General features: G+C 38.1%; 4 protein-coding genes and 1 long non-coding RNA gene across 12 annotated transcripts; 3 read left to right on the plus strand and 2 right to left on the minus strand.

The window, feature by feature from the left end:
- Positions 1-9706: 9706 nt before the first annotated feature.
- LOC138903045 (uncharacterized) lies at positions 9707-10264 on the plus strand. Its single transcript, XM_070190957.1, has 2 exons — positions 9707-9833; positions 9876-10264. The coding sequence occupies exons 1-2, from the start codon at positions 9707-9709 to the stop codon at positions 10262-10264; spliced, it is 516 nt and encodes a 171-aa protein (XP_070047058.1).
- A 22274-nt stretch (positions 10265-32538) lies between these two features.
- LOC104090228 (branched-chain-amino-acid aminotransferase 2, chloroplastic-like) lies at positions 32539-38036 on the minus strand. Of its 6 annotated transcripts, none has more exons than XM_070191872.1 (6): positions 37854-38036; positions 36173-36349; positions 35756-35887; positions 35564-35662; positions 34049-34121; positions 32766-32935 (listed from the first exon to the last, which is right to left on the minus strand). In XM_070191872.1, exons 1-5 carry the CDS (start codon positions 37959-37961, stop codon positions 34059-34061), a joined length of 579 nt encoding a protein of 192 aa, XP_070047973.1. In that variant the 5' UTR covers positions 37962-38036; the 3' UTR covers positions 32766-32935; positions 34049-34058. The 6 variants fall into 6 exon arrangements, with proteins under 6 accessions (XP_070047970.1, XP_070047973.1, XP_070047975.1 ...); XM_070191871.1 differs by having other exon boundaries at positions 32772-32908; XM_070191869.1 differs by lacking the exon at positions 34049-34121 and having other exon boundaries at positions 32539-32908.
- On the plus strand, positions 32839-34040 carry LOC138903549 (uncharacterized). The gene is made up of 2 exons (XR_011412791.1): positions 32839-32976; positions 33798-34040. It is a non-coding gene; the product is annotated as an uncharacterized lncRNA (long non-coding RNA).
- A 1575-nt stretch (positions 38037-39611) lies between the features above and the next one.
- Positions 39612-44854, plus strand: LOC104114734 (phosphoenolpyruvate carboxykinase (ATP) 1-like). Of its 3 annotated transcripts, none has more exons than XM_070192150.1 (14): positions 39612-39713; positions 39917-40166; positions 40434-40612; positions 41356-41509; positions 41781-41865; positions 42112-42212; positions 42381-42679; positions 42949-43122; positions 43215-43280; positions 43633-43811; positions 43888-44057; positions 44151-44319; positions 44447-44600; positions 44695-44854. In XM_070192150.1, exons 2-13 carry the CDS (start codon positions 39934-39936, stop codon positions 44588-44590), a joined length of 1953 nt encoding a protein of 650 aa, XP_070048251.1. In that variant the 5' UTR covers positions 39612-39713; positions 39917-39933; the 3' UTR covers positions 44591-44600; positions 44695-44854. The 3 variants fall into 3 exon arrangements, with proteins under 3 accessions (XP_070048251.1, XP_070048250.1, XP_070048252.1); XM_070192149.1 differs by having other exon boundaries at positions 39639-39713; positions 39925-40166; XM_070192151.1 differs by having other exon boundaries at positions 39639-39713; positions 39925-40166; positions 43633-43709.
- A 10001-nt stretch (positions 44855-54855) lies between these two features.
- Positions 54856-56175, minus strand: LOC138903046 (uncharacterized mitochondrial protein AtMg00810-like). Its single transcript, XM_070190958.1, has 2 exons — positions 55956-56175; positions 54856-55664 (listed from the first exon to the last, which is right to left on the minus strand). Exons 1-2 carry the CDS (start codon positions 56173-56175, stop codon positions 54856-54858), a joined length of 1029 nt encoding a protein of 342 aa, XP_070047059.1.
- Positions 56176-61252: the final 5077 nt, after the last annotated feature.

The following is a 61252-nucleotide window of genomic DNA, read 5'->3' on the forward strand; positions in this document are numbered from 1 at the left end:
TGCTATTCCAAAAGAAACATGATGGCAGTCTACGACTTTGTGTAGATTATCGGGCTCTAAATAAAATCACCGTGAAGAACAAGTACCCTATTCCGCTAATGGTAGACTTGTTTGATAGACTGGGTGGTGTGACGGTGTTCACAAAAATAGACCTGAGGACAGGTTATTGGCAAGTCCGGATTGCAGAGGGTGATGAACACAAGACGACCTGCATGACAAGATATGGATCGTACGACTTCCTGGTTATGTCATTTGGCTTGACTAACGCGCCCACCACATTTTGCACCTTGATGAACCAAGTCTTCCGAGAATACATCAACGAATTCATCGTAGTCTACTTGGATCACATTGTGGTATATAGCCTGACCATAGAAGAACACCTGGAGCACTTGTGGAAGGTCCTAGCCCGATTGCGGGAGCACGAATTATATGCGAAGCTATCTAAGTGCTCCTTTGCTCAGAAACAAATTGACTTCCTCGGACATGTCATCGGGGAAGGACAGATCAAGATGGACCAACAAAAGATTCAGGCCATCACGGATTGGCTGCCGCCTAAGGATATCCACGTCTTGAGGTCGTTCTTTGGCCTATGCAACTTTTATCGGCGATTTGTGAAAAGTTACGCCCTCATTGCAGTGCCACTGATAGAACTTCTCAAAAAGGTCACACCCTGGGATTGGGGACCCAAGCGGACGGAGGCCTTCAACGCATTGAAAATAGCTATGTCTAGTAGCCCCGTCTTGGCCCTCCCTAATTTGGCCAAGCCATTCGAGGTACAAATGGATGCCTCTGACTATGCACTTGATGGAGTCTTGCTACAAGAAGGGCATCATGTAGCATATGAGAGCCGGAAACTGAAGGATGCAGAGCGGCGCTATACCGCCCACGAGAAAGAATTATTAGTTGTCGTTCATTGCTTACGCCTTTAGAGGCATTATCTACTGGGAACCCCATTCGTGGTCAAGACAAACACACAGTTGTTAGCCATGTCATGACCCAGTTAAAGCTGAATGGTCGGCAGGCCAGGTGGCAGGAACTCCTAGCGAAATTTCACTTCAACCTGGAGTATCGAAGTGGGAAGACTAATCATGTTGCCGATGTGCTAAGTCGGAGAGCTTACCTAGCATCGGTGTGCGTACTCGCCACCCTAAGGGGGAGAGAAGTAACCACCACCATAAAAGACCAGATACTGGATCTACTCATCAAGGATCCTACTGCACAGTATTTGGTTCATTTGGTAGGACAGGGCAAGACTCGCTAGTTCTACATAGAAGATGCTTTCCTGAAAGTGAAAGGGAACCGACTTTATGTTCCTAAATGAGGAGATCTGCGAAGGTCTCTTCTGGTGGAATGTCACGATGCTTTGTGAGCCATTCATCTCTGTGAAAAATGCACCATGGCATTGCTTCGCTGTGCATATTATTGGCCTCAAATGGCCGATGACATCGCTCAGTATGTGAAGACTTGTCTAATATGCCAGAAGGATAAGTCAGACCGCTTGACGCAGGCAGGACTCTTGGAACCTCTAGCCGTCCCAAAAAGAACTTGGGAAAGCATTTCCCTGGATTTCATCACCGGATTACCCAAGGTCGGAGATCTCATAACTATCTTGGTTGTGGTGGATCAGTTTTCCAAGTATGCTACCTTTATAGCAGCCCCACAATATATATCAACAGAAGATACAGCTCGACTATTCTTCTCTTATGTCGTCAAATATTGGGGCCTGCCTAAAGACATCGTTAGTGATCGCGACTCACGCTTCACTAGCAACTTTTGGAGCCAACTCTTTAAGTGCCTTTGGTCAAAATTGAGTCACAACTCAAGTTTTCATTCACAATCTGATGGCCAGACGGAGCGATTCAATGGCATGCTGGAGGAATATCTCCGGCACTTTGTAATCGGATCGCAGAAGAACTGGGTGAAGCTTCTGGATGCTGCTCAACTGTGTTTTAATTCACAAAAGAGCTCAAGTACCAACAAAAACGCTTTTGAAATTGTTACCGGACAACAACCGCTACTCCCACATATATTGTGAATGCTCCAAACATGTCAAAATCTCCTCGGGCAGCTAGCTTCTCAAAAGAATAGAAGTAAAATTTGGAGATAGTGCGGAGCTATCTTGTCAAAGCGCAAAAGCAGATGAAGAGGCATGCTGATCAGAATCGCCGCTTTGTTGAATACCAAGTGGGGGACAAAGTGATGGTCAAAATCCCAAAGCGGTACTTATTTCCAGGGGTCCATGACCCTCGCCTATTACAAAAATATATTGGACCCTTGTCCATTGAAAGACACATTGGGAAAGTTCCATAACGGGTGGATACCCCAGCTTGGTGGAAAATCCATCCTGTTTTCCATGTCAGTCTCCTGAAACCTTTTCGGGAAGATATGGAGGACCCTTCACGAAGCCAACTCACAATACCAAGTATTCGAGGACCCAATTCAACCGGGAAAAGGCGTGTTGAAGCAATTCTTGATGATCGGGTGATTCACGCCTCAAGGAAAAATCACAAGAAGTTCTTAGTGAAATGGCAGGGATGAGATGCAGAGGAGAATACCTGGGAGAGGGGAACAAACCTCAAAGCCTACACGAGCCTAATTGATGATTATCTTACAAGTAAGGCGTCGAGGACGTCGCCAACTTGGGTGGGGGATAATGTCATGGGCGGCTTTCCATCCATGTCCTATGGCCCCTTGGACGCGCCCCGTGGCGTCCTTGCAAGCCTCCCAATGCCCAGCACCACGGTCAGTCCCGTGGTCTCGGCAGCTCCAAGTGACTAGAGCGCATATGCCTCTGTCGCCCCACCGATAGCCATCACCAGTGCCCAACCATAGGCAGATGCCAACAGCACCGCGCGCGCAGACGACGCCGTGTGCGCAGACCCTAATGCTAAAGATAAAGTTGCTGCCAACGGACTTGTTTCTACTTTGTAGAAGACTAAGCCCTTTTCATTGTAAATAATAGAGTAGTTTTACTGTATTTTTTTAAGTATGCTTTTACAGCTTATTTAGGTCAAGTCATGTAACTTTGGTCTATTTTGTTTAAGCATTATTAAGGGGGACCAAGCAATCAAACTTTCTAGCAAGCAAACAATTCTCTGTACTGGTGTCTTTCCCCTCCGACACTGAGTTATTTTTCTGTAATAGCTTTCATTCAATGCAATCAAGCTTTCTTTCATTCTCAATTCTCTTTTCTGCTCTCTCCCAATTTCTCATGACATTGATTTTCCCGTACGTCACTGACAATCTAGTCTAGCGTACGGAGGGGACCTCAGTTAGCGGACAACAATCGCACTAACATCGATTGCTTAGCCATACGCTGCCCTTCCAAAGAATCTCAGGAAAGCGCCGCGTAACAGAGTATATGTCTTTGATTTGTGTAACATGTGGAAAATGGATTGAGTTTCTTTTATTCTACTACATGAGCTTGATTATTTAGTCTTTCTTATGATTAGCTTTCGAAAGTGTCTTAAGTTTGTTAAATTTGAATCATAGTTTCCTTTTGAGCAAATTTTTCTTGTAAATAGGTGCTGATTATTTGAGTGTTATTTTTTTAAATTTTATTATTTTTCTTTCATTTAATTTTTCTTCTTTCTTTTCCTATTCTTAATTTTCATAAGTTGTTTTAAGTTATTTTTTGTTTGTTAACATTTGTTAGGGGTAATGATGGATGTGTGATTAACATTTTGGATTTTAAGATAAAGGTTTGGGGTTCGGTATCATAAATAGCATTTGGACCATTCGGTCAACTGGGATTAGAGTAGAGTAATGAACCAGATTGTTTTTACTTTTTTTTAGCTCTTGGGCCAAATGACAAGATTCTACAAGGCCCATAATAATAAAATTCATAAGCTAGCCTACCTTTTTCTATAATCAATTTACCCCATTGCCTCCTTAATAATCTTCCATAACTCTCATGCCTTACAATAATCTCAAAGAAGGAAAAATAGTTCAAATTCGTAGCTTGTTTTAGGCGCGATTAATAAATTATCGTGACTGTGGGTACGGTTCCCGTGGCATAGTCATGATACATAATCCCCAATTCGGGTGAGCATTTTATGTGACTCGACCATAACTTCAAATAATAATAAAAATTAACATGTTATAAATCGCGGGTGCGTTTTTCGTGACGTGATTCGCAATGTGTTAAAAAAACAAATGAGTGCGCGATATCGCGACTTGTTCAAATAAATTCCATAAATACTAAAAGCGGTTAGAAAGTAAAAATGCACATAAGGTTTTTAAAACATGTAATAAATCAGATAATTAAGTTAATTATTAATAGTTGAGCGACCGTGCTAAAATCACGGTACTCGGGAGTCCCTCACACCTTCTCCCGGGTTAACAGAATTCCTTACCCGATCTTCTGTGTTCGCAGACCATAAATAAGAGTCAATTTCCTCGATTTGGGATTCAAAATAAACCGGTGACTTGGGACACCATAAATTATTCCAAGTGGTAACTCTGAATAAATAAATAATCCCATTTTGATTAATGTTACTTTAATTGGAAAAATTCTCCTATCCCCCTCGGGAAAAAGGAGGTGTGGCATCCGTCACATGCCTTAATTGCTAATTTCTTTCATGTATTCGTGCCTTAATTTATTAATTGCCATTGCTTGCTATTTGACCTTGTGTGCTATTAGATACCTACTTTTATCCGCTTTATGACTTGAATTGTGTAATACCTTAATTGCATTTCATTTGGATTACACCGTAGTTGGTTGTAGATATTCATTTATATTATTATTGTGTGGGATCGGATTGTACGTCGCAATGATTATTGGTATTATTGTGTGAGATCGGATTGCATGCTGCAACATATATTGTTATTAATATTTGCGATTGGGTTGCACGCCGCAATAGTATTTGTATATTTATATTTTAGATCGGGTTGCGCACCGCAACAGAGAAAATATGCTATTTTTATATTTGTGGATCGGGTTGTGTGCTGCATCAAAGAAGACATTATTTGATTGTATATTTGTGGACCAGGTTGCGTGTTGTAACGGAGAAGACATATTTAACTGTTTTGAGTTGTTACTTTCCGTATCCGTGCTGTATTGTGAAGGTTGAGCTTTAATGTTATTCTGGGACCATCTGTTGTGTAATTTATGTTCCAGTTTCCATGTTATACCCATTTTCTCTGTTTTATTGTTATTTCATTATACTCATACATGTTTTAGTGAGTGCCTTGTTATAACCTCGTCACTACCTCGTCGAGATTAGGCTCGACACTTACAGAGTACCTGGGGTCGGTTGTACTCCTGCTACTCTTCTACACTTCTTGTGCATATATTGGTGTTGGCCCCAACAACAGTTAGTGGAGGCTTGCTTGGGTTAGCTGATCAAGGAGACTCGAGGTATAAATACACGGCTTCCGCAGCCTTGAAGTCCCCTTCCTTATCTAATTCTACTATTTATTTTTATTTCAAATAATTGTACTTTCATTCAGACTTTGGTTGTAGTACTGTTAGAATGCCTATGTACTTGTGACACTAGATTTCGGGGTTTGATTAGTCAGCATTTGGAGTTATTATAAATGTTCTAGAAACTCAACAACTTTATTTCTTATTACATTGCTTTTAAATTAGTTTTAAAATGATTAAAAGTCTACTAATGTTGGCTTGCCTTGCAAATGGACGTTAGGCACCATTACGACCCCGAGATTGAGTTTTTGAATCATGACAAGTTGGTATCAGAGTACTAGGTTGCGTAGGTCTCACGAGTCATGAGCAAGCTTAGTAGAGTCTAGAGGATAGGTATAGAGATGTTTGTATTTATCTTTTAGAGGATATAGAGCTTTAGAAAAATTTCACTTCTTTCTTTCTTTATCGTGTGACTTTATTCTATCACTGGAGTTTGAACTATTCTATTCTTGTTCTTTCGCAAATGGTGAGGACACGCACAACATCCACGGCCAGGAAGGAGCTGGAGCCCCATGTTGCAACCACTACCAGGGATAGGGGCCAGGGCCGAGGTAGAGGCAGAGGTAGAGGCAGAGCTCATCCTAGAGTACGTGCAACAACACTCGTTGCAGAGCCTCAGATCAATCATGAGGAGGAGATCCCTGTTCAAATCACACCAGTCAAACCCGCTCAGGTCCCAAAGGGATTCATTGCTACTCCCGTACTTCAGGACATCCTAGTCCGCTTAGTGGTCTTTATGGAGAGTGTGGCCCAGGCCGGAGTATTTCCTATGGCACCGACTATCTCTCAGGATTGGGGAGGAGCCCAGACTCCCGCTACTCACACAGCAGAGCATATGGCTCTTATATATCAGACTCCGATAGTTCCAGCAGTTGGAGTTGTTCAGCCCGTTATTGCTACAGCCCGGGAAGAGGACCGTGATATCTTCTAAGGGATTGAAGAGATTCGACAAGTTCACAAAGTTATTTCCTATTCGCTTTAGTGTCACACCTTCTGAGGACGTACAAGATTTCATTGACTATTGCCATGAGATGTTGTGCAACATGGGTATAATGGAGTCCAATAGAGTTGACTTTATAGTATTTAAGATGCATGGCTCCGCCAAAAGATGGTGGTAGAATTGTGATCGATTCAGACCAACATGTTCACCTCCACGCACTTGGGATCATTTTTCACACATATATATATTTTTCGATAAATTCATTCATTTTACTCTGAGAGAGGAATACCGCAAAGTTTGAGCGTCTCCAGCAGGGTAGCATAATTGTTACCCAGTACGAGATCCAATTTATAGATTTATCTTGCCATGCAGTTGTGTTGCTCCCTACTGAGAGGGAGAAGGTGAGGAGATTCATTGACGACCTTATTTTTGGTATCAGGTTATAGATGGCCAAGGAGATTAGGGATGATATTTTTTCCAGCGGGCAGTAGAGATTGCTAGATGGATCAAGATGATTTGTGGTCAAGGTAGGGAGGCGGTATCTGAGAAGAGGGCTCGTCATCTCGGTGGTTTCAGCGGTGCCTCATCTAGAGGCCGAGGTTCTTTTGGTAGAGGCCATCCTATCAGTCCAGTTCAGTCAGCAGTCTAGGCATCCCACGATGCTTCAGGAGGTCGCGGTTCTTAAGGGTCTCGTCCTGAGCAGCTAGCTTACAGCGCACTTTCAGCTCATATCAGTGCACCATTGGTTCAGAGCTACCATAGTGGTTATTCGGGCCGTCAGGGTCAGTCTCAGCTATGGGTGTCAAGGGGCTGGGCCGGTGCGGGCTAGTGAAAAAGGAGACCGGCCGGTCTCCGTACTGGTCCGGCTACCGATTTTATCGGTTCCGTGCCTCGCCAGTGAAAATTTGAACCGGAACGGTTCGAGGCCTAAGGGGTCGAGCCAGTTTTTTTTTGTGTATATATTTTGTATAACTATCGTAATTTATATTAAGATAAAGTAAAAATATAAAACATAAAAATAATCTTATAAAAAGAGTGTTTGAATAAATTTCAAAGGCTTTAAAAGCCTTATATTTGGAATTTTGAAAAAAAAACTTCAAAGGCTTTAAAAGCCTTATATTTGAATATTTCATTAAGAATTTAAGATAATACAATGAAGATGGAAAAGAATTTAACTTATAATTGGAAAGTTCTTTTTTTAATTCAAACTTGCAAATTAAAGTTTACATTTTACAACAACTAAATTAAAGAAAAAAGAATAAATTCAAATTTGAATTATTAAATATAAATCAAGTACTTCAAAGGTTTTGCATTGCATTAGTAAGTTCTTCATAATCAATATGAACTTCTTGGCCATCTTCTGGAGTGTTAAATTCAGATGGGTTACCATGTATTAATATATCTCCAAGTTCCTCGTCTTCTGGTTTATCAACATCTTCACGTCCTTGATTTATTCGTTCCGATCTAATCTAATATCTGAAACATACTAAAACTTCCAAAGTATTGTTTCTTAATGAGTGACGGGTGTCTCCTAGTTATTGTCCTTCTTGACTAAATGCACTCTCTGATACAACAATTGAAATTGACACATTTAGCACGTCCTGAGCCATAGCGAAAAGATCAGGAAATTGCTTTTCATTCTCATGCCACCATGCCAACGGTGAAAATTCCTTTGTGCGAGGCTCTGTTTGCTTTTGCAAGTAGAATTGAAGTTCATCAATGTTTATGCTACTGGTTTGAGTTGAAGAAAATGTAGACCAAATATTAAAACCATCAAGGCCTTCATCTTCATCCATAGTAGCAGATGCAGTAGAAGTAGTACAATGCATAGTGGGATTAATATTACCTACATTAATAGCATCGTCATCAATTATATTTACATAATAATTATATAATTATTGTAAATAATCATTTAGCTTGTTCATACAATAATATATATCTGGTGTTTCAGCTGGTCCAATCTCCATATAAGTATATAAAGCATTGATTAATTGGTGACAATTAGAGATCTTAATAGAAGGATTTAAAACAACACCAATTAAATAAATAGGAGGAATTGGAAATAAATATTTTTTTTAATTTTGCTTGTATTTTTTTTAACAACATCCTTATATTTTCCTTTATTCTTAAATTCAGAGAGTAGAAAAGAAATTTCAGCCATATATACTAAAGCCATAGTAACAGTAGGGTAATATGCTCCAGAAAACTCAACAGTAACTGTATAAAATTTATGTAAAAATTTAACAACATCATTAATGGCCTCCCAAGTATTATTTGTTAACATACGGTTTGGATCAGTACACTGCGCATTAGCAACTTCAGTTATCAGCAATCTATATTTGTAGTAACATTTTAAAAATAAGTGTGTATAATTCCATCTAGTAACAATTTCATTTGGCATGAATCTGGGGTTAAGGTTATGTTCGGTACACTTAGTCTTAAATTTTCTAATTCTAGAATGCCTATTATTTCCTTGAATAACACCAACTGCTCTTCAAAAATGAGTAATCTTAGTCGAAAATAAATCAAGGTCACTTTTAACAATTAAATTATAAACATGACATGCACACCTAATATGTAAATAAAATATTAAATAAGAGAATGAGTTTGAATGAGTGCACCAAATTTCGCAATAAATTAAACACTTGATGATATTTGATGTCTTGAAATTGAATTTTGCAACTCCGATGTTACCACGAAGAAACATCAATTGTTCAAAGTTCAAACTTCAAATAATACCATAAATAAAATTTCAAAAAATAATGAGAGCCAAATAGTTGATTGCAATTTAGTTGAAGAATGAGAGAATGACAATTGAGAATTTGAGTTTGAGAATTGAGAGACGAGTGAAGAATTGAAGAAGAGGGTGGATATATTTATACTTTTTAAAGGGCTAAATTAGTAAATACTAAAAGAGTTATTTTTGAAAATAAATGCCCAAAAAAGGGATATTATTGCAAAATAGCTATTGGGCAACGGTCAACTATATTAAAATTTCTTTTTGAAATAGCTGTTGAATCGGTCCGAGCCGGTCCAGGCCGATTAACTGGTTCCAAATTGACTAGACAGTAACGGTTCTTACCGGTACTACAATCCTACCCGGCACAAGTCGTTCCCCGTCCCAACCCAGCTATGCCCGACCCCTACCTACCGGTCCGGTCCGGTCTAAAACCGGTCAGGGCCGATCCGGAACTGGGTCAACCCGGCCCGTTTGACAACTTTAGTCTCAGTTTCTACAGCCACAACAGCCGAGAGAGTGCTTTGAGTGTGGAGGTACAGATCATATCAGGAGGTACTGTCCCAGACTCCAGGGCAGTGTGCCACAACAAGGTTCTCGTGCCATGGTCCCGGCACCGGTTGCTCCACCACCCGCTCATCCAACTAGAGGCGTGGGTCAGGCAGCCAGAGGCAGTGGTGAGGCCATTAGAGGTGGAGGCCAGCCAGTTAGCGGCCATTCGAGAGGCAAAGGTTAGGGTAGTGGGGCTCAGCCCCATTTCTATGCATTCCCAGCTAGACCTGAGGCAGAGTCATCTGATGCGGTTATCACAGGTATTGTTCCGGTTTTCCATAGAGATGCCTCAGTTTTATTTGATCTGGGCTCTTCTTATTCATACATGTCATCCTATTTTGCTTCATATCTGGTTATGCCTCGTGATTCTTTGATTGCTCATGTTTTTGTGTCCACGCCTGTCGAAGATTCTATTATGGTAAATCGTGTTTATCGCTCATGTGTGGTTTCTATAGGGAGCTGTGAGACTAGGGTAGACCTTCAACTTCTTGATATGGTGGATTTCGACGTGATCTTAGGCATGGATTTGTTGTCACCTTATCACGCTATTTTGGACTTTCACGCCATGACTGTTAGATTATGCATGCCGAGGTTTCCACGATTAGAGTGAAGAGGTACTCCTGGCCATTCTACTAGAAGGGTAATTTCTTATGTGAAGGCTTGGCATATGATCGAGAAGGGATGTCTAGCATATTTGGCCTATATCTGTGATCCTAGTGCGGAGGTTCATTCCATGGATTCAGTACTAGTTGTGCGTGAGTTTTCAGAGGTGTTTCCTATAGATTTGTCGGGGATGCCACCCAACAGAGATATCGACTTCTGCATTGACTTGGTTTTGGGCTCTCAGCCCATTTCTACCGTACTATATCGTATGGCCCCAAATGAGTTGAAGGAATTGAAAGAACAGTTGCAGGATTTGCTTGATAAGGGATTCATTTGACCGAGTGTCTCGCCTTGGGGTGCACTGGTGTTGTTTATGAAGAACAATAATGGAATTATGAGGATGTGTATAGATTATCGGTATTTGAACAAAGTCACTATCAAGAACAAGTATCCTTTGCCGAGGATTGTTTACTTATTTGATCAAATTCAGGGTGCCACGGTATTTTCCAAGATTGACTTGAGATCTGGTTACAATCAGTTGAAGATTAGGGCATCAGATGTCCCTAAGACAGATTTTCGGACTTGGTATGGTCACTACGAGTTCTTGGTGATGTTGTTTGGCTTGACTAATGCTCTAACAGCCTTTATGGATTTGATGAACCAGGTGTTCAAGCCCTATTTATTTTCTTTTGTGATCATCTTCATTGATGATATTTTGGTTTACTCCCGTAGTCGATAGGAGCATGAGCAATATCTGTGAATTGTACTTCAGGCTCTGAGGGATCGTGCTAAAGATTAGTATATTAATTTTGCTAAAGATTTTCAATCTATTTTCACTAAGTTAGTCCAATAGATTTAAAACATATCTTTTTGGGCCATGTTGTATCTTCCGAGGGCATTAAGGTGGATCCTAAGAAGATTGAGGCAGTTCAAAACTGGCATAGACCTACTTCATCTATATAGATTCGGAGCTTCTTGGGTTTGGCGGGTTATTATCGCCGATTGTGGAGTGGTTTTCATCTATCTCAGCCCCATTGACCAAGTTGACCCAAAAGGGTGCTCTTTTCCGATGGATTGATGAGTGTGAGTTGAGCTTTCAGAAGTTCAAGACTGCATTGACTACAGCTCCAGTGTTGGTATTGCCTACAGGTTCAGGATCCTACATTGTGTATTGTGATGCATCACGTATTGGGCTTGGCGCGCTATTAATGCATGACGGTAGGGTGATTGCTTGCACATCCCGCAGTTGAAAGTTCATGATAAGAATTACCCTATGCGTGACTTAGAGCTGGCAGCCATTGTTCATGTACTGAAGATTTGGAGGCACTATCTGTACGGAGTTTATTGTGAGGTCTATACCTACAATCAGAGTCTCCAACACCTGTTCAAGCAGAAAGACCTAAATTTACGGCAGATGAGATGGTTAGAGTTGCTGAAGGACTATGATATGACCATATTATACATCCCGGGAAGGCCAATATAGTGGTCGATGCATTGAATAGGAAGGCGGAGAGCATGGGTAGTTTGGCATATTTACCGGTATTAGAGAGGCCACTAGCCATGGATGTTCAACTTTGGCCAATCAGTTTATGAGATTGGATGTTTCGAAGCCTAGTCGTGTTCTTGCTTATGTTGTGGCACAGTCTTCGTTATTGGAATGTATCAAGGCTCGCCAGTTTGATGATCCTCACTTGTTGGTATTGAAATACACGGTGCATCGGGGATGTGCTATGGAGGTTGCGATTGGTGATGATGGTGTTATGCAACTTCAAGGCCGAATTTGTGTTCCAAATGTTGATGGGTTGAGAGATTTGATCCTTGAAGAGGCTCACAGTTCACATTATTTTATTCACCCAGGTGTCACAAAGATGTACCATAACTTGAAATAACACTATTGGTGGTGAAGAATGAAGAAAGACATCGTTGCTTATGTATCTTGGTGTTTGAATTGTCAACAGGTGAAGTATGAGCATCAGAAACCGGGTGAATTGACTTAGAGATTGGAGATACCGGAGTGAAAGTGGGAGCGCATCACTATGGATTTTATGGTAGGCTTACCACGGACCTTAGGAAAATATGATGCAGTCTGGGTTATAGTGGCTCGGTTGACTAAGTTCGCACACTTCATTCCGGCGGCGACTTCCTATTCTTCAGAGCAGTTGGCTCAGATTTACATCTAGCATATTATCCGCCTGCATGGCATGCCCATTTCTATCATTTCTAACTGAGGCACGCAGTTCACTTTACATTTTTGGAGAGTCGTGAAACATGAGTTGGGCACGCGGGTTGAGCTGAGCAGATCATTTCATCCTCAGACGAACGGACAATCTGAGCATACATTTCAGATCTTGAAGGACACGTTATGCGCTTGTGTTATGGATTTCGGAGGTTCATGGGACTAGTTCTTACCTCTTGCATAGTTTGCCTACAACAACAGTTACCAGTCAAGTATTCAGATGGCGCCGTATAAGGCCTTATATGGGAGGCGATGTCGTTCGCCGATTGATTGGTTTGAGCCAGGAGAGGCTAGGTTGTTAGGCACTGATTTGGTTCGTGACGCTATAGAGAAGGTTAAGGTAATTCGGGAGCGACTTCGTACTGCACAGTCCAGGCAGAAGAGTAATGCGGACCGGAAGGTTCGAGATGTAGCATATATGGTGGGTGAGAAGGTTCTTCTCCGAGTGTCATCTATGAAGGGCGTGATGCGGTTTGGGAAGAAGGTCAAATTGAGCCCGAGGTTTATTGGTCCATTTGAGATCTTAGAGAGAGTTGGGGAAGTTGCTTACAGGTTTGCATTGCCTCCTAGCCTAGCAAGGGTACATCCGGTATACCATGTTTCCATACTTCGAAAGTACCATGAGGACAACTCACATGTTTTTGACTCCAGCACTGTGCAGCTGGATAAACATTTAGCTTATGAGGAAGAGCCGGTAGCTATTCTAGGCTGGCAGGTTCGTAAGTTAAGATCTAAGAGTTTTCCTTCTGTGAAAGTGCAATGGAGAGGTTAGCCAATCGAGGCAGCTACGAGAGAGTCCAAGTTCGTGTTTCGAGACCGCTATTAGCTTCATTTGATATTTCTTGATTTGCGCACATGATCCATGTTATTTTTCGAAAAGTCTTTACCTAAAAATTTGAAGAAAAAGTGATTTTTGACTTAAAATAGTATTTGAGTTGACCACTGTCAATATTCTTGGTAAACGATCTCGGATCGGTATTTTGACAATTTCGGTAGGTTCGTATGATATTTTTGACTTATATGCACTTTTGGTTGGGGTCCGCGGTGACCCGAGTGCATTTTAGCACGTTATGTGAAAAATTGTAAAAATAAACTTTCAAGTTGAAATCTTGAGTTTTGATGATCAATTCTTGTTATTTGATGATATTTTGATGATTTGAGGTAGCGAGAAAATTTATATGATGTAATTACACTTGTGTGCATGTTTGGTTTGGAGCCCGATGAGTTCGGGGGAGTTTCGGGTGAGTTCCCGATGAGTTTGAGTAATTTAGCAATTGCTCTTCAGTTTTGGTGTTGAACTGCAGGTCTCGTATTTGCGATGACCTGTTCGCAAATGCGAACTCCACTTCAGTGAAGTTGAGCTCGCATTTGCGATGAGGGACTGGAAAGGGTAGACTTCGAATTTGTGAAGCAATTCTCATATTTGCAGACATCCCAGGCTTCACTTTTGCAATGGATTGGTCGCATTTGCAACTAGACACTAGACTTAGGCAGGTTCGCAAATGTGAATCTTTAATCGCATTTGCGGTGGAATGGCGCATCGCAAATGCATTTTTTTCCGCATTTTCGACTTATGCATGTTGAGGGCACATTTCGCATTTGCGACCTGTGTGTCGCATTTGCCATGGTCGCAATTGCGACACCTACAACTGGGTAAGAGAGGGCAAAAATGGGACTTAGCTCATTTTACACCATATCTCAACCCTAAACACTCTAGGGGCGATTTTTGAAGAACCTTTTCTTCCCAAATTCATTGGTAAGCACTCTAATCCACTTTTTTTCAATTTTTATTACTTTTCATGAGTTTTTAACATCAAATCTAGGAATTTCATGGTAGAAATTAGGGATTTTGGTAGAATTTGGAGATTTTATGAAATTGAGATTTAGACCTTAATTTGAGGTCGGATTTCGAAACAAATCACATAACTGAGCTCGGGAGTGAATGGGTAATCGAGGTTTGATCCGAATTTTGGGTTTTGACCAAGCAAACCCGGGGTTGACTTTTTAAAATTTCATTAAAGATCAAATTTTTTTCACTCGTGAGTAGGTTCTAAAGCTTATTTTGAATTATTTGAACTATATTTGGCTAGATTTGATTGATTTGGAGGCTAATTCTAAAGAAAAGTCCATGGTTGAGCATTGATATGGTTGTTGAGTGAGGTAATTACTGTGGTTAACCTTGACTTGAGGGAATTATGACTTGATTAGATTATTTTCTATTTGATTTATGTGCGGGGACGACGTATATGCAAGGTGAGGAGTGCATATGTGTAGTTACAGGTTAAACATGCAGGATGAGATATTTATTTATCGTTTTCTATTATTTCATGCCTTCATTTAATCTATGTTACTAATTGTTAAATGCTTTAATTGTTAATTGTTGTTACTTGTTATATTCATGTCTTATCCGTCACATGCCTTTATTGCTAATTGCTTCCATGTATCTATGCCTTAATTTATTAATTGTCATTACTTGTTATTTTGCCTTATGTGCTCTTAGATACCTACTTTTTTCTGCTTTATGACTTTAATTGTGTAATTTTTAATTGCATTTTATTTGGATTACGCTGTAGTTGGTTGTAGATGTTCATTTATATTATTATGGTGCGTGATCGGATTGCGCGTCGTAACGGTTATTATTGTGTGGGATCGGGTTGCATGCTGCAACTGATGTTGTTATTAATGTTTTGGATTGGGTTGCATGCTGCAACGATATTTGTATATTTGTATTTTGGATAGGGTTGCGCACCGTAATGGAGAAAATATGTTATTTTTATATTTATGGATCGGGTTGCGCGGCGCAACGAAGAAAATATTATTTGTTTATATATTTGTGGATCGTGTTATGCACCGCAATTGAGAAGACATTATTTATTTATATATTTATGGATCGGGTTACGCGTCGCAACAGAGAAGACGTACTTAATTGTTTTGAGTTGTTATTTTCTGTATCCGTGTTGTATTGTGGAGGTTGAGCTTTAATGTTATTCTGGGCTCCTCTGTTATGTAATTTCTGTTCCAGATTTCATGTTATACTTATTTTCTCTGTTTTGTTGTTATTTCATTATACTCATACATGTTTTAGTGAGTGCCTTGTAATAGCCTCGTCACTACCTCGTCGAAGTTAGACTTGACACTTACAGAGTACATGGGGTCGATTGTACTAATGCTACACTCTGCGCTTCTGGTGTAGATACTGGCGTTGGTCCCAGTAACAGTTAGTGGAGGCTTGCTCGGGTTAGCTGATCACGGAGACTTGAGGTATAGCTGCACGACGTCCGTAACCCTGAAGTCCCCTTCCCTATCTAGTTCTACTATTTATTTTTATTTCAAACAGTTATACTTTCATTCAGACTTTGGTTGTAGTACTGTTAGAATGCTCATGTACTTGTAACACCAGATTTCGGGATTTGATTAGTTAGCATTTGGAGTTATTATAACTGTTCTAGAAACTCTGCAGTTTTATTTCTTATAAATTGCTTTTAAATTGGTTTAAAATGATTAAATGTGTAGTAATATTGGCTTGCCTAGCAAGTGGACGTTAGACGCCATCACGATCCGAGATTGGAATTACGGATCGTGACACTAGGCTTCGGAATTTCCCTTACTCCCTTTCACGTACTCCCTTTCCCTTAATTCTTGAATGTTTTTCTGTTTGTTTCCATAAGCCCATAACTAGGCAACTGAAAGTATAGATTATAGAACAAAATATCTTGTTGCTTGTTAGTATCACTTCTTGAATTTGTTTCTATTTGTTATCAGAACTAGGCAACTCCGTAATTAACAGTATAGAATTAAAATGAATTAGAATAATTAATCTCATATTCTTTTGTGATGTCTAATGAATTAGAATTCACCACTTATGTCATATTCGTTCAAGACTTGGTACAATACCATAAATGTACCGAAATTATATCGATATAAATAAGAAAATATCGAACCGTACCAAATTATTTTTGTACGGTATTTGGTATGTACAATTGATAAACTAAATACCGAAATATCATATCGATATTTTTAAATATCGTACCAAAGTATCGAACGCCCACCCCTAACTAGGATCATTTGAGGCCGTGATTTAATTTTTTTTTTTTTTTTTTTGTGAAAGTAACATGATAACTTTCACAAGCGTGCGGGGAAATGCAAAATTACACTTCCACAAGTTGTGTCAGCAGAGCATAACTTTGGTAGGTATTCCATTCTCATATCATATTAAATTGTTCACAAGTCTTGCCGAATTGATAGAACTTATCTATATTCAATTATTCACAAGTTATAAAGGCATGTCATAAATTTTGTATAATCTTCATTCTCTTATCTTGTTAAGTTTATAACTCCTGCCGGATTGACAGAGTTGAACTTATATGTGTTCAATTGTTCGCAAATAATGATGGTTGGTCATAACTTCCATATGATGTCATTATCATAACTTGTAAATTTTTTCATAAGTCTTGCCGAATTGGAAGAACTTATCTGTGTTCTATTGACCAAAATTTTTGACGGCACGTTATAACTTTGATATATTTTCATTCTCTGTTAAATTGTCCATAAATCTTGTTGAATTGACAAAACTTACTGTGTAATTTGTAGGCATATATGGATTACAAATAACTCTACGGAAAGGAATTTCATCAGGCATTATGTAATTCAAAAACAGATTCAACTGTAAGAGTTATTTATATTTTGCTACTCCTATATTCATTACGGTTCTGGGTCTCTGTTGTGATAAAAAACTTTAAAACAATAGGGTATCACTTATCTGTTACACAGATTATAAGAATGAGCTTACCCTATTATTTCAACCTCTGTTATTAGTTGCTTTCCAAGTTATCGTTGTTTTGGGCCAATCTGAGCATTCACTTGAAAGACAAACAGTGAACAAAAAAACAATTGCTAAGGAAGAGGAGAAAGCGGAAGTGTTTGTCCAAAAAGTGTAAATTTTTTATTAAGTTAATTAATTTTATATAAAAAAGGATTAAACCTAATTAATAATAATATTCTCAGATTTATAACTAGTCAACTCAAAAATAAAACCGGACAGTGTTGGTGGAGGATTAAATGCTTTGTACATTCAATGTTTCAAGATAATTAATGATGAAAGAATATTAAGCAATAAATAATAATAAATGGCATTAACGTAAATAAGGAAAATGATTCACCAAATATTGAATGAGGTAGATGATTCCTCCTTCTGACAGTGATGGGTGATAGACAAATGTAATAATATTGAAACTATTCTCGGATTTGATGAAAAAGTGTGGAATAATAGATAATCAAATTTTCTTAGAAAAGTATTATTTGTATTCTAGAGAGAAAGTCTTCTTCTCAAAAAGTGCTGAGAATGTTACATCCCCTTTTCCCCTATCTCTTTTTCTCTTTATATGGGACATACCCTAATCAACCCTAAAAGTACAAATACAAAGAATATTCAATGGAATATTCTCTTAAATATCCTATTACGAAAAATTAGCCGTTAGCACTGCCCTTGATACTCGACCTCGGCCCCATCGCTTTCCATAATAACGCTCCATGTTAAATCCCATAGAGGCGGATTTTGACCTATACAGTTAGTCCCTCCGCTTGTCGACCCTGGGCGACCTCGATGAGCGGACTTTGTTAGTTATGGTTGAGAAGTTTTAGGTGAGCAGGTCGAGTAGTAGCGTTTTGGACGGGATGGAAACGTGGCCTTCCGTGAGCCGCAACCTAGGGTCACATCATTTCAGAGTGACGTCATGTCATCATGCTTCATTATTACGTGTTTCCTTGATACCTTGTATCGTTTCCCGCGCCTCTGCCGTTTCGATTCTTGAGCTGGGTAACGACGGTTTTACTTCTCGATATTGATGCCTGAACTCTTATAAATAGGGATACACAATCATTTGATTCACTCTTTGCATTCTAAAAATCGGACCTTCATATCTTCTTCTTCCTTCCTCATTCAGAGTCCCTGTTTTCTAGATCTTACTTCATATTCTTGCTTTCACTGATTTTGATGGCTCCTGCTACTCTTGACTCTTCTGCGTTTATATCTCCTCTATTCACAAACAAAAATGGTTAACGTATCTTCCAGTTCTGGGGGGTACCTGACCCTGTTCCCTTGGCAGTGCGCATGCCTCCCCATGATGATGGGGCTGGCATTGTTGTAGAAGATGAAAGCATTCTTACGATGGAGGAAATAATTCCCCGTAATGAGAAATCTAGAACTGACTTCTCAAAGCTGTCCGAGGACGACCCTGAGGCCGTGGAGTCTGAGATGGATGCGGATGCCCTTGCTAATTTCAGGGCGAATTTCAAAATCCTAGCCCACATCGATATGGTCCCGGCTGGTCGCGATGTGGTGCAGATTCATCGCCCCGGGTATTGCGCGCTCTACGCAAATCCTTTCTACGTGGGCTACTCTTTTCCCTTTCTCCCAGTGGCAGAGGAATTCTGCCACTACTACGGCATCTGCGTGGCTCAGGTTTCTCCTTATATCTACAAGCTCATCCACATGTGACGAAGTACGCAGAATTGGCTGGCCGCAGGATCTCTCTTCGCCACCGGATGCACCTCTGCGTGCCCAGTTTATATAGGGCGACGATGTTGCACCTTCATCACCATGGAAGTAAGAGCTTGGTAGTGAAGATGGACGATAAAGTAAATCGTCGATTCTGCTTTAATTACTTCTACGTCAAGACTGAGGATATGGTGGCAAATGCAAATAGATTTCCTGAGGCGTGGAATTATGCCCGTAAGTATTTTTACTAAATGCTCATTTTGCTCATTCTGGTCGTAGCCTAACCGTTCTATATTTTCCTCGTTCAGTCGAGACCGAGCCTCCTCCTTTGGTTGCGGATATTTACGTTTGGGTTAGCTATGTCTTGCCTCACATAGTGGAGATTCGTGAGTGGCCAGCCTTTTTCAAGAAGTTCGGGCCCAAGCTTTCAGCGACCGGTGAGTTCGTCCGTCCGTACTCATATATATATTGACCTTTTACATATGCTATCTTGATCTTGTGGTCGCATGTTCATTATGACTTTAATTAAGAGTTGACGTTCTAATCTCTTTTGTATGCCGAGGGTCTTCGAGGAGGCAGAAAGTTCCTGCTCCGGTATTCCGTAAGAGGAAAAACATTTATGTTCTTGTTGCTGCGGTGATGCATGCTCGGTCATCGACTATTGTAGTGGTTGTTTCTACTTCCCCTCTGTGTCATCTAATTAACGAGGATGATGTGGAAGGATCGTCGCCGAATGACGATAATCTGCTTCCCCCAAGAGGCGATATGTCTATATCGGCGAGGGAACTGTCCGCGTGGGGAGTTCGGTGATGGAGGATTTCGTCATCAGAGAAACGGCGACCATAGACCTCGGAGATGATGCCGAGCTGCTACCCACAATTCCGCTGTCGTCGGGGACCGATGGATGTACATTGCTCCCTGAGGCCGAAACGGGTTTTGAAGGGCCGTCGGTGCGAGTCCCTGACGCCTTACAAGGGGGTGAGCCATCGACCTCGTTACTAGCCGAGGATCTTTCCTCTCGGGTCGATACAAAGGGAAAAAGTGTAGCCGAAGAGGAGTATAAGACGGGCTCTGACATGGACACCGAGGAGGTTAGGATGATAGGGGAAGGACTTACCTGGCTCGAGGTGAGATTGGAGGGGACCACGCGGACTATTGCGATCCCTCTGGACCGAGATCTATTAATTAATACGGAGGACGTGGTCCCTTCTCTTGGTCCACTTTGTTCCAATGTGGAGGTAAGACCCTCGAGAAACTGAAGGATTCTACTTTGTCGAAGAGCATAGCCGACCTTGCTCTTAGGGTAAGTTTGGTATTCAATTTCCATATTCATTTTTCATGTCGAATCTGGCTTTGTTCTTACTCACTCTAGCTTTTTTTTTCAGACCATGATCTTGCAGATTGAATGTTCCCGCCGAGAGGAGAGGCGTAAGGTCATCTTCCACAAGATGGAGCAGAAATATCATGAGTATCGTGATAAGCATCGCGAGCTTTGCCGGCGGCTTGTTGGTAGTAGCAACTTCTGGGCTCTCCGAAATGAGCTAAAGGAGAAGGATGACGAATTGGTGAAGGTCATCGGAAAATGTAGTGAGCTCGAGGGGGCATTAAAGGACAAAGAAGAGGAGCTCGAGGTGAGTAGGGGGGTCGAGGCTCAATGCGCTGACCTTCAGGCCCAAGTGGTCTCATTGTATGCCAAGCTGGAGGAGTGTCAACTTCTAGTGGCCGCTTTGAGTGGCGAGGTCGCCGAGAAGGTGTAGGGTTTGGAGAAGACGGAGTCGGCTCGGTTATCAGCTGCAAGTAAAGTGGAAGCTTTAGAGGACATGATCTGCATTCTCCGTTCTGAATGGGATTGCGCTTTGGAGACGGCTAGGCTCAGAGAGGAGCAGCTTGATGAGCAGATAGGGGAGTTAGAAAAAGAGGTTGCGGGCCTTAGTGATCGAGTTGTTGCCCTCGGGGCCGAAAAGGCACATTTACTGGCTCAGCCGTCCTAATCCCGTACTTCTGCTTTTCCTGATGTTCCTCGGGATTTGTATAAGGAATGGATTCACGGGATGGTGCTGCTGGGTTAGGTAGCATGTAGTTGTTTTTCTTTCTTTTACTTGTAACTTTTGTACATACTTTTGCTGGCATCTGCTTTAGCCTTTGTAAGAAATATATTTGAAGTATGAAATTTTGTTTTCGCTGTTTCGTATCTGATTCTTTTCTTTTTGTTTGGGCTTGCACGCTTCTTTTTTTTGTTTTGTCATTTGGTCGCTTCAATAGTAAAAATTGGCTTTGGTCATGGTCGGGGACTAGTAGGTGTTAATTCGAACGAGGTCTAATGTAACCTGTATTGAGTTGGTTCGAGCGAGGTCGAATGTGAGTTAATTCGAGCGAGATTGAATGTGAGTTAATTCGAACGAGGTCGAATGTGAATTAATTCGAACAAGGTCAAATGTCAGTTAATTCGAACAAGGTCAAATGTGGGTTAATTCGAGCGAGGTCGAATGTGAGTTAATTCGAGCGAGGTCGAATGTGAGATACTTCGAATGGGATAGAATGTGAGTTAATTCGAGCGAGGTCGAATGTGAGTTAATTTGAACGAGGTCGAATGTGAGTTAGTTCGAGTGAGGTCAAATGTGAGTTAATTCGAGCGAGGTCGAATGTGAGATAATTCGAACGAGGTCGAATGTCATTTACTTGATTGTGGCGGGGGGCCGAGTAGATATTGAGGCAATGTTGCTCTGGCGAAAATATGGGCGAACTTCATACATTTGTGTTTTGCTCATATACTTGGAGAAATTTACATATTTTTTGGGCTGGCATTCCAGTCCCAGTCTATCTAGTCCCTTCATTGGGCGACCTGGAGACATGTTGAGAGGTTGGGCAATGAACTGACCGCTGTCACACCCCTTTTCTACCCCCCACAAAGATAAATATGTGCGTTATTGGATTGTTGTGGGTTAAAGAGTTTCTCCAATTAAAGTGACAAACTTGAATAGGGATTATTTTATTTACAGAGTCGCCACTTGGAAGTGATTTTTTGGGTGTTCCAAGTCACCTTTTGTTTGAATCCCTATTCAAAGGAAGGTTTGACTCTATTATTATTGGTCTGCGAAAACAAAGTCCGGGTAAGGAATTCTGTTGACCGGGGAGAAGGGGTAAGGCATTCCCCGAGTCTCGTGGTTCTAACACGGTCGCTTTATTGACTAAAATTGGCTTGAATTAATTTTGGACACAACTGTATTTTATATGATTTTTATGTTTTACCTATCCGTTTTTTATTTCTTGATTATTCATAATTAAAGAATTATCTTGAAACGATCACGCGTACGTGTACCCATTTTGTTTATTGTGCCAAAATTATGTCACACGTACGTGTACATAATTAATAATATTTTATTATATTAAGATTGTTTTGGCCAAAATTGTGCGAACACATACTTCGATTTTAGTTTTTGGAAATCAAAATTATGCCACGCGAACATATACATTCGCGATGATTTATTAATCGCACCTAAAGCGAGCTACGAATGTTTATGAATTAATTTCCTACACTAATTTGAGATTCTTGTAAGGACACATGGATTATGGATAAACAATTATTATGGAAGACGTGTTGTACTCTAGCTTTCATGAGCAGCACCAGAGATTTTAAACCCGCTTAATCAAAATTGCAACTCAAAATTATGCCTAAGATATACTAAAATTCGTCTTATTCATGCTATATAACCTATTGTATTAGCAAGGTCCATTACATTGAATCAGTTCAAGTTCAAGCCACCACAACTTTAAAGACTTCATAAAAAGGAAAATTATATTAAATAAATAATCCTATAAAACTCCATCAGTTCTTCCTTAATATAAAAATCTAACAATAAACTCTAAAGTTTGCAAGCAACACTATTTTCAATTGCATGCAAAGAACTGTGAGTAATAGAAAGGAAAAAGAGTCACGATAATTCCAAATGGCTCAAATTTAAACCATACGTTATCACACATAAATGATGATTTAGAAAATGATACTGTATTAAACATCAGTGATTCCATATAGAGTAAACAAAAGCTAACAATTTATTTTTTCTTCTATAAAAGAAAGATAAGAATATACCTTAACCTCGATGTATCTTTTCTACCTATGTTTCCTACTTAGATCAGAGCCAGGAACAGAGATTCGAACTAGCTCCGTCGAAACGAAAACTCGAACACGGCCTCAAGCTTCAACCTCTTCTAACTCGCTCAAACTAAAGAGACAAAGTCGGAATTTACTGTTTTTTTAAGGCTAGTTTACAGGCTGTTTTTTTTGTTGGTTTTTGGAGCTTTATTTCGGATCTGATTTCGAGCTATTTTGCAACTAGATTCGAGATCAGATTTTAGTTGGAGTTTTCAGCTTACTTCCATGGATTGGACTAGAGTTTTGGGGGAGTTTTAGGCTGGTGTTTGGTGAGGTTCATGAACTGGGTTTTGACAGCTTTTTGAGGTCGTGTTTGACTAAAAAATAAAGATGCCTTCTAGCTTGTTTTCAGCCGAAAGTGAAGTGCTTTTGGGAGTTATTTCAACTAGGTTTGGCTTGGTGTTCATGGTGATTTCTTTTTTTTTTGAGGAAGAAGAAGCCTCTGTTGAAATAAGGAGGAGGAGAGACCAGTTCCTTTTCGTTTTCTCCCCTTCTCTCTCTTTTCTCTCGTTTTCTTATTTGGGGAATAGGGAAGATGTGGGGGGACAAGCATTGGGGGACAAGGTATGGTGGGGAGGGGACAAGCATGGGGGACAAGGTAGAGTGGGGACACGCGCGGGGAACAAGGTAAAGTGGGGACACGCGTGGGAAGATGGGAGCGGAAAATATTCAAACACGGTAAAAAATTAGGTGCTCACAACCGCCCGGTGCCTTTTTCCGTTCGTATTTCGACTTGAAGATTCCCCCTCGTCGCCTCGTTAAAAACCTCCTTGAGAAAACCCAATTGGGACAAAATGCAAGTGAGGGAAAAAGAGTACGACTTGGAGGACGTTTTTTCTTAAAAGTTGAAGTACTTGAGGTGGGCGACGTTCCAGTTGTTTGTTAGTAGTTTTACTTCCATTGTTTCTAGTTGAAATGACCCTTTATTTGCTGCTGCCGTGATTTTGTATAGGCCGTCCCAATTTTTTCCTAGTTTGCCTTCCCGCGGGTCTTTACTTGCTTGTGTTTTGGCCTTGAGCACGTAGTCCCTGACTTTGAGTGGTCTAATCTTGGCCTTTTTATTATAATAGCGTTCTGCCTGCTGTTTTTTGGCGATCATCCTTAGGTAGGCCATATCTCTCCATTCTCCAGCTTCGTCGAGCTCTTGCCTTCTTCTTTCATTGTTCCTCGGCCCGCTCTCATGGGAGTATCGCAAACTGGGCTCTCCGACTTCGACTGGTATTACCGCATCACTCCCATAGACTAATGAGTTGAGCGTCTATCCTGTGCTCGTCTTTGGCATTGTGCGGTAGGCCCAAAGTACTTTTGGTAATAGCTCCGGCCATAATCCCTTGGCATCCTCAAGCTTTTTCTTCATGATGTTCAGTATTAATTTATTGGAGGATTTCGCTTGCCCTTGCCCGCAGGGTGGTATGGTGTGGATAGTATTCTTTTGATATGCCACTTCTCAAAATATTCGGCGACCTTTTTCCAGTAAATTGGGGTCCGTTGTCGCAACTAATCTCTTTGGGGAGGCCGAAGTGACACACAATGTTTTTCCATATAAAGGCAATCACTTCCTGCTCGCGTACCTGGATGGATACTCCTGCTTCTACCCATTTAGAAAAATAGTCAGTTAAAATCAAAAATAATCGTACGTTACCTCGCCCCGCAAGGAGGGGGGCCGACGATGTCCATTCCCTACTTGATGAAAGGCCAAGGGGAAGTGACCGAGTGGAGGTGCTCGCCCGCTTGATGGATCATTGGGGCGTATTTTTGACAGTGCTCGCATTTTTTCACGAAGTCTGTGGCCTCTTTTTTCATAGTAGGCCAGTACTAACCTGCCCATATGAGACATCTGACCAGAGCTCGATTGCCGAAATGAGCCCCGGAGTGGACTTCGTGGACTTCTTCTAGGATGCACTGCATTTGATTCGGGCCTAAGCATTTTGCTAGGGAGGCACCATACGTCCTCTTGTATAGGTCGTTGTGAATGATGTTGTACCTGGCCGCTTGCATTTGGAGCTTCTTGGCTTCTTTTTTATCAATTACGAGTACGCCGTCCTGCAAGTATGTAACAATACGGTTGCGCCAGTCCCAAGTTAGATTTATAGTCCTTACCTCAATTTCATCTATCGATGAGTGGAGGAGGGTGACCATGTTTCTTTCTCCGTTTATGCTTTTAGTAGCTGCCGATAATTTGGTGAGGCCGTCTACTCCGATGTTTTGTGCTCGAAGGATCTGGTCAAGCTGGTATTCATCAAACTCGGGCAGTAGTTTGCAGATCTCAGCCTGGTATTTTTGTAACCTTTCCTCTTTGATCTGGAATGTCCCTGTGACTTGGTTGATGACGAGTTGAGAGTCGCAGCGTAGGATGACCCGTCTCGCCCTGTACTTGAGTGCTAGCCTTAATCCTACAATCACGGCCTCACACTCGGCCTCGTTGTTATTATGTCCAGGCATCTTATGGACTAGCGAATCACTTCGCCTGTCGGGACTTTGAGCACAAGTCCTAGTCCAGACCCTGCCGCATTAGAAGTGCCGTAGGTGCACAAAATCCATAGATCTTGTGTTTGTGGAGAAGCGTGGGCGGCTTCTTTTTCGACTTCGGGCATTATTTATGCGCTGAAGTTGGCTACGAAGTTGGCAAGGACTTGTGATTTTATCGTCGGCCGCGGTTGATAGGTGATATCATGCTCGCTTAATTCTGTGGCCCACTTGGCTAACCTGCCCGATAGCTCGGGCTTATACAAAACACTTCTCAAGGGGAAAGTTGTGACTATCAAGATGGGGTGGCAGTGAAAGTAGGGTCTCAGCTTTTGTGAAGCTGCGATCAAGGTCAGGGCCAATTTTTCGAGGTGGGGGTACCTCGTTTCGGCGTCGATTAAGGTTTTGCTAATGTAATAGATGGGATATTACGTACATTTATCTTCTCGAATCAGGACTGCACTCACCGCTACTTCAGATACGGCGATGTAGACGAGAAGGCGTACCCATGGTTCTACTTTGGAAAGCAACGACGGTGATGACAGATAAGCCTTTAACTCCTTTAGGGCTTAAATGCACTTAGAAGTCCACTGGATGCCGTTGTCTTTCTTGAGTACGCTGAAAAACTTATGGCGTCTATCAGAAAGGGAGGCGATACGGTCGGTCAGCCTCTGAACCTATTTTTTGCTAGTTAAATGCTCTGGTATTCCTTCTATGGCTTTGATTTGGTCGGGGTTGATCTCGATACCTCTTTCTGATACGAGGAAGCCCAAGAATTTTCCTAAGGTCACGCCGAATGCACACTTTTCAGGATTTAGCTTCATTCCGTACCGACTAAGTTTATCGAAGGCTTTTTTCAGGTGGCCGATGTGATCTTCTTTCCTTTTAGACTTGACCAAAATATCATCTATGTAGATTTCCATGGTCTTACAGAGTTATTCTTTAAACATTTTGGTCACCAACCTTTGGTATGTCGCCCCCGCCTTTTTTAGTCCGAAAGGCATCACTCTGTAGCAGTACTTTCCTTGGTGGGTGATAAAGGTGGTCTTCTCCTAGTCCTCCTCTTCCATGAGGATCTGATTGTAGCCCGAGTAGGAATCTAAGAAGCTTAGCATTTCATGCCCGGCCATTGCGTCAATGAGCTGGTCGATATGAGGTAGCGGGAATGAATCTTTGGGGCATGCTTTGTTTAAATCTGTAAAGTCTACGCACATCCGCCACTTTCAGTTCTTCTTTTTCACTATGACCACATTGGCGACCCATTGGGGGGTATTTTGATTCCCTGATGGAGCCATTTTCCAGCAAATTTTCGACCTCCTCGTGGACTGCATCGTTTATTGTGGAATTGAACTTCCGCCTAACCTGCCTTACCGGGGGGTAGAACGGGTCAACGTTCAACTTATGTGTGGCGACCTCCTTCGGGATACCTGGCATGTCTGCATGGGAAAAAGCAAACAAATCTGCATTAGCAGTTAAGAATTGACAGAATTTACCTAGTTCTTGAAGCTTGCAGCCGATGTATGCTTTCTTGATGTGGTCGTTATCATCAAGTTGGACGGGGTCGAGGTCTTCTATGGTTGATCCCGCGGCCTTTACTGTTTCGGGATCTCTGACGATGTATTCTCTTTCGTCACAACTCGACCTCGACCATGTTAATTGCTATGCCTCTTTTGCTTTGCCTTTCACTTGTTTGGTAGTCGTGCAATCCAGGGCGATGCAGTAGCATTGTCGAGACGTGCGTTGTTCTCCTCGTATACTGAATATTTCCCATGGGATTGGAAATTTGATAACTTGGTATAAGCTAGAGGGGATGGCCCTCATGGCGAGTATCCAAGGCTGACCTATTATAGCATTGTACGCTGTATCCTGGTCCATGATGTGGAATGTGGTTTTCAGAGTGATGCCGCCGACTAGGATGGGGAGTGTGATTTCTCCAGACGTTCGTTCAACTGCATTGTTAAAACCTGTTAGCGTGATGCAGCGTGATATTATCTTATCCTCGAGTTTTATTTGTGCATGTACTCGAGGGTGGATAATGCACGCGCCGCTCCCATCGTCCACCATAATGCATCTTACATCTATATCTAATATTCGTAAAGTGATAACAAGGGCATCATAGTGAGGGAAAACCAAACCGTGGGTATCTGACTTATCGAAGATGATACTTTCTTCGAGTTCGTCATACCATTCATGAGTGATCGACAGTTTGAGCTTGTGGGTTGTGGTGAACTTTACGTTGTTGATCGAAGCGTCGCTGCTGCCCCGATGATGGTGAGGGTGGTTTTGGCGGTCCCTAGTGTTGTTCATGTCCTCAGGCAAAGTTGGTCCTCCCTCGGTCGCTCAATAATTCTTTGAGGTGTCCTTGATGAAGCATGTTCACGACCTCCTGCCTTAAGGCGATGCAGTCCTCAATTTTGTGACCTCGCTCTTGGTGGAACTCGCAGAGGGCGTTTGACTTTCTAGTGCTTGGATCTGACCTCATCTTTTGTGGCCACTTTACTTTTGGTCCGAGCTTCTCCAATACGTAGACTATTTCTGAGGGCGACACACAAAAACTGTAAGTGGATAATAAAGGGGGCATATCTCTCTCATTCCAGTGAGTCCCTGTCCTTGGCTGAGATTCTGGCTGATGCCTTTCTCGGTTGGGTCGTGGAGCTGCAAGATCTCTCCTGGCATCATTACTTCGATCCTTCCTGGTTTCGGCCTGTACCGAGGTCAACCGATGGGTTGTCCCATTCAGGTCGTCTTCGTCTGCATGGACCTCGGCATAATAGGCATTGTGTATTTCATCCCAAGTGGTTGGAGGATATTTCATAAGCCGACTTAATAATTTTCTGGTCGCCCTTGAGCCATTCTTGTTCAGCCCGTTTTGGAAAGATGCTACAGCCATTCCTTCCTATATATTTGGTAAGGTCATCCTCCCTCGGTTGAATCGAGCGAGGAAGTCCCTTAATCCATCTCCGGGTGATTGTTTGATGGCAAATATATCGTTCACTCTAGCCTTCTCCTTTTTAGCCCCAACATGGGCCATTACGAACTTGTCGGCCATTTCTTCGAATGTGTCAATGGAGCGCGCGGGTAGCTGTGAATACCACGTTAATGCTCCTCTGGTGAGGGTTTCGCCGAACGTTTTCAACAAGATGGAGGATACTTGTTCTTTGGCGAGATCATTGCCCTTTACCGCAGTGACATAGTGAGTCACATGATCTTTGCGGTCAGTCAGTACTGTCATATATTTTTAGATAAGGCGGCATCTTGAAGGTCTTGGGTATGACATGTGGGGCAGCTTCATCACTGTAGGGTTGCTCAACAAACCGCCCAACATATCTTTTTGGCAAGAGTTTTGGGGCACCCGGTATTTTGTCAACTCTTTCTTGGTGCTCTCTCATTTGGTCCCAAAGCATTTTGTTTTCAATTTTCATTTCTTCCATCTTCCTCCGAATGGCCGTAAGGGTGTCGTTACCTGCATTATTAACATTGTGAGTGATACCTGTTATTGGAGGGAGAGGGATGTGCTGCTCGACCGTTGCTGGTATAATGCAAGTCCTTGCATTCTCTCTAACTGCCTCCCGAGCGGGCTTGTCGAGGATGCTGGTCAGCGTGTTTGTCAACCAAGCCTCAAATAGTTTCTTCACTGTCGGTGGCGCCTATTCTGTTGTGGACGTGGAAGTTCCTTTACCGCGGGATATTATGATACTGCCGTGAGGGAGGGGCGACCCACTTCGCCTAGGAGAGGCGTTAGGCGTAATGTCTTCGCCTTCTGTTTCAGAGACCTCATTGATGGTGTTTAAGAGGTTAGTAGTGAGATCGTCTACTACATTCATTCTTTCTTCTCTGTTACCTACCATGTCAGATCCGTGTGTACAAGGAAGTAGGAGTTTTACTTTTTTTTGTGTGGACTGTGCCAGTTATAGATCTAGAAGAAACTAAAAATTTAACTAGGAAATCTCCACAGACGGCGCCAAATTATTTGTCCAAATAGTGTAAATCTTTGATTAAACTAATTAATTTTATATAAAAATGGATTAAACCTAATTAATAATAATATCCTCAGATTTATAACTAGTCAACTCAAATAAAATCGGACAGTGTTGGTGCAGGATTAAATGTTGTGTACATTCAATGTTTCAAGATAATTAATGATGTAAGAATATCAAGCAATAAATAAGAATAAATGGCATTAACGTAAATACGAAGAATGATTCACCAAATATTGAATGAGGTGGATAATTTCTCCTTATGACAGTAATGCGTGATAGACAAATGTAATAATATTTAAACTAGTCTCGAATCTAATAAAAAGTGTGAAATAATAGATAATCGAATCTTCTTAGAAAAATACTGTTTGTATCTTTTCTAGAAAGAAAGTTTTCATCTCAAAAAGTGCTCTTATCATAGAATGTTACATCCTTTTCCCCCTATCTCTTTTTCTCTTTATATGGGGCATACCCCAATCAACCCTAAAAGTACAAATACAAAGAATATTCAATGAAATATTTTCTTAAATATCCTATTATAAAAACTAGCCGTTAGCACTGCCCTTGATACTCGACCTCGGCCGTTATTTGACTGCTCGGCTACGAGCCCCATTATCTAGTAGTCGACCTCGGCCACATCGCTTTCTATAATAACGCTCCGTGTTAAATCCCACAGAGGCGGATTTTGACCTATACAGGAAGAAGGAAGAAGGAGAAGTTATGCCAGTGGATCTATACATATATATTGCACAACTTTTAAAAAACAGAGTACAAAAGTTAAAGGGCAAGTTACATATTTGGCCAATTGGCAAAAAATAATTACATTCGCTGGCTAAATATATAAAAAAATATGTATAAAATTTATATATTATATGTATATTATACATTAATAGAAAAAATATATATATTACCGGCTATTATTTTTAGAAGCGACTATACAATGTTATTTTCCCAAAATTAAAGTTAAATAATATAGGAAAACTACCAGCTCTGTCCATTTATAATTAATTTATTACAAAAATTGGTCAATTCATTAAAAATATACTAATATTAGCCAAATATTACCAATATTAGCCAATTAGCTATTTGGAACAAAAATAAAAGGTCAAAATTTTACTTTCTTTTGAGTGGGTGTTGCTAGAATAAATTGGGCACATTTTAAGATGTTTGAATCTCAGTTTTGGGTTGAGTTGGCGGAATTTTGAGACGGTTTGAATTGAAAATTCGAAGTAGAAAATGAAACATGAAAAAAAATATGTACGTATCACACTGTGTAACACTTCTGTATTATATATGTATCATATTTGTATCAAATGTGTATCACATGTATATTCATGTATACCTCTATGTGTATGATACATGTGTCGCACAAGAAGTTTTTGAACTCGATTTTAACAACGAATTTTGATACCAAATCACCTCTAATCTTACTCAAATTTTAATATTGACTCATCTATATGTTTTCAATGAATTTTAACCATACCCATTGAAAAAGGTCCTTTTTTGTTTAGATTTTTGGAATCTTGTATATATATATTTTTATATTTCATCACCTTGTTTGCTACCTCATCCATGAAATTTTCTTTCCGTCTTGCATCTGAAGTTGCCGATCATACTTGAAAATATGGAAGGAGATATTTGCATATGATTCTTGGAGAGAAAGAACCTTATTTATTTGAGTTTTTAATTTTTATGTGTGCTTGGCTAGTTTGGTAAGTCTATGATTAATGACTAGAGGTTGGTAAGTTAGGACTTATTTGAGACATTTTTGTAAGATTCCCTAATATTTACTATGCATTATTCTCAATGGAAAAGGGCTGAAAATGCCCAGACTATTGAATTTGGTATAAAAATGTCACCAGTCACCTATAAAAATTCATTTTCATCTTTCATCTAATATTACTGATCACGCTTAAAAATATGAAAGGAGATCTTTGCGTGTGATTCTTGGAGAGAAAGAATCTTATTTATAACTTTTATATGTGCTTGGTTAGTTTAGTAAGTATATGATTAATGGCTAGAGGTTTGTAAGTTTGAAATTTATTTGGGACATTTATGTAAGATTCATACTCCTTAAAAGGGACAGCCAGTGAAATTTCTTCTAGGTTCAATTTGTTTTGCAGTTGGTTCACGAAATTTAATTCCCTAAAATTTCTTATTGTCACATTAATATTTGTGTTAGATCGGAAAATGAAGGGGAAAAAAATAAAGTAGTGAGTAATTCGGAAGTGGATTAGCTACGAGAGCAGAACAATCGATGTGCGGTGAAAGGATAAATACCTAAGGAAAAGTTTCAAGTGACTTTTACATTCAAAATTGCACTAACAAGGAATCTCATGAATAGACATTTTGTTTCTGCACATCTCGTTCAATAATATGTTTTGCGCACTTTGTTTATTTATTCTTTTTTTTTTCAGCTAAGACTAGGAGGCAATTACCTATGTTGCTTATGTGTAGTCCACCTACGAAGATGGTTTGCTGATTCTCCTTCTTTAGGTCTTCTGATGTTGTTCTTAACCAATTTGACGATGCATTATTAAATATAATGCACTACCTTGGTTTAATCGAGAGTTCATGCATAGTTTAAGTTTTTTTTTTCCATCTTTGAAATAAAATTGCAAACGTCAATGTAGATAAGCTTTTGTACTATCAAATTACCTTAAAGATTTTTACAAGTGAGCCTCCTTAAAATATGAAATTTATCTTGAAAATAAGATAAGTTGAGTAATACATAGAAATAAAAATGACATATAGTATCAATAACTAAACATTGTAAAATTAAGTGGCTGTTTCACATGAATACATTGTTATTGTTGAGTGGCTAATGATTTGACTTTTTGGATCCAATGAAAGTTTTATTTGTGATCATTCCTTACCACCATTATATTCCTTCCAAAAATTAAGTCTCAAGTTTGGTGCCCCGTCACATCATCTCAAACGACATATATCATGGTACGGTTGAATGTACTTTTCATTTCCCTCTAGTCTTTTTCCATTACACCAATATATTATAAGTGGAAAGGAAACAAGTCTACTTTACAATTTAATCTTTCTAGCTAAAGAAAGATTCCTATTTCCTCGATCCCCTCGCTGCAAATTTTGATCTTAAACTCTACTACTAATTGCTTGCTTGCTGAATTCTGAACTACTCCTGTTATATATTATGGGTAAAAATAGTGCCTTGGGAATTACTTCTTCACGGCCCACCATAGCTTTTCCTCTTGGTCTAGCTCTTCTTGTCCTTGTCCTTGTCTGTATAATTGGCTCCTTTGCTTGTTGCTATCACTGGAATAAGCTTCGATCCCTTCTTTGCTCTTCTGCTTCTGCTACCCATCTTGATGATCAATCATCTGATGATTCGGCTCATGTTTCGGCTTTTAAAATTATCCAGGTACTGTTAATACTTCCTTTTCATTTTTTTAAAAACAATTTTTAGGAGGAGGATGTTTACTTGGTGGTGTCAAGAACCAAGGAGATTCATAAGAGGTAGCATTGGAGGGGTTAATTAGTTAAATGGAAGTCTGTGACTATTTTATCTAAAAGTTTAATAATTTGATAGAAAGATCATATCTTTATTTATTTAATTATGTTTTCAACACGCCCTTCAATTCAATTGTACCCTTAACTTTTTTTATGGGTCAAGCAGATGATTTTTGTTTTTAATAATGGACGATAGTGAAACTAGAACCCAAGGATTGACGCTTAAGCATCGGCTAGTGGAACCACTCATGCCCTTCTTTCATATCCGTGGTGGGCTCTGTAAGTGGGCTCTTTACACATATGATATGGAGATCTAGTACGGTGAACAAGTGAAGTAGGGACTCTTCGATTAGGCGAACCAGTCCAAATAGGCTAAAATACAACCGTCCACTCCTTTTCACGACATTAGCAAAGCTTAGATCCTCAGGTCTAAAACGAGCCTATCGGTCCAATCCCTATTCCCCTTCTATTATTCAATGACCTTTGCCTACGTACTCAAAGACCATATATAAAGTATTTGAATGTCTCATTTAAAAATTTAAATGGTTAGATAGAGTATATTTTATTTATTTTATTATATCTTCAATACGATCAATTACAACTTTTGACTCAAAACTAGCGTAAAATACATAGTATATATTTTGAACTTTCATTTTTAACCTAGAATTCATAGGGTCTAAATTCTGGATGTATATAATTTTCTCATGCATGCATATTGGGGGTTTGTTTTAGACGCAGAAGCAGAAAAATGGGGAGAGCTTGACAATATTGATGCCTGGAGATGAAGTTCCAAAGTTTGTGGCTTTGCCTACTCCTCATCGGTGTACTCTCCAACTCTAAAAGCTGGTATAGCTATAGTATGGATTTTTATGTAATATAGCTTGAGAACCAACTGAAATTCAAGCTGAGCAGCAGCACAGAATTGAATTAAGTGTAACTACTCCTACGAAATTAAATTAGCCAATTTTGTTTATACTTCTTACCATTTTGGCTTCAACTTTCGAACTTGTTTCTGGAGTTTGGATTGTTTGATGGTTTTTCCTCTCTGTCCTCAATCTGAATAAGGTTTGAGGCAAGTGAGGTGAAAAAAGTTACGTGCAGCTGATGTTTATATCAACCAATTAATATAGACAATTGTTGCGTATATAAATTTTCATCCATTACCAATGGTTAAGTGATGACATGTGTCGTGTATATAAAATTTATCCCCATTAAATAAGTGAAAAATATATATTTTGAATCTACTAAATTAGACGGGAGATGGTAGAATTTCGAATTCATCCAATAAAGTTCAAATATAGATCCGCCTCTGGACTAATCCTCGGCAAGAGTTTTCCTTCAGAGATTACCCAGACTTGAATAAGGTTGTCATTTAAGAACCAAAACCTTCTAAAAAGAATCATTCCACAGTTGCACAGAACTGAATTGTTTTGAACTTGATACAGTTTTGAAATATGATAATTAATTCCCCGAGTAAAAGTTATACAAAGATGCAAACAAGCAGTTATCATGATCAATGCACATTCCTACTGAAAGTTTTAAAAGAAAAAGGAAAATTAGTTGTTCTGTCACTCTGTCATTTAATTGGTTGATATTCTTCTCCATCTTTTAATATAAAACTTTATTTAGAATAGCCTTTTTGTTCATTATATTTAGCTCACACACTGTTCAATTCTTCTTCCTACTTGAGTTTTAGACTTGACATTTGGGCTTCATTTGTGAAGTCAAAAGATCCATTTTCTGTTTACCTGACTAGCCCAAACTCCTGTACCTCTACAACTAAGCTCACCCAATTCGGATTTATTTTGTTGGTTAAATTAAAATGTGTTAATATTAGCTAAAAGTATATATGAATGGAAGTTAGATTAATGAAGAAATAATTATCATGTATTTGAGAGAAAATTATCATGAATCTGTCTTTCATGTGACAAAAAAAATATTAAAAAAATCCTACAAATTAAATCGAATTGTAAAATAAGAAATACTCAATCCATTTCAATTTAGATGAGGTAGTTTGACTCGCATGAAGTTTAAGAAAAAAAAAAGACTTTTAAAACTTGTGGTCTTAAAAGCTTAAGGGGTAAAAGCTTTGTGGGGGTCATGATATTTGTGTGGTTATAAAAGCTTCTCATTAAGGGTAAAATGAGTAAAATGAAGAATTTAAAGTTGAATCATTTCCAATTGTAGAAATCTGTCATTCTTTTTTGAACGGATTAATAAGAAAAATGTGTCATCTAAATTGAAACAAAGAGAGTACTAATTAGTTTAATTTTGATTTTGATGATAATCGAATACACCTAAATCCTAGATGGACCATTTGATACCATTTGCATGAAAATTCTAGGGTAAACAACATAGTATAGCCGCTTTAAAAATAATAGCCGAAAAATATATATATATATAAATGTATAATATACATATTTTTTGTATATATTTAGTTAGCGGATATAATTATTTTTGGTTGATCGGTCAAATATGTATTAGTACGAAGCATTTACCGGGCCATAATTAGTAATGCTTTTGACTCCACCAGCTCCCCCTCGTGAGGCACGATGATGTTCTTCCTCAACATATAAGGTTAACGGTTGTGTTCCATTCTATATGGAAATACAAACAAAAGTAAAACTTTAAGCTAATAGATTGAGGAAATAATAATTATATCAAGAAAAGAAATGGCAATGTTCACATACCCTTAAATAATTTCCTACAGGGCAAGCGTAGACAAGGAATGTGTACTCAGGAGCTGGAGCCACTCCAAGTATAGGCCCATTTCCTATAAGCAGAGGCCTAATATAAAGTGACCCTTTGCCAGCAGGTGGAATCTGTTCTTATTAATAACACACATGGTCACAAAATAGCTACTAACATGTGCTGATATTACGGATCGACGAGGAAAATAAAAATCCATGTGTGTTTGGTATGAAGAAAATTAAATGTTGCACTGAAAACTGTTTTATTGTATGGAATAATTTTCTAGATCCTCTTTTCAGGCCGATAATCTTTTTGACAATTCAAGATAATTATCAAACACTAAAAAAATCGTAGAAAAATATTTTCTATTGTACCAAACACACTTTAATAGAAGATTTTAAGAGATGAATAATTACCCAACGGTTATTAGCCAGAGCAGTTAGCTTGACAGCATCGACAAATTGTTGAGTAGAAGGGGAAGGCATGCACATTCTTTCAGCACCAATTTGCATTCGAATTGCACTTTCGTGTGGACGGAAAAGAAAAGTACGTCCATCATCTCTTCTATAAGCTTTTGTACCTTCAATTAAACCCTGTTTGAATTTTTTTTAAATTGCATCAGTTTACCAAAATGATTTTTTGTTTAACATTATTATATGAAAAGAGTTAAGTCGTTTGGTAGCCAGTAGAGCCTTGTCTAGTTGTCTTAACGTTTACTAGCATATCGTGGTCAGAAACATTAAATAACACTACAGTCACTCCATACTTCCGGTCCAAATGGTAATAGTTCTGGCAACCTATTTTCTAAAATATTTGATATTTTAGAAAAATATGAAGTTATTTATTTGAGTACTTTTTTTCATATCTACCTTTAGTCTCCAATTACTAGAATGTACTTAAATCTAACAATCGGAGTTTATTAAATATCTTTTTTGTGTTTTCACTCGTTATTCGATATTCGCATTGATGTCCGACTAAATTTATATTTGAGCTGGAAAGTCCCAAATTGAAGAATAAAGTGCTTCATACCCAGGTCTCGAACCCGAAACCTCTGATTAAGCATAAAAGGTTACTTAACACTCCACCACAACTATTGTCGATGGTTTATAAATATTTGATAGAGACAAAAAATATTTACTTTTGGCAACCTTAAAGAACTAATTGTTCAAGGATATATTTAGAGGATTATTTTACACTACCACCAAACATAAGGGACCATAAGAATAGTTGTCTAATATACATTGTCTTTTTCATTAATGTCTCACTTAATTCACAGTCAAGTAATTGGTCAATTCAGGTGAATTTGAAGGGGGAAAAAAATCCTTTTTGTTATTCTAAAACATTGATTAAATATCTATTATAAAATCAAGTATTTTTTTTTTTTTGAGTGAAAGGGAGGAGGAGTCAATTGACCACTTGTTCTTTAAATGCCCATACTTATCTGTTTTGTGGTCCAATATACTCAACTGGCAAGAAAGGAGTTTAAGAACTTTCTAAGGTAAGAATAGAAGAACTGAATCCCTCTGCAAATTGATAACTTAGGATATCTAGTTAATTTTAAATTGGTGCTAATTACTATTGCTGATTAGTACCTCATTGTCTCTCTAAACGAACGATTATAATAAAAAGACAACATACGAATAATGTCATTCAAACTCATCCCCACAATATAATTGTTCATTTTATAGTTGTTCAAAATATTGTCGACTATGATAATAAAAGATCTGGCAATGTTATAATTTTATCTTTAGTTTGATTTTATGATAATCTTGTCTGCTCTCATTTGGATCGTGAAGGAATATTTCATAGTAAAGAAAAGTTATTGGGGGAAGTGCCAGATCTTTACGGATCATAAGAACTTGAGGTACTTGACGACAATACATCTCCAAAGAAAAAATGTTTGTGGTGTGGTAGTAAGTATATACTTGGCCTTAACTAGAGATCTCGGATTTGAAATGGAGTCGTGCTTGATAGGAAATAATTTTGTTTATCTCCCTAAAATTAGACTTTCTTGTACAAATCCGAATTAGTCGGGGCACAAAGCGAGTACCAGATGATACAGGAAAATTTGAGTTAAAAAGAAAATAAAGAATTAACCTGTCCATAGTTCAAAACACCAGCAGAGGGGCTCAATTCAATGTTCCCATAAGGATTAAGTTGGCCTTTTTCAAAATTCCCATATTGAGAGCATCTTGTCATAAACATATAATCAGTTTGAATCAACTTGAATCCAAGATTATCCCAATCATAATCCGCTGATTCGTAATCCCTGACATCATAATAACAATGTAAGGTAGACTCAGGAACACAAAGTGATTTATTATTTATATAAACAAGAAAGGATTAAGGTTAAAAAAAATCAGAGAATTATAAGATTTCGGGTTGTTTGAGTTAAATCTTGGAAAAAGATTACTGTACCTTTTAGAATTTTTGAATTCATTTTTCAAATCTTTCAAAAACTTAGCCGTTTATCCATAGATAATATTTGAAATATATTAAAATCTTAATATGTTTTTGTTTTTTAATCTGGTCCATTATTTCAACTTCATCTTGCAATAGAGAATTCGAATTATGAAAAACTAATTAGAAATATTTCAAGTAAAACAATAGTTTCCAGTTACAAAACTTTTAATTTTTTTTTTTTTCAAATGAATTCATGTCCATATACTTAATCAGTAACTCTTTTAGAAGTTTCTCAATTTTTTAAAATTTAGAGAAATAGAGTTTGCAGACCCTTAAAATATAACTTTTCTTCAAGTTTTAGCTCAAACAAACAGTTTGAAACAACTCAAAAGTTGAAAAACCTCAAACAAACAATAAACTTCTTTCTTTTTTTTTCGTAAACGATAAACTTCCAACATGGAAAGCATTTCGTTGCACCAAATATGCTTTTCTTACACAGCTTTGTCAAGTTGACGGATGCCACTTCCTTTAAATTCCGCGATCGACCTTTTCCTCTAAACCCATTACTTTTTTATGTTTTTTTTCCCCTTTTGTATGCTGAAATTGGAAGTGTAGATAAGCCTAAAGAATCACAATATTTAGTCCACATTATTATAGTCATCAACCTATGAATGTTTTTTGTTACAAAGTATACATATAAGCTTATATTATTACTAAGAAAGTAAGAATTGATAGTTAGGGGAAGTAGTTGGTAGGTAAAAAAAATAATGAACGAAACAAGTATTTAATTTAAGAAAAAAAAACAAAAGAAAAATTTAATGAACCGAAACAATATTAAAATGAAGAAAATTACATACCTAGGCAAAGTATTGAGAAATTTAGCAAACTAGTGAGATAAGTTGCAGTTGAAGAAAGAAAATTAAACAGACGCCCGTCGGGCCTCATTTGTCTGTTTTAACACCCAATATATCTTATTTTAAGATCAAATCCCATATTTTAAAAAGGCTTATCTATAGATATTTTTTGGATAGGTAAGAAAATTCCTTATCCATAATGCCGGTGCATATATAACTTAAACTCTTTTGAAATACCCACCTGCAATACTACCTTAGCTTCTATTCTAAATATTCAACACCTCTAAATGACTTAAAATAAATAATTGAGTGAAGTAAGTTGTTTTCTTTGTGATCAAATTTTAAAGCGATGGGTGCGTGGATAAAGTACATATATTCAGTTACCGAGTGCTTCGTCTCCTATCCCTAGATCCACTAATTTTACCATAATCTAAAATAGATGTGCTTTATTCTTCACCATTCGTTTTACTATTATTTTGGTTTCAGAAATTTTATGTTGACAAGTATTCCCTTTTTTTAGCCGCTAATTAACTATGACTACTTAGACCAAGGTTTAGGCCTAAGATGTGCTAGGACTATAAATTACAGAGATTAGCAGCCCAAATGTCACACGTTTTCATTTCTTCATTTCCTTATTGGAACTTCTCACTGCATTTAGACATCGACATCACAATCTCCCCATCTTCTTCTCTGATCCTTGGTTAGTTTTCTTCCCATCTTTGTACAGTATATACAACCATTGAATTCTTCCCATATATATATGCATGCAATAACATGCATTATATATACTCTTGAAAACGTAAATAATGTCCACTTTTCTAAAGCAAAACACTTGAAAAAATAAGTTAATATTAATGAAAATAATGACGCAATTATATTCTCTTAATTATGGTTGATGTGCAGGTAAGTAGTAATTAAGAATGGCATCCAATGGCAATGGGCTGGCAAAGATCGAGACACAGAAGAGGAAAGAAGATAAGATCATATGCCACGATGATAGCGCAGTTCCAGTGAAAGCTCAGACAGAGGACGAGTTGCATTCTCTTCAGAAGAAGAAATCTGCACCCAATACCCCTATCAAAGATATTCAGAGTGCCTTTGGCATCCCCACTACTGAAGTCGAGCGACAGAAACAACAACTCCAATCCATCAGGTAAAATCCTAGGATTCTATTGTATATACATTTTATACCGGGGCAACCAAGTGCACAAAGCATTATTCCGCATTTATTTAGGATCTTGCTGGAAAGCGTCGCACCCTAAGGGTGTGATGTATACAGCCTACCCTAATGTAAGTATTAATGGATGCTTCTACGGTTCGTGCATTAATGCCTTTATATTGCTAATGCGAGAAACTTTAAAGTCAAATCTTGTTTATTGCTAAATGTTGTGGCTTTTTTGTTGCATGGGCATAAAAACAGTGCATCATTGGCATCATTAACAAGGGAGACGGGACCAAAGGTTGTGAAAGGAGACCCTGCAAGTAGGGCGGAGACGCCCAAGTTGGTGCAAACCTCTCAGCATAAACACACTGCAGCACCTAACATTACTGACAGTTCTCTCAAGTTCACTCACATCCTCTATAATCTCTCCCCTGCTGGTAATTAATTCTCTATTCCTACATGATTCGACCAATTCTCTTGTCTTATTCACCTTCTTGATTCAAACCCATCCGAGTTTAGCTTTTGTACACCGGCGGTGTAGGTTTTTTTTAATACAATCAGGTTAATGTTACAGGTAATTGTTAAAAAGAACCTGATTTGGTAATAGTTAAATTGCGTAACCAATTCGTATACAAGTTTAAGATGTCATGACAATATACTTTTATTTACTTTATTATATCTTCAGCATGCCTTCTCATATGCCGTTCTAACTTGGTGGTGAGAATTGAAGACAGAGGCCTCCGACAACATATTGAATTGTGTGACCACTTTATGTAAAAATTTAATTTGTTAAAGATGAATGATTTTTATTTTTTACTTAATTATATTTAACACTTGAGAAAAATAAAATAAGTAACTTGTTGTAGTAGGTAAAAATACATTTTCAATGTACGATAGAAGCTAAATATCCCTCACTTTAGTATACTGTATCTCTGTTTCATTTGATATGATATTACTATTGCAGAGTCAAACTTTTTTCTTTAGGACTTGGTAGTTAACTCATCTTCATTTGCTTCTCAAGAGCAACTATTATTGCTTTTGACTAGTACTTTTCTACCAGTTTGCATTTAAGTATTTTAACTTCTATTTTTCATGTTTTAGCTATTGATCACTGTTTTGTCATTTTGACATTTGATTAAAGTTTGAATACAGAAATCACATTTGTATCTGCCTTTTGTAGAGCTGTATGAGCAAGCAATCCAGAATGAAAAGGGCTCATTCATCACATCAAGTGGTGCTATGGCCACACTTTCTGGAGCCAAAACTGGCCGATCCCCAAGAGACAAGCGCGTTGTTAAGGATGAAACCACTGCAAATGAACTTTGGTGGGGAAAGTAAGTTCATCTGTTTCTTTGTTTTTGGATAACCATTACACATTCAAAACTCACTAGCCCGACTAATCTGGATTCAAGCTGGCTCGACCCACTAAGGAGTGGTGCACTCCCTACAAAAAAGTTATTCATTCATTCAGAGGGATCCTAACCATCATAGTGTAAAGTTCAATTGCTTCTGCCTGATGGCAAAGATGGTTTAGTTTCATAAAATATATGTTTAATTGGTATTGGGCATTTTCTAACGTCATCTTTATATTATGATTTTCAAAAGGGGCTCACCTAACATTGAAATGGACGAACAGACTTTCTTAATCAACAGAGAAAGAGCCGTTGATTATCTTTGCTCTTTGGAGAAGGTATTTACATGATTCATACTAGATTGTACTTTCCTAATTGAGTCTACTATTATAATCAATCTTTAACGCGGAAAAGACCTCTTAAGCTGTCGCTATCCAAATCATACCACCCATATTAATGTCAAGATTATAGTATATAACAGACATACGTGTATATAGTGTGTTGCAAATATTAGCACAGTGCGGGCTAATATTTGCAACTTAACTAGACTGTCATATGTTAAAGAAATGTTATCTATATTTCAGGTTTTCGTGAACGATCAGTTTCTCAACTGGGATCCAAACAATCGTATCAAAGTTAGAATTGTATCTGCCAGAGCCTATCACTCCTTATTCATGCACAACATGTAAGCACTTAATCATGATTCTTTAACTTTCTATTTCCGCGTTCCTTTGTTTTATAGGCTCCCAAACAAGTGTCCTTTGCTATAGCAACTGGGTGTTATGTATATTTAAATTGGATTTAACTTATATACACTTACAGTATATGTAAAAAATAACTGCGTGGGTGACAGGTGTATCCGACCCACTCCTGAAGAGCTAGAGAATTTTGGTACTCCGGATTTCACAATATACAATGCTGGGAAATTCCCGTGTAATCGTTACACCCACTATATGACTTCCTCCACTAGCATAGACATTAATCTTGCTAGGAGAGAAATGGTCATCCTTGGCACACAGTATGCTGGGGAAATGAAGAAAGGTCTCTTCAGTCTAATGCACTATTTAATGCCCAAGCGCCAGATTCTCTCTCTGCATTCTGGCTGCAATATGGGAAAAGAAGGAGATGTAGCCCTCTTCTTTGGATTATCAGGTATGAATTTAACTTATATACACTGACAAGGTAAGGAATTTTCACGTTATCAATGTATTTTAACCGGTTATAACAGGTTATTTACCTGCATATTGTAGGTTATCAAATTAGATTTACTATAGACAGTTACCTATTGTTATAAGTCATTTTAACTTGATGGTGTAAAAGATATTGAAGGGATTGGTCATCTCTTTTGAGGAGCAGCAAGATTTTTTCTGGTTTTCTAACTTTGTAACAACTGTTTCTTTTTTTGGACACGTTTATTTTAGGAACGGGGAAGACTACGTTGTCGACAGACCATAATAGATACCTAATCGGAGATGATGAACACTGTTGGAGTGATCATGGTGTTTCAAACATTGAGGGTGGTTGTTATGCAAAATGCATTGACTTGTCAAGGGAGAAGGAGCCTGATATTTGGAATGCCATCAAGTTTGGCACCGGTAATATACTGATTACCTGATCATGTAAACATTATTTACTTAAAGAATTTCCAGTGTCAGCAAGTGATGTTATGTTTTCTTGTTCTGTGCAGTGTTGGAAAATGTGGTTTTTGAAGAACATACTCGGGAAGTGGACTACGCGGACAAATCTGTAACAGGTACATTAATATTGTATCGTCCGAAAAAATAATACAGTCAAAGCTCTCTATAACAACTTCATTTGTTCCGGATATTTTTGGCTGTTATAGCAAATTGCTATTATAGAGAACATATATTATAACATAACATGAATCTGGTTCTGAAAATAGCTTGGCTTTTATAGTGAAGTGTTATATAGGTATGCTGTTATAGAGAGGTATAACTGAATATATGTTAGTCTCTTGTGCATCTGTTTAATCAAACAACAGTTATATCTCAACTAATGTCATTGTTTCTAGTGCTGGCATATCAGAAGTCTTGAATCAGTTTATGTTGATTTATGGCTTTATTAATGGATTGCTTTGGTTGCAGAGAACACAAGGGCAGCATATCCAATTGAATACATCCCCAATGCTAAAATACCATGTGTTGGTCCTCATCCTAAAAATGTCATTCTCCTCGCCTGTGACGCGTTTGGTGTGCTCCCTCCAGTCAGCAAGTTGAACTTGGCACAAACAATGTACCACTTTATTAGTGGCTACACAGCTTTGGTATACACATATAGACTGACAATGTATAGAATCTTTATACAAGAGGTAAAGATAATATTTTTAATAATTCAAACAGGTGGCAGGAACCGAGGATGGAATTAAGGAGCCTACAGCGACATTTTCAGCATGTTTCGGTGCAGCATTTATAATGCTTCATCCGACAAAATACGCAGCAATGCTAGCTGAGAAAATGCAGAAACATGGAGCTACCGGATGGCTTGTGAACACTGGATGGTCAGGTGGAAGGTATTATAACTTATAAGCACTCTAACCACAAACATGTATTAATTCTACTTATGTAATTAGACTTAGCTAATGAACTTTCTATATTATAATCAGCTATGGATCAGGTAGTCGTATTAAGTTAGCATACACAAGAAAGATCATTGATGCCATCCACTCAGGAGAACTTTTGAAAGCAAATTACACAAAAACTGAGGTGTTTGGGCTTGAAATCCCAAGTGAACTTGAGGGAGTTCCTTCACAGATTCTGGATCCAGTGAACACTGTAAGTTACTCCATGTAACTAACTCTGTTTCACTCAAACGACTCAATTTATATACGCTGACAGTGTAAAAAAACGATCAGTACATTTTAACATACAAGGTTCTTGAAATATTTTATCTATGTTCCAGTGGCCGGACAAGAATGCGTACAAGGAAACTCTCATGAAGCTGGGAGGTCTGTTTAGGAAGAACTTTGAGGTGTTCGCAAACTACAAGATTGGAGCTGATAACAATCTGACTGAGCAGATACTGGCTGCAGGTCCCAACTTCTGAGATGGAATTACTAGCTGAGTGAAAGTTAGGGGAAATAAAAATATGGTGTTTTTGCAGAGAGACACAAGATTGCTAGAAAACCTTTGTGATTATTAGTGTGCTACATTTTAGATGTAGCTTAGTTAAGAGAGTTAAATTCATTCATAACCCAACTTGTCTTGTTTCTGTCTTCACTTTCTTTCTTTTTTCCCTTTAACTTCATTTACTAGTATTGTAATTTCCTTGGTCTATAAAGAAGGATTGAAGAATCCAATTATTTGTCCCCCTCTTGCATTTAACAACAATTTCAGACAAGCCAGCGTGGTGTTTAGGAGCTTATAGCATGCTTGGTCTTATTAAATAATTTTTTGTAGCCACTTACTTTCAAATTTTAATTTTAAAATTATAAAATTCAAATTTCAAATTTAAAACTTTAAACTTCAAAATTTAATTCTAAGCCTTAAAAGTTTGCAAACACTTAAGTATCAATAACATTGAATAAGAAAAACAAAATTTACTTTAAAAAAAAAATTACACGGCCCGATCCAGCCCGCTAAGCCCGAACCCGGACGAAAAAAAAACCCGAAAAAGTACAGTCCGCAACGTTAAACGGACGGGCTAGTTTTTTTGTGTCCAGCCCGCCCGTTAAACACCCACAATATATACTATGCCAGATTCTAGAAACTTTCTCAACTAAGAGGTTTTACTTTAGACGCATTACTTTTTTAGGATATGCAAAAAAAAATTGATTTAGAAGGGTAATTAATAATCTGTTTGATATATCTGGAAAATATTTATTCCCACGAGAAGTCACTATTTATTTTAATATGACAAATATTATTTCTATTAGATCTATATTTTAATGATAGAAAATAACTTACTTCTATTACAGGAAATCAAATTCAAAGAAGGAAGTCAAGAAAGTAGAATGAAGGAATCAAGGAACAAAAGATGGAAGGCTAAGAGAGATGAGGAAAGCGAGAACCTGCGGAAGATCCAGAAACAAGGAGAGTCAATCACGTCCATGATTACAAGCATCAAGGAGAATAAATATTCGATACTGTTTATATACAGAAGTTAAGGAAAATCATATCAGTCAATCTGTGTGGAAGATTTGCTGAGAATATTCAATCACGACATTCAAGGAAGCAACAATCATCACACCACTTTTCAAGGTTCAAGTATAGGAAGTTCCTCTCTTATTATTGGAAGGAATCAATTCAAGATTCATTCTAAGGATCAACTCCCTTTGGGTTGTCCATCTCCTAAAGATCCGAACATATCAAAGAAGACTTACCCTCAAATCATATAAATGCAGCAACAAGCTTAACAAACGTGACATACTTTGATCGAACCATTACCAATCTTTTAATTCTACTCCAAACAAGCATCGTAGTCTAATTATCAATCTTTTTGTTCTACTCCAAACAAGTATCATAGTCTACTCTCGATTTACCATGTTTTAAAAATTTAAAAATAACCCTTATATATATATACATCACATAGGCCTTATAATTAATTTGATGAATTACTCCTTAATTTATAGTCAACTAGACTACTATGTTAATAATTTTGAAATTAACGCTAAAATGAAGTATTTATAAATAATTAACTAAAATAGTTAGTAGTATATATAATAATTATAATTTTAACATATTTTATTGAAAATTATTAAGCTTATTTAATTTAATTATAAAGGGGACCAAAAGAGGCTAAAGGTTATAATTGCAATTCTCAACTAAACACAAATGGCTATTCTTTAAATTAATTTTGGCCCAAATGACCAAGCCCAATCTGAAATGACCCAGTCCAAACAACCCCTCTAATCCACTGTGGCGATCCACGTCCCTCTCCCTAAACCAATCAGCGCTTGCCACGTCGCTCGTCTCTCTCACTCACAAAGAAAGCATAAATGATTATGGACCATCGACCCATCTCTTCAATGGTCCGCGTTTAATCCCCATTTCCTCCTTATTCTTTAATTTTATCAAGAATTAATCTCAACCGTCTGATCAGTGAGATCTAACGACCATCGATTTTTCCCCATTAATTCATTTCCAAATTCTTAATTATCAAAACAATCAGAGCCGTTGATCAAAAGATCCAACGGCTCCCGTTTCATATCCCAATTTTAACCTGGAGACAACCCCCAACCCTAATCATTCTATCCTAAGACCAGCCACCTCTCTTTCCCTTTCTTCTCTTTTTTCTCTCATCCTTTCGAACCTCATCAGTCATGGAGCCTTGCACAAATTAGTGCAAGGTCACAAAACCCTTCACCAAATCGTCCTTCCCTGCTTCTCTATCCCCAAATCCCACTGACTTTTCCTTTTGCTCTTCAAATCTGAGACACCAGACACAGTCAGTGAAGTTGAAGCACTATTTCATCTTCGTTTTTTCAAATCATATTTGCAGAATCGTCCGCTTTGTCCCTAGGTTGTGAGGCCAGTGATTCAGTTTTCATTTTCGTTGATTATATTCAAAATCACCAATTTGAAATCCTAGACCTAAATGACAAAACTTGATTCATCTGATTTCCCCACTTGTTCTTTCAAATAGAAGCATGCATGGTTGATATCTCCGGTTTTATCATTAATATTCATTGTTCAGAGGTAAAATGCAATGACCTCTGGACCTCCAGTCTTTACCCGATGGATTCTTTACTTGTAACGGCTGTCATACACTCAGGTAAGAGTCTCACTCATTTTTCTCTCAGATTTACTCTAATTCCACTGTGTCTCTTTAGATTTTCCCCAATCTTGCTCACATCATCGGCTCATCGTCATCTTTCACTCACGATTTGAATCTGTTGAAACCCTAGAGCCATTAAATGGCACTATAAATAGGGGCTTTAATTTTCCCACCTAACACGTCCAACAATCACCTAAGAGCTAACACAAACACATAAATAATTCTAAGATTTCATAAATCTAGCATTTCTTACTGATTTCTGGTTTTTCTCTTTTCCTTTCTGAGTACTTTCACTGCTTCGAGCTTGAAGCTTTGGGTCTTAAGCAATTACAAGAAATCCTTGTCTGGTCTGCTGCCCTCGAGAAAGTCAGTACACCTCAGACTCTTCTCTTTACATCTTCTTACTTGAATATCTTGAATATGCTTGTTGTCTTCTGCTAACTATATTCGTTTACGATGTTTGTCATTAGTATATAAATGTTATTTCCAGCTTATGATAAAGTGTTGTTAACTTGTGACTATTTGTCATGTTTCTGAATATCTCTAATTGGTATTGACTAGACTATTATGTGACCTTAATGACTTTTATCTCAGAATCCAAATTGTTTACATGATTAAGTTTTCCTTAATATGCCTCAATGACCTTCCATCCTTGTCTAGACTTCAGATTTTCTGTTAATGGTTCTATTGTGATCTTTATCTCTACACAATATTTTCTACATTCTGTTGTTTTGTAATCGAGTTTGTTGTTGATAATCCTAACTAGGATAAACCCAAGAGTGCATAGTTTAATCCTTCACCACTTAACTGAAGCATGAGAATTCTAAGTGTTTAAGTGCTCTCCTTCTCAGTATCAATGTTTGTTCACTTTAAGAGCATCTTTCTGAGTTATTATTATGATAGTCTTATATTCATATTTCACTATTGGTTGCACATATATGAAACAATCTTATTAATCTGAACTCTTATGAACATCAATAGCCCTTTTGTATATATTCTGTTAAGATTAAGTTATCCCTTTTCATAAAGATAGGTCATAGTTATATTTGTTATACTTGAATGATAATTGTTGTTAAGCTGAACATAACTGCCTCATGTTTAGATGTAACTCTCAGTCGCATAGCTGAGTTAAACATGTTTGGTGTAGCACTTTTCTTGCCTTAATCCCTTTATGGCATTGCTTTAGTCCTCTCTTTCCTGCTAATTTGAACTAGATTCGATTTTTAAATCCTATAAGAAGTTCTTTATTGCTACTACCTGAACATGATGGTTTTCTTCAGGTTAATACTATTATGATAATGTGATCTTGTTGAGCACCTTTAGGGACTCCATATTTGAATCTGTAAGCCTGTAGTTCTACTAAGAATCCAGATCATGTTCTGATACCTTTGATAACACCTTAGAAGTTGTTTGATTATGACTGTTTGTCTGAACCTTTACTAATGCTTTTAAAATTTCTAAGTAGTGTAGTTAATCTATACATGTGCTGGTGGTAAGACCTAAGCTAACCAACCTGTAATTAGTCTGCCAAGGCAGAGGTATCTATATTTCTGAGTTGCTGCATATCTGAAATGTGTGTTTTTTGCCTATCCTTTAAATGTGATCCCAAGTGTTTAGATCTTCAACAGTAATACTATAGTGTTTCTTCCCCTCCCCTATATGTGTTTTGAAATCTGACCTTCAGACTTGTTTGATATGTGTTCTATTCCTTTAGTACTGGAAATGAAGTTAAAAATAAAAATGTTCTTATGTCCTTATGTTATTCTGTCAAGGGAAAAGTATACTTCTATTGTAGGGAGTATTCTGGAAGTTAGTTTATATTGAAAGGGCCTCATTGGCACTTAAACCCATAGAGAAAAATGAGTCGTTAGTGGTTAAAGGTATTTGAGAGTAGAGTTTAACTCTAGGTTGGGCTGCTCTCCCCGGCACAAGCATTGCCATGGGCCTTGAGACCCTTGAGAACTTTAAACTATCGGCGGATTCAAAGTGGACAGCGACCTTGAGTGGAACTCTCTCTTTAGCCCTTAATTCATTGACACTCATCGTTCTCTTAGGGTTTAGTATTTAATTACAAAGAAAGGTTTTCAATGTAAATTATTTATCGTGTATAACCACCATATTAGTATAAGTTTCTCATAGTATTTGAGTATTGATAGTTTGTTACATTTTGCTTCAATCATTTGTTTATATGTTTCATACATGGTTGAACATGTATAATATGTATCTAATGACCTTCTCTTCTTCTTTTTTGAGCATGTACATTTATTTGGGCCTGCTGAGTTCTTAAGGAACTTAGGCCCAAGCCCAGCCTTGCCATATTTTCTAGAAATCTGAAGTCAGCTGTAGCCGTTCCTTTATTGTTGGGCCTGCCTCTTTGAGGCCTAATTACCAGAGTCTAATCTTCTCCTTTAACTCCTTTATTATTTACTGCCTCATCTCTTTAGTTTTATTGCCTTGTCGCATTTTGCTGCATTCTTGTTATTTTTTTATCTCACATGTATACAACAGTATTATATTGGATTGAGTACTTTAACTTATATCTTAAGTCATATAAAACTTAGGCAAGCCTTAAATAACATAGGATTAAAAGAAGAATTAGCTAGTAACTAATCTCCCATTCGCTAATTATAAAATATTTATATCATTACTATATTTTTGTTTACCTTATCTTAAAGATTTTGAAGCCCAAAGCTAGCAAAGGACGACAACCACACTTTCAAAAGGAAAAATCAGATTATAAACACAAGCTTTATCTTCAAAAAGGGAATCAAATTATTTCGAAAAAAATGAAGTGTTATCACCCCAAAGGATTTTCAAATAATGGTTTTTCTTCAAGTCTTCAAATCAAGGTATATCTTAGGCTTATTCATATCTCATTAGAACAATATACACCTTTATGCTTTAGGAACAAGTGTTTTAATCTAGTTTCTCCTTTTTTCACATACTTTCTTAATACAAACATCCTATATCTCGTTTCAAAAGCTCTTTTCAAGTATACATGCACTAACGTTATTTTCCTCTATAAATTCACACCCCTTTTAAACTACACCCTCCTTTTGTAAGAATTATGTCCTAATATACGGTAGGCCATATCTTTATAACACTAGTTAAGGCATAGTATAAATAATTAATTCTAAATCTAGTCTAAGTCCTATGGAGCTACCTCAGGTAGATTTTAAGGGGTGCCTAATACCTTCCCCTTAGAAGAACAAGAACCCTTACCCATAATCTCACTAGTTAGCAGACTAATAAAGAATATGACTTAGTAATTAAATAGGTACCCTAGTATACCTTTAAATATTAGGTGGCGACTCTCTTTCATCAACAATATAGAAACTACAAGTTGAATATTGCTTTGACTAGTGTAAATTTGGGTGCAACAGTGCTAATAACCGGTTATAGGGCCCAACTAATACACTTTGATTTTTGAGGACTCGAACTTCAGACATCTGATTAAGGATGCAGGGATCGTATACATCCCACCACAACCTTTGGTGGTCATTTATAAAATATGTAATTGGGCGAATATGGTGGTTTCACTTGGGAGTTGACCGATGGATGAACTATTTGGTGGAGGGCAATTCACCAGTCTTCGTGTAACGATCCGATCGATCATTTTGTATAATTGCGCTCTGTTTTCCCTTTTTATGATTAACAAATGTGTGTTTATAATTTTATGACTTGCGAGGTTGGTTAGTTTCGTTCCAGGGAACTTTCGGGTTGATTTGGACCCTTGATTCTTGACTTAAAGTTTAAATTAGAAAATATGGATCAAACTTTGATTTTTGTGAAAACGACCCTGGAACAGTATTTTTATGGCTACGATAGCTTCGTATCATGCATTCGAACTTGGGCGTACGCCCGTAATTGATTTTGGAAATTCGTAGGTTGATTTGTGTTGATTTGCCGAAATTCGGTAATTTGAAGATGAAAAGTTTGATCATAGATTGACTTTTAGCTATCGAGCTCGAAATTTAATTTTGGGACTTGGAATAGGTCTGTTAAGGTATTTAGAACTTGCCTGCAAAATTTGGGGTTGTTTGGAATTGATTTGATTGGATTCAGACGTTTAGTTGTAATTTTAGAAATTCTTGAACTTTACTTTGAAATTCATGTGTTTTAGTGTTTGATTCATAGTTTTAGCTGCTATTTTTGTATTTTGGTTATACGAGTGATTTCGTATGATGTTGTTAGACTTGTGTGGATGTTTGGTTTGGAGCCCCGAGGGCTCAGATGAGTTCCGGACATGTATCAGAATGGTTTGAACTTAAAAGTTGGTGCTCTGATGTCGCATTTGCGAGCACCAGCCTCGTAATTGCGAAGGTGACAATAAGGGGGAAGATGTCTCAAATGCGACTTCCCCTTCACATTTGCAAAGGCAATAGATTTTGGACTGAGTTCGCAATTGCGAACATTTGTTCGCTTTTGCGAAGTACCCAGCTTCGCAATTGCGAAGCCTTTATTGCAAATGCGATGTTGACTTAGGCCGTCAAGGTTTGCAAATGCGAGGCTTGGTCAGCAATTGCGAGGGTTCGCAAATGCGAACCTTGTGTCGCAAATGCGACATCTGCAGCTGGTTAAAGACTAGGAGACGGGATTTTTGAACATATTCTCTCATTTTTGAACTCTATACTCGGTAGGAAGCGATTTGGGTAAGTGGTTCTACTTTATTTCTAATCATATTCTATCAATATATCTTATATTTTAACATCAAAATCATGTGAATCAAAGTGAAAAATTGTGAATCTTTGTCAAGTTTTTGAAAAATAAGAAATTGAGTTTTGAGAGTCGATTTGGACTCGGATTTTGAAACTAATCACATATATGAACTCGCGGGGTCATGGGTAGACGGAATCTATCATTGGGCCCGGATTTTGATTGGGCAAGCTCTGGGTTGACTTTTATTGACTTTTTGAGAAAAATATAAAGATCTTAGTTTTATCTATTGCAATTGATTTCTCTAGCATTATTTGATGATATTAGGTCGATTTTGGTTAGATTTGAGCTGTGTATCGGCGAAATTTAAGGGAAAAGCTATTTTCGAGTGTTGAATTGACCTAGTTGAGGTTAGTGTCTTGCCTAACTTTGTACGGGGAAACTACCCCTTAGGATTGGTATTGATTGGGCTTTTGTGCTATATGAAAGCCATGTACGCAAGGTGACGAGTAGGTACTCGGGTTGTACATAATTGATCAGTTTAGGCTACTTAGACCATTTCCATGCTTTAATTGAATTGTAATATCATGTTCTAAATTCTCTTAGTCAATCTAATCTTACTTATGTTAGTCTATCCTTACATGCCTTAAATGATTTCCTTAATACTTGTTCTACATTCTAACTGATAAATTTCTTTCATGCTTAGTTGAACTTGTTGCCTCAATTAATGTTTCGTGTTATCTCTCATTGTTATTATCATTATTTGAAGTTATTTTTAGTGTTACCTCTCATTGTTGATTATCATTATTTGTAGTTATTGTTCATGTTATCCCTTCCCTTATTGATTTCCCTTATTTGAAGTCATTGCTATACGTTTTCTCTTCTATTGTGAGTTATTCTTATTTCACATCGTGGTTATACATTGTATCTCATTGTTGAGTTATTGGTGTTGAAGTTGTGAAAGTTTTTATCACGTTGAGGCAAAATTGTTATCGTTGAAACATCTTCCTTTTTGAGCATTTTACATTCATTGTTGTTGTTGATATTCTTGTACCCGTTATGGTGGAGCCGTAGACTATTGTTGTGGAAACATAGATATTGTGGATTGTTGACAAATTATGATAGATGGGCACTTGTGGTGAGAGTTGTTATTGTAATGTGACATTGACGCGTATGCGGCGGTATAAGCTTGGGGTTGATGTGCATCCGGCGGTATAAGGTGGGACTTATGTGCGTGTTACTTGTAGAGGAACTACATGAAGCCACGCGGCATCATAAGGTGGGATAAAGTGTGTGTAACTATTTTGAAAAAACTGTTTTCAAAATCTATGTCAAATGTAAGGCTCACGCGGAGGTACAAGGAAAGATTGTGATTAAAATTGAAAAATATGAATACGAAGCGGTACCTCGGTTGTGATTCTTGATTATACGAGGAGGTACCTCGGTTGTGATTTTATTGTACACGAGACGATACCTCGTTTTGATTTTTGCTGTTTATTTCATGTTGCCAAGATTTTTGGTGGGGAACATTTCTTGTTGTTTCGTTCTTTATTGTTCTAGCAGTTGTTGTCCATACATGATCATTGTGGTTCTCTTTAGTTGCTTCTTTTATGCTATTCCATGTTTAATTTCCCTTATTAGTTCATGTTATTATCTTGGTTTGTATCAGTTATTTCTCCGCTTTCCATTATTTATCCTTATTATTTTTCATATTGTTTATTTATATCCTAGTAGGTGTCTTGACCTAACCTCGTCATTACTCTACCGAAGTTAGGCTTAATACTTACTGGGTACCATTGTGGCGTACTCATACTACGCTTCTGCATAATGTTTGTGCAGATCCAGGTACGTCTGCTCGTGTCGGTTGTTAGAGATCATCTGTTAGCTGCTTCACGGAGACTTCAAGGTATGCCTGCTCGGCGTCCGCAGGCCTCAGAGTTACCTTCCATTATTCTTATTTATTGTTGTATTTTCTTTCGGACAGTGATGTAGTAGTTACTCTAGTTTTACTCTGTAGAGCTTATGACTCAGTTCCACCGATTTTGGGAAAGTATTTTTGAGGTTCTATTTCAAAAGTTTATATCAATTATTCAGCCTTGTTTTAGTATTTTATTAATTACTTCTCTCAAGTTGTTATTAACTGTTAGGCTTACCTAGTCGTAGAGACTGGGTGCCATCATAACATCTTTCTTAGGGAAATTGGGGTCGTGACACTTCATTGAGAGCAGTTGCAGCTAAATGTGGTACCCCATCTTCAAATACTGGATTCGCCAATATTTTTCACGTTAGTGCACAAAGCATAAGCTCAGGGATTTACAGTAGTTTTTTGTAAACTCTAAATTCATACAGTAAATTTTTATTTTACAAGGATTAAAGAGGTAATTTCAAATTAAAGACAAAAACTAGATATTGAACTCTGTCATTATTTTTAAACATCGGACTAACAAACATTCAGAATGCACTACAAAATAAAAAAGGATCGAAAAAGCACATCACTGTCTATTTGTGGCAACAACAAAAACTTCATACTTCCCTGGGGGTTGGAAGTGCTGACTGCTTATATATGCATGCTTTGCAATGTTAAAAATTGATACACGAGTGAATTTGATCAATGAGAGTTAGGGCTACAATGAAGAGCTTGAGAGAGAAATGGAGAAGATTCTAGATATTTTCTATTAGACAAATAAGGGAATGAAAGAAATAATAGCCCATTTCTCTGATGGACCGGGTCTCTGTATTATATATACAAGACCCAATGGCCCAAAACTAATGAGACTATCTATTGCAGAAAATAAATACAATTGGGCCTGAATAATTAAAATGAAATATCAGCCCATATCTATAAGTCCAACACCTCCCTCAAGTTGGAGGGTGACAAAACCACCAACTTGCGAATATGCAAATGTTGAGCAGGACCAGACAGGATTTTGGTGAAGACATCAGCAAGCTAGCTGGGAGGCACTTGAGGTGTGAGAGAGAGAAATTAGCCCTTCAGCAAGTTTGCTGCGAACAAAGTGGCAGTCCAGTTCAAAGTAGTTTGTGCGCTCGTGAAAAATGGGATTCCTGGCATTGTGAATAGCAGACATACTATCACAAAAATGAAGAATATGAAGAGCAGAAGGGAAGCCAAAATTAGTAAGCAGCCTGCAAACCCAAATAGTTTTAGCTACAACTTTACTCATGGCCATATACTCAGTCTCAGCTAAAGAGAGTGAAATCACAACATGCTTCTTGGACTTCCAACCAATGAGACTCCTACCAAGAAAGATGCAGAACCCATAAACAGACCTTTTACTTTCTGGGCAGGAACCCCAATCACTGTCACAATAAACTTGCAGGGACAAATCAGAAGAATTATTAAAGAAAATCCCAAAATCAGAAGTGCCCCTCAGATATCTCAGCAAATGTAAGGCAACCTTAATTTGAGGCTCACAAGGTTGCTGCATAAACTGGCTAAGATGTTGTACAACAAAATTGAGATCATGCCTGGTATGGGTGAAAAGGTTAAGCTTACTAATCAGACTTCTATACTCCTCAGGCATAGGAAGATAATTACCAACTCTATCCTTCAATTTAACATTCAGTTCTAGAGGGCAAGTGATAGGAGAGCATGCATCAGAATGGAACTCAGCTAAGAGATCAAGAATAAATTTCCTTTGATGCAGTAGAACCCCAGAAGTAGTATGCAACACGTCAATACCAAGGAAATAGTTAAGAGACCCCAAATCTTTGATTTTAAACTGATCATCTAAGAAATACTTAAGGAGGATATTTCAGAAATATCAGCCCATGTAAGAATGATATCATCAACATATACAACTAAAATGACCAAGGAAGTTCTAGAACCCCTGGTAAACAGGGAATAATTATTGAGAGAATGAGTATATCCTCCAGAATGCAAGGCTTGAGATAGCTCGATATACCATTGCCTAGAGGCCTGCGTCAAACCATAGAAATATCTCTACAATTTACACACCAAAGGAACAGAAAAAAAAAAAAGAAGAAGAAGAAGAAGAAGAAGAAGAGGGGGCAGAAAGACCAGGAGGTAACCTTATGAAAACTTCCTTATCTAGATCACCATGCAAGAAGGCATTGTTAACATCAAGTTGAAACAAAGTACGATGTTGCTTTATATCAACAACTACCAGGGTTTTGACAGTAGAAATTTTTATAACATGGGAAAAAGTTTCCTGAAAATCAACACCCTCTACCTGTGTGTCACCCCTAACTACAAGCCTAGCTTTATGGCATCCTGCCATTCAGGGACAGTTGTTGTGTGAGAATAAGAGTGAGGCTCAGGAACATGTATGTGAGTGACAGTAGAGCAGATGCACTAGAGGCATGGATCAAAGAAAAAGAATGGCAAATAAAAGCTTTGAGATAACCAGGGGGATTATGAGGTCTAGAGGATATCCTTAGAAAAACTGGGGAGTAGAAATATGAGAAACATGAGATGGAAAAGTGGAAGCTATAGGGGAGAAAGAGGGATTGGAGGAAAATAATTTAAGAGGTGAATGGGAAGTATAAGAAGCAGGAGCAGAAGCAAAAGCAAAAGCAGGAGAAGTAACGGAAGGAAGAGGAGAAAATGAGGCAGGGCTAGGAGAAGGGAAAAATTGAGAAGAAGGAGCAATATATTTTGGAAAGGAGAGATATGTTCATGAAATATAACATCTCTAGAAATAAAACAAGTCTTGGCAGGTAGATTGTAGAGTTTGTACCTTTTTTTGGCAAAGGGATACCCACTGAAAACATAAGGGATGGACCTAGGGAGTAACTTATCCTTATGAGGTTTGGTATATGTGGAATAAAACAGATACCCAAATGCCCTGAGAAGGGAGTAAGTAGGTACAAACCCAAAGATCAATTCATAAGGGCTCTTTCCTGACAACATACTAGAAAGAAACCTATTGATGAGGTAGGTTGCAGTAAGTACACAATCTCCCCAAAACTTAGTGGGAAGATGAGACTGGAAGAGAAGAGCTCTAGCAGTTTTCAAAAGATGTCTATGCTTTCTTTCTACCACCTTATCGTAGGCTATAATCTCATATTTTAGTAGATTATTACCTTCCAATTTACTACACTTTAGTTGAGTTTGAGCTTTAATAGCTAGTGTTTTGCACTAATTATGTGTTTTATGCCTTGTAGGAGTGATTCCAGGCTATGTAGCTGTTATGGAATGAATTTAAGTGATTTGGAGATTTGAAGTCTGAGTAAAAGCTCAAGGAATTAAGCCGAGATCGTGTTCAGGGATCAACGGATGATAGTTAAGAACGAACGAAGAATCTAGTAGGCATATTGCGTAGTTCCTAGTAAAATGCACATAACCTTTCGCTTGAAACTCCGTTTGGGATCCACAATATATTGTTGGAAATCTAATTCAAAGGGATACAAATTTCCCGTTTTATGTTTTCTCAAATTCCCAACAGAACAGGGTAAAACGTGTGCGGCCGTGCACTGGCCGTGCATATGGGGCAGAATAGTGTGCAAAGTACGGGACCAGGTGTGCTGCCGCGCATGTCCTGTTCAGGAAAAGCCCTATTTCTCTAAGAAAGGGTAGTTTAATCCGGGATTTATTTTGGGGGCGGATTAAATACCCTAAAACACCATTTTTGATGGAGTTTTGACATACCTTAGGCCTAGGGAAGCTTAGGAAAAGAAGGAGAAGCAAGAGCACAAGGATTTCATCCTTCCTTCCTCACTCAAATACGGGTTTGGATTGTATTTATATTTTCCTCTATTTTTGTTTCATTTATGAAGAACTCCTCCATATCTATGGAGTAGAACCTTTTGGGTTTTGATGGATGGTTGTTTGTGGATTATAACCTATTTTTATGTATTTGAATCATTTTTAGAAGATTTAATTATTGCATCTATGTTCACTTGTTCTTGTAATCGAGAGAGGCATAACTTGTAGTATATTTGCACTATATTGTTGGTTGAGTTCATAGATTCTTCTAAGTAATCGAAAGAGGCTAGTTGAATCCTTGATTAAACCTAGTTAGGAGGATAATCAAAAGAGGTTCTCCTAAAGACTAATCCATTACGAATTCTTGCATATCTTCACCGAGCTTAAATTGCTTCATATTGTGAAGTTGAGACTTAATCGAGAGAGGAGTTTCTATTAAACATTTGTACTGATAATTAAGTGAATTCGAGAGACTCACTTGAACATTAGAAGTGAATTATCTAGAGTTGGATTCCTAATAATTATTTTGCACCTATCCTATCAACCTATATTTTCTCTCATTGATAACTTCCTTGCTTACCTGTGTTGAGGTTGTCATTAGTCAATAATTTAGGTTCTTATTTAGTTTCAATTCTTAATTATATAAATCTCAATTGTTGATCCTCCTAGATAGAAATCGAGCTATGAACTACGAGAATACTATTTAAATCCAATCCCTGTGGAGATGATAATTATATTATACTATCTTTGACTAGCGAGTACAATTTAAGTGTGTATTTTGCGCTCGTCAAATTTTGGCGTTGTTACCGAGGATTGGCAATTAATAGTGTTGGAAATAGTTTGTAGTGCTGATTCAGGAATTTATTTTATTTTTTACTTTTTTTTGTTCTTCACGGGTTTCTCCTCCGTGGGCAGGCAACAGGTTAAAGTCCGTGGTGTATGACAAGATCTTCTTGTAGAGAAGTAATACCCTACAAACCAGAATTGGAAAAATACATGCGGCAACTGAGGAAGGACAAAGAGTTTACCGAAAGGTTCTTGGGGCAACCTTCAACACAAGAACACATGTCTAATGACGATGACAATGAGGTAGAGGCAGATACAAGGATAGCTGGTGAGGCAACCCATAGAGCTGCCGAGGAAATTGTCGAAGACAATAGGGGTCGAATATTCAACCTAAATCGACCCTTGATTGAAGACTAGTTTGAGAATGCGCTACCAAGGCCTGGTAGAGCATTGGGTGATTATGCCAGACCAGTCTACAATCATGGATTGTCAAGTGTTAGACCACCTCCAATTGCAGGATATCACCAGGTCATTGCATTGTTGCAATTATCTGGCTAAAGGTGATCCCTCAGGAGGTCTCACGCTTGTCCTATTTATAAAGTTAATTTTATTTCTAATGGAGAGGGCAACAAGGACAATTCTTCTCCAACTATCATAGAAAGTTCTATAAAAAAGAGTAGAAACTAAAGATGTTCCTAACACGTTTGAGGGTGTACATACAAAAGATGACAGGGATGGGTATAGTGATTTTCACGAAACACAGTGCGTGAGGTACTCGTAGTAGCAGAAGGCGGGTTGACATGCTCAGAATTATCATTCATCATTATACAAGTAATAACAACAGTCAAACACTAGAAGATAAGATAAAAATTCAGATATACTAGCCTTTATCGCAACCGGACTGAGAGCGGCCTTCAAAGTTAGGGAAATTAGAAACGCCAAACCCTAGATTCACCCAAACGAGCTCAAAATAAAACAACGTCCAGCAAACGACCACCTTCATAGAACAAATAAGCGTAATAGGGCAGAAAACCATCAGACTTTGAAGAAATCAGCTAAAAATTCCTCAGAAACGACGAACACCGTCGTACCTCGAGAACTCCAACAAAACCCTTCAAGGGTAACATCGATCTGGAGCTAAGAACGAGATAATCATAGATCTATGCTCTGATACCATATTAATAATTAATAAACATGTGAATTTGATTAATGAGAGTTAATCCACAATAAAGAACTTGATAGAAAAATAGAGAAGATTCTAGATATTTTCTATTAGACAAATGAGGGAATGAAAGAAATAATAGCTCGTCTCTCTGGTGGACCGGGTCTCCGTATTATATATACAAGGCTCAATGGCCCAAAACTAATGAGACTATCTACTGTAGAAAATAAATACAATTGGGCCTGAATAATTGAAATGAAATATCAACCCATATTTATAAGTCCAACATGCAACTAACAAACAGAGATATTATATGTAATGACCCGATCACTCATTTTGTGTAATTACGCCTACTACCCTTTTTATTGCTTCACACTTGTGTGTTTATGCCTTTGGAACTTGCAGGGTTGATTAGTTTTATTCCGAAAAGCTTTTGGATTGATTTGGACCCTTGATTCAAGACTTAGAAGCTTTAATTTGAAAATGTTGACCAAACTTTGACTTTTGTGAAAACGACCCCGAAACTGGGATTTTATGACTCCAATAGCTTTGTATCATGATTTCGGACTTGGGAGTATGCGTAAAATTTATTTTGGAAGTCCATAGGTTGATTTGTATTGATTTTCCGAAATTTGGCAATTTAAAATTGAAAAGTTTGACCGTAGGTTGACTTTTAGCTATCGAGCTCGGAATTTGATTTTGGGACTTGGAATAGTCTGTTATGGAATTTAGAACTTGTTTGAAAGATTTGGTGTTGTTTGGAGTTGATTTGATAGGATCCGTACACTTGGTTGAAATTCTAGAAGTTTTTAAAAATTTCTTTGAATTTCATGCATTTTAGAGTTCAATTCGTAATTTTAGATGTTATTTTTGTATTTTAATCGCGCGAGTGAGTTCGTATGATATTTTTAAGCTTGTTTGAATATTTGGTTTGGAGCCCCGAGGGCTCGGATGAGTTTCGAACATGATCCAAAGAGGTTTGGATTAAAATTATAGAAAACTGATGTCTGGTGCTCTGGTGTCGCAAATGCGAACACCGGGCTCGCATTTGCGAAGGAGACATGTGATGGGAAATTTTCACAAATGCAACCTCACCTTCGTATTTGCGAAGGCAGTAAGAACTACACAGTGTTCACAAATACGAACAATTGTCCGTTTTTGCGATGTTTCCCCTGTTCGCAATTGCGATATATGTTAAGTCTGTCAGTGTTTGTAAATGCTAGCCCTGGTCCGCAATTATGAGGGTTCACAAATGCAAACCTTGTGTCGCAAATGCGACATCTGCAGCTGGTTAAAGGGTTGGGAGACGGGATTTTTGAACCCTTTCTCGCATTATTGAACCCTAGACTTGGTAGGAGGCGATTTGGAGAGGGAATTTTTACCTACAAACCTTGGGTAAGTGATTCTAATTTAATTTTAATCATATTCAATCAACATATCTTATATTTTAACATCAAAATCATGTAAATTAAAGTAGAAATTTGTGAAACTTTGTCAAATTTTTGAAAAATAAGAAATTAAGTTTTGAGAGTCGGTTTGGACTCGAATTTTGAAACTAATCACATATATGAACTTGTGGGGTCATGGGTAGACGGAATCTACCATTGGACCCGAGTTTTAACCGGCCGAGCCCCACGTTGACTTTTTGGAAAAAGTATAAAGATCTTAACTTTATCTATTGCAATTGAATTTCCTAGCATTG

Source organism: Nicotiana tomentosiformis, chromosome 12, assembly GCF_000390325.3.
Source record: "Nicotiana tomentosiformis chromosome 12, ASM39032v3, whole genome shotgun sequence".
Classification (NCBI taxonomy): domain Eukaryota; kingdom Viridiplantae; phylum Streptophyta; class Magnoliopsida; order Solanales; family Solanaceae; genus Nicotiana; species Nicotiana tomentosiformis.

Bases quoted from the DNA above. Each gene is read 5' to 3' on its own strand.
- LOC138903046 (XM_070190958.1), bottom strand. From the start codon at position 56,175: ATGGCAGGATGCCATAAAGCTAGGCTTGTAGTTAGGGGTGACACACAG. The intron at 55,665-55,955 runs GTCTTTCTGCCC...AGTATTTCTTAG, and splicing joins TTTCATAAGGTTACCTCCTG to ATGATCAGTTTAAAATCAAA.
- LOC138903045 (XM_070190957.1), top strand. From the start codon at position 9,707: ATGGTCCCGGCACCGGTTGCTCCACCACCCGCTCATCCAACTAGAGGC. The intron at 9,834-9,875 runs GTTAGGGTAGTG...ATGCATTCCCAG, and splicing joins CGGCCATTCGAGAGGCAAAG to CTAGACCTGAGGCAGAGTCA.
- LOC104114734 (XM_070192150.1), top strand. From the start codon at position 39,934: ATGGCATCCAATGGCAATGGGCTGGCAAAGATCGAGACACAGAAGAGG. The intron at 41,510-41,780 runs GTAAGTTCATCT...GATTTTCAAAAG, and splicing joins AATGAACTTTGGTGGGGAAA to GGGCTCACCTAACATTGAAA. The intron at 43,281-43,632 runs GTACATTAATAT...CTTTGGTTGCAG, and splicing joins CGCGGACAAATCTGTAACAG to AGAACACAAGGGCAGCATAT.
- LOC104090228 (XM_070191869.1), bottom strand. From the start codon at position 37,961: ATGTTTATGACAAGATGCTCTCAATATGGGAATTTTGAAAAAGGCCAA. The intron at 36,350-37,853 runs GTTAATTCTTTA...AAATTCAAACAG, and splicing joins GTGTTTTGAACTATGGACAG to GGTTTAATTGAAGGTACAAA. The intron at 35,888-36,172 runs GTAATTATTCAT...TAATAAGAACAG, and splicing joins CTCTGGCTAATAACCGTTGG to ATTCCACCTGCTGGCAAAGG.